We start from the raw sequence: 51,189 nt of genomic DNA, 5'->3' as shown, positions 1-51,189 counted from the left end.
ATCAATTGGACAAATTATGGTAAATTATTTATTAAATTATTAAATTGACATCAAATTATGCGGGTCCAATAGGGTAGGAGTACATCTTCAACCTTTTTAGTGACCACATGGGTTCGGTAAGATGGGATGTGTCACCTGTTTCTTCCTATTTGTATATGATGTTCTTTCTAAAGTGATAAACAAGCATGATAGTTGATGTATGATGGAAGACAGCTTAATCATCTGATGCACGGTGGTGATTCAGTTGTTTTATCACCTTAGACAGCTTCTCAAGTTATGGTTTACACTATGTTATTGAAGTCAACTCGAAAAAGGGTGCCGCAATGATCACTACAACTAAGGAGGATCAGAAGCAGTTTTTCTTTCACTCTGTTTGGGAGATCAAGTTTTAAATGCAGTCACTTCTTCTTCTTTCAGCTGCGCCCTTTAGAGATCGCCACAGTGGATCATCTGCTTCCATCTCACCCTATTCTTAGCATCCTTGTCTGTCACACCGACCCTCTAAAGACTACTTCCATCTTGAACATCCTTTGTCCGGTACATCCACTATCCCTCCTCTGAACATGTCCAAACCATCTCTACCTTTCCTCTGTTTGTTTCCAGATTTCTCGACCTGAGCTGTCCCTCTTGTCCATCCTGCTCACTCCCAGTGAAAATTTAGACATCTTCAACTCTGCCACCTCCAGCTCAGCCTCCTGCCTTTTTGTCAGTGCCGCCATCCCCAAAGTATACATCAAAGCAGGTCTCACTACTATCTTGTAAACCTTCCCTTTCACTCTTGCTGCTATCCTTCTGTAAAAATGGATAGCTGTTCTTCACCTCTCTTGTGCACTGCCTGTTGCTTTGGATGGTTGACCCCACATATTTAAACTCATCTACCTTCACTATCTATGCTCCTTGCATCTTCACCCCATCTCCCTCTCATTCACACACATGTATTCTGTCTTGTTGCTACTGACTTTCATTTCTCTTCTCTCCAGTGCATACCTCCACCTCTCCAGGCTCTCTTCCACCTGCTCCCTGCTCTCACTACAGATCACAATGTCGTCTGCAAGCATTGCAGTCCATGGAGACTCCTGCCTGGCCTCATCAGTCATCCATCACCACTGCAAACAAGAAGAGGCTCAGATTCTTGATGACAGCACAGCCACCCCACTACCCACAATATCTGCTCTGCATGTCAGTATTTATTTGAGTTGTCATTATGAAGTAAAACCTCATTTTTACCTGTCTGTGTAGATTCTCAGTTATCCAGGTCATAGTAGTCTCTGGAGCTTGAAAAAGGCGACTGGACTTCTTTTTGTTTCTTGAAGACGTTTCACCTCTCATCCGAAAGGCTTCTTCAGTTCTCAACCAAATGGTGGAGAGACCCAGGTATTTAAACCCCTGTGGGCGTAGTCCCCTGGAGGTGGTTATGACCCTCTATTGATCATGTGCGTGAACACATGTGCCCAGGTGTGAAGAGGGCGTGGGTCATATTTAATCAGTGGTTTCAGTTGAAACCAATTTAGGACTCCGCTCCATTGTTTCCTGTGGCCTATTGAGGTCACTGGAACAAAGGTGTGAATGGGGGTTGAGACGTCTGGGAAGGGAGCTCAGGACAGCACTGTAAGCGGGGGAAAGTTGGTGACGTAATCCACCTCCTCTGTTCAATGATGGTTGTTCACAGTGGACATAGATGGCTTCTTTCACTCCTCTTTCAAACCATCTGTTTTCCCTGTCCAAAATGTGAACATTGGCATCCTCAAAAGAGTGCCCTTTTTCCTTCAGATGCAGATGTACTGCTGAATCTTGTCCTGTCGAGGTGGCTCTTCTATGTTGTGCCATTCGTTTGTGAAGAGGCTGTTTGGTTTCACCAATGTAGAGGTCCGAGCACTCTTCACTGCACTGAACAGCATACACTACATCGCTGATCTTGTGTTTGGCAGGTTTGTCCTTGGGATGAACCAGTTTTTGTCTTAGGGTGTGACTTGGTTTGAAGTATACTGAGATGTCATGCTTGGAGAAAATTCTTCTGAGTTTCTCTGACAAGCCTGACACATATGGGATGACAATGTTGTTCCTCTTGTCCTTCCTATTCTCTGTAGTTTGTGTTTGGCCTTCATTCCTGTGCATCTTAGCTGATTTGATGAAGGCCCAGTTGGGGTAACCGCATGTTACCATTCCAGATCTACATTTGTGGACAAAGCCCAGCTCGCACAACACATCAAAGGCAAGGAAAGACAACTACGTAAATTTCAAACTCTGCAAACCAAGGCATACCATTCATCTGTTAACAAACAGGACGACACGATAAGCAATGGAAACCAAGGAAAGTGGGTGAAGAACCTATCAGACAGGGTCCTCACCAAACCAGAAGAAAATGTGCTAGCCAAGGGACTCAACTTTGCCATAGCCCCACAACAGCTTCCCATAGTAGACCTCATCACAGCAACAGAAACCGCTATAAGAAATAACAAACTTTCTCATCCTGTAGCAGAACAGATCAGGATGAAAGTTTCAGCCACTCTCGCCAGTGCAAGACTTCCTCCATCCAACCTCACCATTCAGGAGAAGAAGGCCATCACAGCCCTAAGCAAGGATCAAAACATCACCATACTGCCAGCCGACAAGGGGAGGTGCACGGTTGTGCTGAATTCATCGGATTACCACAACAAAATTACTACACTCCTCAGTGACAACAATACTTATGAGGTCTTGAGACGTGATCCCACAAGCAACTACAAGAAAAAAGTTGTTTGCTGCCTGCAACAACTTGAAAAGGAAAAAGCCATTGACCGCCCCACTTACTACCGCCTGTACCCTGGAGAAGCCACTCCATGCATTTATGGACTCCCAAAGATCCACAAAGAAGGAGTCCCACTTCGACCCATCATCAGTAGTATAAACTCGGTCACCTACAACATTTCCAAACACCTCGCCACCATCTTATCACCGCTTGTTGGCATCACACCCCACCACATTGAAAACTCTACAGATTTTACTAACAAGGTCCAGAATCTTGTACTGGATCCAGATGAAACCATGGTGTCCTTTGATGTGGTTTCACTTTTCACTTGCATACCCACAACTGAGGCAGTGGAGACCGTCAGAAGACGACTACAGGAAGACGATTCCTTACTGAACAGAACCAGCCTCACCCCAGATCAGATTTGTGCACTTTTAGATCTCTGCCTTACCACAACATATTTTAAATACAATGATGGATTCTACAGACAGAAGCATGGATGTGCCATGGGCTCCCCAGTGTCTCCCATTGTAGCCAACCTTTACATGGAGGAAGTGGAAAGTAAAGCTCTTGGTTCTTTCAAAGGGATGGCACCTAGCCACTGGTACAGATATGTAGATGACACCTGGGTCAAAATCAAAACCCATGAAGTAGAAGCCTTCACTCGTCACATCAACTCAGTGGATAAATACATACGTTTTACCAGGGAGGACACCAGAGATAACAAGTTACCATTCCTGGACTGTGCGGTGCTTATCGAGGAAGATGGAAGCCTCAACATTGAAGTTTACCGGAAGCCCACACACACAGACCAGTATCTCCTCTTTGACTCCCACCACCCTCTGGAACACAAACTTGGGGTGATCAGGACCCTACAACACCGTGCGGAAAGTGTTCCCTCTAAGGCAGAAGGGAAGCATAAGGAACACACACACATTAAGAAAGCCCTCAAAACATGCGGTTACCCCAACTGGGCCTTCATCAAATCAGCTAAGATGCACAGGAATGAAGGCCAAACACAAACTACAGAGAATAGGAAGGACAAGAGGAACAACATTGTCATCCCATATGTGTCAGGCTTGTCAGAGAAACTCAGAAGAATTTTCTCCAAGCATGACATCTCAGTATACTTCAAACCAAGTCACACCCTAAGACAAAAACTGGTTCATCCCAAGGACAAACCCGCCAAACACAAGATCAGCGATGTAGTGTATGCTGTTCAGTGCAGTGAAGAGTGCTCGGACCTCTACATTGGTGAAACCAAACAGCCTCTTCACAAACGAATGGCACAACATAGAAGAGCCACCTCGACAGGACAAGATTCAGCAGTACATCTGCATCTGAAGGAAAAAGGGCACTCTTTTGAGGATGCCAATGTTCACATTTTGGACAGGGAAAACAGATGGTTTGAAAGAGGAGTGAAAGAAGCCATCTATGTCCACTGTGAACAACCATCATTGAACAGAGGAGGTGGATTACGTCACCAACTTTCCCCCGCTTACAGTGCTGTCCTGAGCTCCCTTCCCAGACGTCTCAACCCCCATTCACACCTTTGTTCCAGTGACCTCAATAGGCCACAGGAAACAATGGAGCGGAGTCCTAAATTGGTTTCAACTGAAACCACTGATTAAATATGACCCACGCCCTCTTCACACCTGGGCACATGTGTTCACGCACATGATCAATAGAGGGTCATAACCACCTCCAGGGGACTACGCCCACAGGGGTTTAAATACCTGGGTCTCTCCACCATTTGGTTGAGAACTGAAGAAGCCTTTCGGATGAGAGGTGAAACGTCTTCAAGAAACAAAAAGAAGTCCAGTCGCCTTTTTCAAGCTCCAGAGACCTCATTTTTACCTCATTTACTAGAAATCTAAATAATACAAGATTGCAGCCTCAGTGGGCAGTTTAAAATTAGCAATTAATGTTTTTTTTATTCTTATGTTATGTACATCTGTGTGCATTCTAAAGAACAGAAATCATTTCTTAAGTGAAATCAGTGCTTATAAATAACAGTAAAAATAGTCATCCAGTTGAATGACTGCTGCCCTATTTGATGTGGATCATATTCTCTCCTCAATTACATTCTTCATGTAAATCAACTTGAGATGGCATGTAATCTGCTTTAACACCTACACACTGACTCATGCCTGTAGCCCCCAGAGCCCAATGTGAAGTGTTGCCAGTGTTAGTTGATGTTCACACAGCATAAATATGAATCATCATCACACTTGATTCACATCTACTAGATGGCCTATAGTCCCACATAAAGAAGGATCTCACTGAAACCAACTCTCAGGTAATTGCATAACTGCATCATTTCCACAGCATGGCGAGCTATTGCTCATCCACGAGTTGTCCATGTTTCAGGGATAATCACACAGTGACTGGCATCTCTTCCCCAAATGATGAATGCATCAGTAGACTGATCTTAATTGTGTTTGATTGCAGCATCTTCCAACCCTGCAAAGTTAACTGAATGGGTTTACTGGTCTGTGATGAGATCTTTTCATCCTGTTTTTCCTAATTATGAAGATGGTGGGGCCTGTGGTGCTGTGGAGGATGGACAGGAGGTTACAAATCAAGCTCCAGACTTGTGAGGAAAGCTCCTTGCTTTATTTTCTTTTTGATCCTTTGCCTTTAAAAAGTCTAAATCCGCTTGCGTATTTACTCCAGTTACGAAAGTTATAAGCTGCTGTAGTGTCACACGTTTCTCCTGACCTCCCAAGAGTCCCAGACGTCCATTGTTTTCACAAATCCCCTCAAAGCCGTTCACAAGGCTGCACTGCTTTGTTTCTCTGTTGCAATTTGTACAAAGATGACTTCTGTGGCTTCAGTGAGGGCTAACTGCGCTTACCTTCTCCCAGGTATGGGCGTGGCTACCCTGGTTTCCCCTGGCACACCTGCTTCCATTAATACTTATCTACAGTATGTAACCTTGGTCCTCCTCTCCATTTCTTGCTGAATTGTTGAGCTACACTGAGTGGTAGTGAGACTAAGGCCTCCTAGTAATTGTGAAGCTTGTTTTCTTGTTGCTGAGTAATTCTGTGTATTTACCATATTTGTTCTCTTGTTTTGTGTGCCAGCTTGTGTTACCTGTTACATGTGCCTGACCCACTCTCGCCCACGAAGAAATACTCTTCCAGATTCGAGCCTGTGAAATCCCTAACCTGCATCCTTACCAGTGAGAGACTGCATCGGTAAAATCAGTATCAATTTACCAGAACCGGCAACCTTGTTCATTAACATCTTGAAACCTTTTCCAGTGCTCAGTTTCCTACAATTGAGTCCTTTGAGCAAACAGTTCCAAACTTTAAAAGTAAAATCTGATCTTATCCTCTTATTAAATCTCAAATCTTATTTTGCTTCTCATAATGTTTTATAAGCATACTAACATTCTAAACACCTTTATTATTATTGTGAAAGCACTGCCATCTTAGTTTGTGTGATGTTTGTCAGTGTCTGAGCCAACACAACAGTTTGTTGATCCAAGTTCACCCGTTAACTTTGGCCAAAGACACAAAGAATGCAGGCAGCCAGAAGATATTATTTGCCTTTTGTTGGGAGCGTTTACACCGACTAAACAAGTTATCTTTGAGCCAAAAAAATAAAAAATAAATAAATAATAATAATGGAGAAACATCACTTTATGTGCATCTGAAGTATTTAGTATAAGTTTTAGAATACAAATAGGTGAATGGCATCTTTGTACTACCTGTAGTAACCATATGCTTAGTCAGTGCTGATTAAGAGGAAGTCCTTTAACAATGTTGTCCCTAAAACTTTTTTGAACCCCTGCTCTGCTGTGTTTGTATTTGTCACCAATTTCAATGCAGTTACTTAATGACTTGGCTCATAATTAATCATGTAATTGCTCTCTCTTTAAGGACTGGCTCAAATGCATTAACTGCTGCCATACCTTTGCTCACCAGTGCTCATCTACCTTGTGAAGGAAACCTTTGCTACAACCAGTTTCTATGGTTACACCTGGCTCTCGGAGCACTGCGTGCACTTCATCTTGTTAGCAGACAGATAAGGTGAGGCAAGGTGAGACACATCCTAAAAAAGAAGGAAGGACAACGAGAGCTGAATGAAATGTCCCTTTAGATCCAGTGGCTGCATCTCTTTTTCATTCACCCTCTCCTCCACATTGGTTGACAGCGCTCAGATGAACATACTAACCAATAAAGGACATTGTTCTGGAGTTGAACCCCACATTAAAGGTCATGCATTAATGAAGGTTCACTCTTTGATGTACCATAGCATACATCTGTTGAGCTCCTCTGCTGACCACTGGGATCCACAAGCCACTTTCTCAGCATCTCTGGCCCTTGCCTCTATGGGTAGCCACTCCCCACCGGGTCATCCTCAGAGCAGATGCACACTGGGGTTAAATGTCCTCTCTTTTTCACAAGGTCAGGGCTCACTTCTACAGCTTCAAAGAAAATGGATGCTTGTTGAGAGGGGAGCATGGCAGTTAGTGTGCACAGAATTTGAAATACATGTAAAGTTCTTGCAGGGTTATTATATATGAGCCCCTTTTTTATGGAAAATGTATCTCCAATAAATCACCAGCACACACAGAGGCATCCACAGCATGAGGAATCTCGTCTAATTTTACCGCAGGTGTGTGAACGTGAGCTAGAGGAGAGAGAAAGGAGACGATCCCCAGAGCCGTGTGACATCAAAACGCGCTACCGCCGGTGACCTAGAAATGGAAGCGTGCGTCGACCGTGTGCGTAAGCAGCGCTGGTGGCAAATAGTTGAGGATACTGTTTTTACGTTGCTGATGGCGTTTAAAAAAAAAAAAAAACGGACACTGCAATTGGTTCACTTTTAATCATATTTTTGGAAGCAATTAAAGGAGACGCAACTAAATACAGTAAATAAATGTATGTGTGGGTTGCTTTAGTTCATTCGCGATCTCTTTGTCTCAGGATGCGCGGGCAGGCACGATGATGATAAATGCATGAACACGAAACATAACCCGCCACTAACACGGCAATACCTTAATAGCAGCGGGTAGACGTTTTAACCCATCTCGTGCCGGTCATCATTTCCAAGCGATTAAACGCTCGTGCCAAAGAGGGTAGAGGGGGGCGGGGGCGGCGCGGGGTCTCTCGCGTCCCGGCGCGCTCTCGCAATATACACAACAAGAATTTGATTTGTGTCGCTGTACGTGCGGTAGGCGGAACCCGAGCACTCTTCACATCCCACTTTTTAGAAGATTACGAGGACCGTTCATTGGGAAACACATGACAGAAACGCACCCGGGAGGCAAGGAGGTCGGACGTAGCCGGACGGAGGCTGTCAGCGCGCAGGCAGGCACAGGCGAGCAGCGAGCGGAGGCAAAATTCGTGTGGAGATATTTGGAGTTGGAGGAGGGCATTAGTACTTCTCTGGTAAGGCAATGAAAAGCTGCTTTAACCTTGATTTGTAGCTCTTGCAGTGCATTAAACTTGGCACGTTTTATCATACTGTAGAGATCAAAATATTAGACTTAGCTTCGCTCTTTTTGCATATCTACAAAACATGAACATGCTGTCGGGTAACATTGTTGGGTTTTTTCATTCAAGTAGCATGCAAGGTCCCTGGTACAGAGAGGTGACATTACAAACGCGCTACTATTGAGATTTTGTGGCGCCCTTTGGACTACATAGACTCCCCAAGTACTTTCTTCCTCAGGGCTTATCCTCATATTCACAGAAAACTGCATACATATTCCTGTGTACATCAGAGGACACTTTTTTTTTTTTTTTACTACCATGATCAGTTTGAGTACATTTGGGCAAGTTGGAGGTAAATTGGAGGCTTCTCACTTTAAATACCCCGACAGTTCTCTGTGAACCACTGCTTCTTATTGTATTTTGTTTTAAATGGCCACTGCATACTTAAAGCCCAACTCAACTCTACACTGATTACGTTTCTATTTTCATTGCATATGTGGTACTCAGGATTAGGAATAGCTTTTCTAATGGATTCGATGCACGTAGTGACTGGGTTGGATTTTACTGGTTCTCACTGTTTAATTTGGATGTCTGTTATATATACTTGCAAGGCATCCACAGCTGGCTCATGCTGTCACAGTGTGCCTACAGGTGCCATCTGGTCCTCATGTTTGGTGATCTGATGGCCAGCCTGAGGAGCATAATTCACACTTTTGGTTGCATGCCAATTCTGACAAGGATGTGGGAAGGCAGAGAATATTTCACATGATACCCATATATGCAGTAATAACTCTGTATCTGATGTTATTGGGTTGTACTACACAAATGTATCAAATGTATTACTTCTACCAGTTTAATATGATATTATAATAAGGATGTTTAATATGATAAACATATTTCACTTTCTATTATGAAGATGCATAATCCATATAACTAGCTGTTGTTTAAAAAAAATGTCAGAATAGCAGTGGCAGGGTTTCTGGAGGGAGCTGGAGGAAAAGTCTTCAGTCATTCTCTCCTCTATGATGAGTCACTTCAGGGGCTTGAGGGCAGCAGGTGAGACTGCGGCTGCTGGACTTGACAGCCGGAGCGGACGAGAGCTCATGTGTAGCCTACTTGGCCACTGCTGTTACAATTGACTGACTTCTCTTCCTGGTCCATGTGAGGGCAGTCTCCTGTACTATCCCAGAATTAAATCACACCGTTAACTGATTGATCCAGCTTCCGGTGGTATTGTGTGTGCTGAGCTTTTGAGCTGCTGTGTGATTAAAGCCTCCATTTGACTTATTCAGATTGTATTTGTGTACGTTTAAGCATGCACACGTGCGTGCGTTCACGTACATGCATACAGGGCTGATTATCGGAATGGAAGTTGAAAGGAGTCTGTGTTTTAAATGTCACTGCTTCTCAGATTGACTACAAAATGCATCGATTGACAAGACAAGTGGGAAAGAATGGGGAGCGCCATGTAACTGTGTTCTTGGCCTCTGTTCACACCTATAAATGGTTCTCTACTGTGTTTGGTAAAGTGATCAATCAGCTCATTTCACTCTGAGCCATTATATCAGTTCAAGTATCTATCAATATTTGTGTTTCTTCTTTTTCAAACTCCTGTTAATGAAGCAGAAATGTTGATGACTCCTTCTCCTTCCCCCTCTTCTTCTCTCCATGATTAGAGACACAGGACTTCCCTAAGTTCTTATTTAATATCATCATAGCTATGCGTCTGTGGGAAGCATATTCAGATCCTGGAGCAGTATTGGTTTACGTGTGCAGGATTGAAAAAAAAACATGATGGGACCTCTCAGTCTTAGAGTGCAATTTATTTTCCCGTGAGAAGAAAGGAGCACCCTGCGGTGACTTTGTCAATAGTATTAAACTATGCACGGACCTGAGCCACTGCCAGGCCACAAGGGATTTGATTTCGGTCTTTGAGAAAGGGATAAAGAATTTGATTAACCATTTCCCCTCTATAGATACTCAGATACTTTTTGACCTTTCATGGTCAATGCTATATTTTGTGAGCTTCATAGATTTATGTTTTCTAAAAATGGACAAAGATGTAACACACAACATCTAAGTCCAATCTGATAATCCTGTGTTTTGAGTGCGTACGCTTTACACCGGAACTTCTAGCCTCATCTAGTAAAAATGTACATCAGATAGATCTTTAGTTTGTAGTTAATATAAGTTCCTACTGTAGTTTGTAAAGGTATACCTATCTATTTATGGGCAAGCAGGTTTCTGTGCTTAAGGTGTCACCGGTCACAGTATTACTACATTTTCAAAGTGCACATAGGTTTATTGAAAACTATCTGTCTTGCATAAGGTCACACCACTCGCGATAAATGCTAGCCCAATGGATGAGCTCCAAGAAGGGGAAAATTATTATACTGAACTAAGTAATTAAGAGTGGATTGAGGAGAGTGTAAATTAGTGTCTCATGCAGAGCACTGGATGTTTAATTGAAATTTTATATCGGCTGAAATTCGTCCTACCAAGGTGTGGCTGCATGTATAACAACATTGATTGGTTTGTACTGTGTAATCTTTCCCATTATTTTTGTTTGTGACCCCTTTACGATGAACGTCTGATTCATGAGTGGTAAGCTGTTCAACTGAAAAAAATCCAGTGCTTAAAGAAGTGTTACATAAGCATACAATATCTGTTTAATACGAAAAAACAAAGACCACACAGAGGTAGGCATAATTTTGTGCAGTGGGATTGTTTTTTTTGCTTTTTTTTTCAAATTTCCGGCCTCTAGTTTGAGGCTGGAACCACCGCCAGAGGATTCTGTCAGTGGGCTTTAGGTGCTCGTGGGGCTTGATTAAATTGGCAAGGACATTTCAGTAGGACACACAGAGGAAAATCTTACCAGGAGTCCACCTTAGAAACCCCCAAAGTCTGAATATATTATTCCTAGAACTGTATTTTTACTCATTATCCATCACTGGCCATTGTACTCTATACAATAGTTCTATAAGGGATTTAATTCTTAAGCCTTACATTGATTTGATTATATTTGGTGCCCACTGTGCCCTGGAGTTCTCTGTCAGTACTGGGATTTGGACTTCCATGGTGCTGTGGCATGTGACATAGTCAGCAGTACAATATCCACCCTGGTGGTCACACACTGCGTGAGTTGTACTTCCAGCTGAATGGATGCACTCTCTTCCCCCCCTACTTGCATCACCATGTGATGAGGAGGAAACAGGAGAGAGACAGGCAGCAGATGCCAGGAGAGGATGGTTCTTTGTTTGGGGGCAAATCATAAAGAGAAGACTGAGCTGGCATTGAAAAGTGTGGCAATGAGGGAGGATTGTCTGCACGGAAGGCCCTATAGATATGATGTCCTTTGCTGTGTTGGTGCTGTCCTCTATGTTCAGTCCCTTGACAATCTGCTGTTGGAGCCACAGAGCAACAAAGCTAATGAAGAGACAAAAAATTATGCACTGTCTGTATGTTTTTCTATCATTTATATACTGTATATTTGTGTTTTAACCTATTTTGATAACAAAAGCACTTAGTATTTAAGTATTTAATAAGACAGGTACATAAGGACATAATGTCTCATAAAGGAAGTAGCTGTAGTCTTAAAGCCAGTTACATTTCCCATGTTCTTTACAAAGTGCCACACATAGTTTTGATACGGCAAATAAAGTCTAGACTACCCACCCAGATGTTTTCATGCATAAATATAAACACAACTTTAAACTTCATTCTCCTAACTTACCCCCCAAAAGTGGCCCCTTCAACCCCCAATGCTTCCTTTGGGTAATTTGCAAAGTAGTTCGGACACCCTACTTGTTTCGTTTAAAGTTATAGTTTGTAAAAAATCACCACTAAATGTCAATAGATTGGAGTCAACTGAGTTCTCCCAGTTCAAGTGCAATCCTAGCTACAGTGGGTGCTGTAAAACGAACAACTTTGGCTGCCATTCATCTGCAGTGAGTGTAGGCTGTCAGTCCGCAGTTTTAACTCAGCTGTCAATATATGTTCATGTCTGTTTACTCTGGAGGAGGCTGTAAAACTTTGTGAAAGGAGTCATATGAGTCAGTGAGTCAGTGAAACTCACTTCTGACCGATGACAGCGATACTGAGGTGAGTTGCTGAGGATATCCTGAACTTTTCTGTCAGTAAGTGCTGCTGTTTTTGCCACTGTTAGCTGCTGTTACCCGGTTTTAGTGAAACTCTTTGAAGTGGATCCAACATTGTTGGACTCAGACACTTATCATAGGATGTGAGGATGTAATCAAACTGTTTATCAGAGGGAAAGTGTGATTTTTAGGACAAGCCAGCCTAACATTAGCTGGCATAATGTTAGCTTATAACCAGCTGTTGTTGTTGTTTAGCTGGCTCATCGTCAGCTGTCTGGTGACAGGATGGTTGCATGCCTGATGTGCTGACAATAAGTAATTACAACACTATCGGGAATAAATAAGCATGTTTATGAATGTTTTCTTGTGTTAGAGCCCTGACTTAAGTTTAGGAGATCAGGCTTGAGGTGAGGAAGAAGGGGATGAGGTAGAAATGAGGGAAGACAGAAAGCAGTGGTGGACATAATGAGAAAGAGATGATGAAAATATAAATGCAAAAGTGTGAAATGGTCATGTATAGTTTAAAAGAGCTATTTGTGATTTTAAACTAAAAGTAACTTGTAAGGCGTACTACATTTGTGGCCTGTCTCTAGACACATACATAAAATGCGATTAGGCGGAACAGCGATGTCCATCTCGACCACTGTATTTTAGATGGTGGGGAAGGAATACTTTTCTTCTCCATGTTATGTCTTATGTATATAAATGGCTAACAGTAAACTGCAAAGAGAGGTTTATTTGTCAACCAGCCAGGTATATTTCTTGTTATTTGTTTAAAAAAAGGGGAATTATTCATCAAAACTGTTCATTACAACATATGTTATATTGGGTTAATGAAATTAATATTGGCCAATGATCAATAGCATTTGTTTAATTTCTCAGATGCAAGTATGAGTGGGTCTCAGAATTTTTAATCAGTCTTGCTACAGTTTTGTTTGATTTTTTTTCTTTAATATGAATTTTGGTCTACATTGGAACATTGCATCTACATTGGTCTACATTGGGCCTTCCTTTTGCAGCAAGAACTCATGTTGAGACAAGTAGGGGCTTGAAGCTATTGTCAGTATAGCCATAGTCTCAGTCACACAATCACTGTGGTCTACTTAGACCCATTACCCATTCATATGAATGGGTGAGTGTGTCCAAACTTTTGACTGGTACTGTATGTTATAAATGACAGGCTTGGAAAAGATATTGACACATAGCTGTAATTGCATCTATCTCATAGACTGAATTTAATTTGAATGGAAACAAGAATGACCATGTCATTATTAAGTTAATATCCAAGCCAGTTCTGAATAGGGTTTAATCCCGGGATCCGGGATTCCCGGGAAATGCGATCAGAACCATTTCCCGTTTCCCGGGAAACGTTAGACGGGAAACCGGGAAAAAAGTCGCGCGCGTCGATTTGACTTTCAGAAAGAAAAGAAAGCTTCAGAATGTTAAATTTAAGGAAATATTGAGAGAAGGGTTCGTTTAATGCGAAAAGCATTACTCTTCATTTCAGGCACGTTCAGCCTCCGTTTAAGGCTTCAGCCTTCATCGCAAGCGTTTTAATAGAGGTATTACACAGTTGTACTTTTTTCCTCTTTAATTTGTTAAAATCGTAGGCAATGTGTTTACCCTAAGGTATTTTGTATTATATAATTTTATATTATTATATATTGTTATATTGCATTATATAGCCTATAAAATATGCCTGCCCTGAACAATAAAGAAATATCTGTTTAACTTCAGTGTTTCTTTTCCTCGTTTGCAGCCGCTTACTAACAACCATGAATTAGGATACGGGCCTAATGGGTGAAGAAATTATCATGAAATAGATTGCTTTAACATATTTCGCTTTTAAAATGGAGTTGAGTAAAATGTATATTTTTTAGGCTATAAGGATTGGCCAGTTTTTCAAAAGACGATTCACAGCGAACCTACTTTAACCCTCAGACACGGTGTTATAAATTTGCTGTTGCCAGAATGGCAATGACCAAGTCGTAGTGCATTACTCAAGGCCCTGTGTTATGCCATATTATAGTGTAGTACGGTAGTTAACTTTTCAATGACTATTACAGCGTTCCACTGGTGGAGATACAGTGTAACAGATGTCGCCACGACAGCGTGGCTGAGCCATTATCAATGCTGTGGAGATGAACCGTATTGTTTTGCACCAGCAGTTGTAAAATATCTTGGTATAATTCCATGTACAATGGAGGAATATTTGAATTATATTTGTTAAGGGAGTGTTGAGGAACGATACAACACCGCATAGCTCGAGCACTCAAATGCCGAGATGTAGGTTTTATTGCGTTAATCAAGCCAACGTTGCCCCCTACTGGGCATAACAGGACATAGCTGGAAAGCTACCTCTACAATATCACAATAGGTTAAGGCCGACACAGGCTACAGAAGGCCTAATTAAAATAAATAAATAAATAAACTTTTTCCCGGGATTCCCGGGAAATGGCTCGTCATTTCCCGGGATTTGATTCATGTCATTTTCGGGAAAAATATTAAACCCTAGTACTGAACCCCCATGTCTCCTTTTCATTTGATAAATTGAATAGGAGACATATAATACTCCAGAGTATAGAAAGCAAGTGAGCTGTCTTCATGCTCTAGGCAGCACCCTCACCTACCCTGAAAGAAAGTGTTTTAGTAGTTAGAACATACAGGATTTCCTTTTCAGTTCAATTCAATTTTATTTATATAAATCTCCAAATCACAACAGTTGCCTCAAGGCACTTTATATTGTAAAGAAAATCTCTCTTTTAACAGGAGAAACCTCCAGCAGAACCAGACTCAACAAGGGGCAGTCATATACCATGACTGGTTGGTGTGACAGGGTGCTGACAGGGTGTGATCTGATATCCTATCATAAAAACTTTGTAAAAAAGAAAAAGACTGTATTCTTTATATAAGCTGTACTTACAGTTTATTTGCAGTTTTGGCTGTTACACTGGCTCAGTGTTGCTGCTGTGCTTTGCACAGATGCGATAAAAGCGTCTTTTGAGCCACCGGGCTATGATCACATTCAGATCAGAAGACTGTACAGAGCAGGGTTATTATAGTTAACGAAAACGAACGAAATAACGAAAACTGAAATTTAAAAAACATTGTCGTTAACTGAAATAAATAAAAACTAAAATTAAAAGGAAAAAACGATAACTAACTAAAACTGTATTGTGAGTTTAAAAAACTAACTAAAACAAACTAAAATTATAGATAAAATGACCTTCCTTTTCTTGTTTGTCATTTTATTTAAAAGCCTTGTGGATTGATCATTTTTCGCTCTCCGAGTTTAACCTGGGAGCGCCGTCGGGCAGCTGTGCGCGTGCCTGTGTGCGCGTGCTCACCGCGCTGGTCCTTAAAGTAATGGCAGCGGTCTGCAGAGAAAACGGCAGTCTCATATGGAGTTTCTTTGAGTCCGATAATACAGATAGAAGAGTGTCTTGTTGTGAATGATGAAAAATGTATGGAACACGTCTCAGTGAGGAAAAAACACCAACATCAAAGTCCACCTGAGTAGCGCACACAAGGCAGCTACGGAAACCGCTCTGAACCGACAATCTGGCATTCAGCTCCGGAGAAATGTGACTACTCCTGGCTGCCACGCAGCTGCAACATTGTGATGAACCTGTTCTGTCCTTCTGCGTTTCCGGCCACTTTATCAGTGAGAGAATAACAATCAGGAACAATCAATATAAGGACTCGAGGTAATGAAGAAAGTGAAAAAACAGGGACAAATATGTTTGCAGCCAAAAAACTGAGCACAAAGAGCGAGGACCAAAAGAAGTCCCATATAAAAGACCAGCACACGACCATAAGGTAATGAACACACACAATCAAGCTACACAAGCAGAAATGCGACATGAGGCCACATATAGAGCATCTAACCAAGCTTGCTCCAAAACAGAAGCTGTTGTTAATCTGCTGCACTGACGCTGAACTTTATTGTAGAAGTTATTGAGTTTGGGAGTTCATGTTTTTGTTTCTCCCTGTTGATGTTCATGTGTGTCCTTAATATTACCCACATTTAGCACGCAATGCTGCTGTCCTGTGAACAGTTGGTTGTTGAATATATTCCTTTATGGGTATCTTTGGTTGAGTTTTTATTACACAAGAGTTACTCTTGTACCTTGAATCTTGCACCTGACAAAGTATGAAAAACTAATACTGAAACTAACGAAACTAAACTAAAACTAAGCAATAAACCAAAAATAAAACCTAATAAAAACGAGCAAAAGTGCTCTGAAAACTAATTAAAACTAAGTGAATTAAAGAAAAAAGCAAAAACTAAGAAAAACTAAACGATAATGTAAAATCCAAAACTATTGTAACCCTGGTACAGAGGCTCATTAACCTGCAATATTTTTAAAGCTGCTCAGCACCTCAAGAGAAATATGCTACTCAGAGGTGGTAATGTTGAAGGACCTTTTTGTGCTTTTCAGATTTGATTGGCTGTTTCTGTTTACATGCACTTCTCTCATATGCCAACACAGTACCCACGTTAGGTCAACAAAAGTCTTGCATTTATTATGCTACGCACCAAACCACTAAGCCTTGAGTCAAAATATGGTTATCAGCTGAGTGAAATGCACGTGTTTTGTGGAAACAAGAGGAGGAAGTCTGCTTAATTACAGATTTTGGAGATTACAGGTCCAGTATTCATTCATAAATTAAATTGATTTTTTTTTTTTTACACCTTGTAAGGGAAATGCACACGCTACTACAGGAAGATTGCATTGATTATTTCAATATTACACAAACAATAATTAAAGAAATGCATCAACAAAGTAAAGATGGGGATATTTGGTTCCCCTTGAACTGGGAGTATAGTGATGTTTTAATTTGCAGTGCAAATTTATTTCTTAGTAGTTAGTGTAGTCTTAGTGCTATTTAGTAGCAATAATGACATAAGCTGGAGACGTGGTCCTCAGTATGAAGCTAAGAGCATACATGTTTTGGATTTATTTTCGTGAAGTGGCAGGAAATTACATCTTTGTATACAGTGTATGCCTTAAACCCATCCCTATAGCCATATTTGTTTAACTAGAGTCTGGAATGCACTGGTTTGAAGCTCACAGGGCACACTTCTCTGTGTGGTTGCTGTTTGACTATCACTTCCAGTCTGTAGGGTGTCCAGTGTTAAAGTTGAGGCAAAGTGACAAGAAGTGTTGTGTGATTCTATAAATAAATATAATTCCCAGTGAGTCACCACACTGGTGTCCCCATGCTGGCATATCACAAGGTACTAAAGACAATTTGTGCTGCATCATGCCATCAGTCTTTCCTGAGTTAAGCCTAACTTTGTAGTATAAACAGCCATCATCCTTGAGGTGGAGCGTGACAGTCAGGCCAGGAGGCAAAATAGTAGACATTTTCTCAAAAACAGAAAATGTCTTTGGGTGGACCTCAAATCAAACCAGTCCTGATGAGGCTTTGGTAATGGTTCCATTTCGGGTTTTAAGTTATGGTTGAGTTATTTTGAAATAGTCTTTATTGTTCCTGCTATACGTCCATCATGTATTACAAGTATTCTCAACTGAAAAGAGATGCTAAAGAGATCAGGTGTAGTTTGTGCTTTTCCTTTTCCTGGTTTGTAGCAGATGAAATAAAATTATGCAGATTTGAGTCCAGGTCTCAAAATTTGGTAGTTTATCAGTTTATTCACGTAGGTGGACTCTTAAACTGTGACCCAAACTGGATCTGTGTCTGTTTCTTAAAGCAGGATTGAACCATACAGCAGGCTGAGGTGTGGGGCCAAGATTTTAGAAGTTGTCACCAGCCAGTTTTTTCTAGCTGGGTATGGAGCAATAGAGCCAGCTTTACTAGGGTAAAACTGAACAACCTCACCACTGCTTATTACATGCATACATGATTAGGACAGTTATTAATTCAACAAAACCTGTACAGAGATTTTTTCTTAAATTCTGCACAATTTGTGCGATTCACTCTACTACCAATGTGGTGATGTGAAGCAAAGTAAGTTTTTCACTGACAGAGAGATTCATACTTCCATGCTTTACTGGCACACTTCACCATATGTCGACCAATCATCGGTAACAGTTGGTTAGAATAGTAAGTGACCCTCAACATGTGTATTCCTCATAGTATACTGTATATTTTAATTGCAGCATTGGGATCCGTTTTGAATTGGTGCAATCCTAGTCGTCATCTGCTCTTTTGTACCAAATGGAGTTTTGAGGGGAATTTATTGCAATCTGTTTTTTCCTCCTTCAAACAGTCAGAATAGTCATAATCAGACGCTCCATCTGAAACATTTGCTGTGACATAATCCTTCCATCTCATAGTGTATATTTAAATGCACTGCTAATCTAGGACCACATCCTGTGTGGTATTATATTCTTTGGCGTGTGTGTCTCACAGCAGCTTATAGGAATGCTGATTATGAGGAGCATCTCAGAAGCTCACATACAGATCTGTCAGTCAGAAGTTAATCTCCTATTCTCCCTGCTGGCTAATCACAGTGGTGCTTCATGGCCTGCTGCAGAGAGGGACGGAGGGCAGGAAAACACTGTAAGGAAACAGAATCAGGGGATGCCGGTACTCGTGGGACAGTGGTAATGAGAGGCCTGGAGGTAGTTAACGCAAGATTTTCAGCACTTACGCGTGTTGTGTTGGGAACATTTATTTCCTTTTTGAGTGTTAAATGCATAGCAACAACACAGCTCCAGTCATAGAAATGCTCAGCTACCTCATCGGTGATGTGCAGAAGGCAACACTTACTCTGCTTACAATAGAGTAATATAGAAACTCTGCTGCCCTACAAAGGCAGAGTGCAGAAACTACAGAAGCCCTGCGACAGATTGGTGACCTGTTCAGGGTGTACCCTGCCTCTCACCCTGTGGCAGCTAGGATAGGCTTCAGCCCCATGAATTGATTAAGTGGAAGAAAATTGTTGGATGGATGTTTTAGTATCCAGTTGAACTAGTTTTTTTAAGAATGGAAAATTAGAAGTTGAAAATTTTAATTCACAGATAGTCTTTTAAAAGCATTGATACCAGTAATTAGGGTTGAAAACCTTTCATGTTTGAACTGATACTGGTACCAGTACTACCACTACTGTCTTCAACATACAAACATTTCCTGGAAATTCCAGAAAGTAGCTGTATTGATCTGACACTTTTTCTGGTTTGTTTCTAGTTATGGTTTTATCTTTTCTGCATTTCTGAGGAGGCCTTATAACCACAGATATTGGATTAAAAAAGGCCGTCTTTGTTATAAGGTCAATTCTACATTTTAACTCATTTTTCCTATCATAACAACAACAGCTTTATTTTCTGCCTGTAGCTATCCGGAGGGTTTACTTCATTCAATAACAGCGTGACATTTTCCCATTATGATGCTGCATTTGCTTTGTGTGTGTCTTTTTGTAAATTTCACCCTCATGTGAACACCAGAACACCAACAGATGGTTGTTGGATGCTTTGGTTAAGTCTTTTCTGCTGATTTGAGCCAGCTGTGTGCAGTGCTGCATCCAGAGGACTTAAACATAGCCTTCTGTGTGACGTGAGGTCACGCTCAGGCTCGTCCCCCGTCAGCAGCTATTTTTATACAGGAGTGACCTGAGCGGTTTGATCCTGATTTCCTGCTTTAACGAAATGGGCCGTAATCTGATCTTTTTTATCATCCTTTCAGAGGTCCTAAGTCTGAACTCATTGTTTTACAGTAAAATGTTGGCTGATAGACTTATTAGCTGCTCATCAGTGAAATTATGGGCATGTGTAATCTCTTAAGCTCCAGGAAATCTCTTTCCATTCATGGACAGAACAGGAGGAGGATGAGATATTTGCTTTAGATGCTGCCTGTCATTTTTCCAGGACACCAATTATTGAAAGATAGGCAAGTCCATATAAATCAGTTATTACGCACATTTTTATTTTCCTTTTGTTTAACTGTTTTAATAATAGAGTACTGTGTCAGGAAAAGTCTTGAGTCATCCCACATTTCTTTATGTTTTACTTCCAAGGAGCCAGATCTTCTTGTAATACTTTTTAAACTGGTCTTGAGCAATAGTTCTCCGGGCTTTCTGAAGGTCTTTCAAAGCTTTTCTTTTTCTTAGACGTGATGATTCACTTCTTGCATTCATATGGTATTTAAAACATTTTAGCTCTGCTTTTCTGGACCAGGGTGTGAAAAACAATCAGTGATTGTCAGACACATTTCTACAGATTAAGAGCCTCTGAAAATTACACTGGGGACTCAATTAGGAAAAGCTCATATGGCCCCCGGGCCTGTTAGAATGTCATCAAGCAGTGGCTGAAGAGGCAGTATTACAGTTTGAGATTACTCATTACATAAACACCCTCACCACCCACCAAGACACACAGAAGGCCACACATTTAATTACAGTATTCACTAAACTGACTGCAAACACAAATTCACACAACAAGGACAGCAGTATGTTAGGGTGAATCAGCATGCACAGTGTTATTTGGTTCAGGTATCACTTGGGAATAACGATTAGTGAAACCGCCTGGCTCTGCTTCCCTCCTCTTGGGATGACGTCTCTCTCGGCAGAATTGCTTACGTCAGAGCCAGCGAATGGAGGCACACACACTCACTGTGTGTTGGCAGACGGAGGTGATGCTTTGGATGAGGGCTTGAATAAACATAGCCTCTGCAATTGCTGTGAAAAGACTCATTTACTCCCACCAAGAGCATCACATTGTGGCATTAAGACTTGCATAGCATTGGGAAATTCAGAAAATAGTGTGGAAATTCTTTTTTTTTTTTTTTTTTTTTTTTTTAAAAGATTCTCCTATTGTTTAGTAATATTTTACTTTCACCAGTCTGCATTTTTTTTTTTATGTGAAGCTTTGTAAAGTGATGCCTATATTTAGAGCTGGAGTTGATTTGGTAAAAATGGGGTTTATTATAGTTATTTTCTTTACCAGTGGCCTGTAATCAGAGAATCAAAGTGAAAATCTAGATTAAATACCTCTCTTTCAAGCTTAGTAATGCTGTTATATACACTACTCAAAAAATCAAGGCACACTTTAAAAGCACATCAGATCTCAATGAGAAAAAAATGATGCTGGAGATCTGTACTGATATGGACTGGCTAATTTGTTAGGAATGAAAGAATGCCACAACATTTGCTGGAAATGAAATTAATCAACGTACTGAGGGCTGAATTTAAAGACACCTCAAAAATCAAACTGGAAAAAAATGATGCGACAGGGTAGTCCATTTTGCCAAAATTTCATTGTAGCAACTTAGAATGGTACTCAGTAGTTTGTATGGCCCCCATGTGCTTGTATGCATGCCGTGTTGGGGCATGCTCCTACTGTAATGCGACGACTAATGGTGTCCTGGGGGATCGCCTCCCAGATCTGGACCAGGGCATTACTGAGCTCCTGGACAGTCTCAGGTGCAAGCTGGTGGCATCGGATGGACCAAAACATAATGTCCTAGAGGTGTTCTATTGGACTTAGGCGAACATTGGGGCCAGTCAGTGCTATCAATTCCATCAATTTTATCAATTTTTGTGCACCAGGGGAACCCAGGACGCACTGCATACACCAGTTGGGCTCCACAGTTCCGGGCAGAGAGCACAAGGCCCACTAGAAGATGTCTGGCCCTCAGGCCACCTCCAAGTTTGGTTCTGATTGTTTGGTCAGTGACATTCACACCAGTGGCCTGCTGGTGGTCATTTTGTAGGGTTCTGGCAGTGTTCCTCCTTGCACCAAGGAGCAGATCCTGGTCCTGCTGATGGGTTAAGGACCTTCTCCTGTCCAGCTCTCCTAGAGTAACTGCCTGTCTCCTGGAACCTCCTCCATGCTCTTGAGACTGTGCTGGGAGACACAGCAAACCTTCTGGCAATGGCATGCATTGATGTGCCATCCTGCAGGAGTTGGACTTCCTGTGCAACTTCTGCAGGGTCCACATATCACCTCATGGTACCAGTAGTGACACTGACCCTGGCCAAATGCAAAGCTTGTGAAAAAACAGTCAGTATATTTACAGTGGCTGAGTTTGTGGTGAACGAGTGCATGAATGTGTGAATGTAGAACACAGAATACAAACAAGTAGCTTCATCAAGCAGGGAAAGACCTTGCAAGGCTGCTTTAAAGCCATCAAACCCAGCCTGTTCAGGTGTATTGCATCTCTAACCAGGTCAGCTCTACCTAATTTCCTAAAAGTACAAGCAGCCAGCATGGAAAGAACTACAAGAGGCCAGCTGTAAAGCCAACACAGCTCACAGATAGCCTAAAATAAAAACCTTGAACTCCTTATCAGTCATTTACAACAGAGAATTCATTGAGGATAAGGGATGAAAAGTCTTGTAAAAGAAGTCCAGTTGCACTTGGGATCATCATGACCTGGATGACTGAAAATCTGCACGGGCATTTTATATCTTCCTGTGAGGCTGTCTGTGTTCTGTTCTGTGTACTGTATAGTGCACTTAACAGAGGTGGCAAAAAACATGCATTTGCAACTTAACTAGAAGCACAGATACTAAAAAAATACTCTGGTAAAACTGGAAGCACTGATTCATCTTTTTCACTCAAGTAAAATTGAAAAAGTACAGGCGCTGAAATGTTAGAGTATAAAATTAAAAAAGTACACTTAAGTACAGTAATGAAGTGTTACTTCCCACCTCTGGCATTTAACACCAAATAAAAAACCTTGCAAATTCTTGAAACCGTGCTCTTATTTTTCTGGGATCTGAAATCAGGGCAAACAAATACATATATTAGAATGACATAGTGTCTAGAGGCTACAGAAAATCTCAGTTTATAGACACAAGTCTGCTACTGTTTAATATCACAATGGTTCTATAGCAGCTGTGTTTCAGTCTGTGGGGCTGAAACTCCATTGTTTTTTGTTTGTGGTCATTTGTGGTGGCTTGTTTGGTCATAAAACTAAGAACAATGCATATACACATAAAAGCTAGTAATGAAAAAGAGAGTCGGGACACCTGAGTCACATAAAGGATTTTTGTCTGCTTGATGTCTGTATTGTGTTCAGACGTAGAGATAAGAAAACAGTTGCACTGATGCTGAAAGCCTGTGTAGGCTTTTTCACATCCTATATTCAAATCCTATCAATATCCATCCCTATTAATGGCATGTATGATATGTAAAGTATAGATTGTATGCTGTATATGTCTTCTCACAATCGCTTTCGAGAATTTCATGTATTTCCTTTGCTATTGAACATAATTATTGCCGGCGATACAACTCAGGCTAGTCAGGTCTGCTGTTTCAAGCTCTGCTGTGCAAGGTCATTTAGGAGGAACCCTTGTAGCTGTACAGCCCATCTTGTATTGTCTTTGGATGGCTTCCCTCAACCTCTTCGTGATTTGTAGACTATTTGAGTGGCAGTGTGGTTCTGTGCAGTGATTTGTCCCATGAGAGTGGTCCTGCCTCTGCCATTGCTACCGTCAGCAGCTCTGCTACAACTGTGCATGAATACAAGATACTGGCATTTACTGAATTCAAGGTGGCGTCTTTTCAATTAGAGGCCAGTGAAATACCTTTTCAGCCACTCGAGTGGCCTGGCAAACTACAGCCAAGGGGGCCTCGGGAGTATAATGATGCCTGGCACAATAGTACCACTGTTCTCCAACCCATTCCCAGGAAACCACACAACATGTGCCATTGTGCACTGTGCTTTGCTGCCCAACCACGTTGCCCGGCTTTAGCCAGAGATACCGAGAGTCCTGGCTGCGCAGTGAAGCTCACAGCAGTGTGGTTGGCAGGGCAGGTTCAGAGGATTGCTAGGTGAGGAATTTATTCACCGCGCACTGTATTTGATGTGTTGAAACATTTGTGCAAAAAGCTAGTACATTTAAAAGAGCGGGCTGTGAAACGGAAGAAGCCTGAGGGGACAAGGAGAGCTGAGTGGTTGCCAGGAATGGTAGTACAGAAAACCCTGAGCATTGTGGCAATGTTGAACCCTCCTCAATAAAAGAGGAAACTAAGAGAAAAGTGACAAGCAGAAAAATGGAGGCACAAAGACAGGCAGAACTGGTTCGTAGCTGGTCTTGGCTGGTTCTTCCCTTTTTATCCCAGTGCTGGGGATTCAATCATTTGTGTGTTCCTCCTTTACGGCCCTCAGTGTCATAGCTTCCACTGCTGTTTATGCAGCACACCAAAGGAGAACATTCAGGGCCAGCCAGATAGGGGGTTTTAGACAACAGCATCCAGGAGATACATGTCACTGGGGCTTTTCTGGGTCTCTCATGTCAGCTGGTCAGCTAAGACAACAAAACACAACAGGATGCCCAGGAAATAGAGGCTTGATGCAAAGCCCAGTGTGTCACGGCTAACTAAAAGATGTATGTGTTCATCTGAGTGTAGACCTGTCAGCCGATGTGTTAATTATTCACGGCACTTGCCAAAACATCTATTTTCAACCTTATAGTTTTAGTGGGAGCTTATTTTTGCTGTTGATCAAAGGAGGAAATGTTGGCTAGTTTTACAGACACGCTGACCTTCATTCACTTCTGTTTCCAGTGTAGGGTTTAATAAAATGATAATTAAAAAAATGAACAATTTTAATTAAATTCATCAGTGTTTTTAGGGTTATTGTTCTGAATTGTCTTTGTTCTTATTGCCATCCTCTTTTTGGTGTTTGATGAAAAGGAATTTGAGCTCTTTGAATGATTTCAGGGTTAGCTGTGATGCATTTCATTGTCTTACTGTTTATTACCTGCCAGAGCTGAACTGCTATAAAAAGGATAGCGGGCTGTCCAGTCATGTTTCATTGCAAAATGGTCATGCTAAATTCCTGAATTTTTTTTTCTCTTACAGATCCCAAGAGAAAACTAAGAGCTTTGCTTTCAAAGGACCAACAACAGATTAAAAAAATCATATCACATCATTTCAAGAGGCAAATTATTAGCTACTGTTAGCAGATATGAGTGAGGATAAACCAGCAGAGACTGCAGAGAACACTCCAGCTGAGGTGAGTGCCATTCCTAATGGGAAAGGCCATGAGCCTGGGGAGGAAATCTCAGAATCAGCCAAAACACCACTTGCAGAAGATGGTGAAAAGTGAGTATACTATATATACAGTTTCTTGCAAAAGTATAATGTCATGTGTTTTTACAGTTAACAGGAAAATCCTAAATCAGATCAGTGTTTGAAGGAATGTGGAAGCTACCCTAGCTGGAGTAATAATTAAAAAAAAAAAGGAATAGCTACAGGCGCAACTTTAGAAGTCTGAGAGTAGGCCAAAGTTGCTACTTGATTAAACGATATGATTAAACAATAAGATATGATCTACCACCTATTTTCTAGTTTTCACAGACTGGTTTTGTTTAAAAAAAAATTAAAACATTTTCAAGGTATTCTGCTATGAAAACAAAACAGGAAAAGTCAGTCTCAGGCCTCAAAATCTTCTTGAATAAATATTTTCAAAGCAAGATACCACCAGGGGTCATAAAAAATGCCACACTGGATTGTTTATCTCTAATTAGGTAAGCTGATTTACTCTCCTGGCAGTGGAGGTCTTACTTTTTCATGCTTTACATGAATGTGTAGCTTCCCTGAGCCTTTTCTCCACCAAACAAGAATCAGATAAGTTTGCTCTTTGCTGACATGCTGCCTGTGGCAGTACTGTGACCCTAATCATTAGAGTGACACTCTCATAACAGAAGGCACAACCCATGTGACAGCAAAGACCGCATGAATATTAAACGTCTTTTGAAGTGCCTTTGAGCAAAAATATTTTCCTACTGCCTTCTCAGTTACTGTACTAGAATTTGTGCTGGATAACAGAGTGAGCTCAGCACCTAATTATCATGTCACTGTCTGTCTAGCAATACTTGTTGTATCCTCTGCCCATGTAATAGATGGGATAATTAAAGCGTCTCTCTCCAGGATACAGACAATAATTTACAGGCAATCCCTTCACTGTGCTGTTATTGCTCTTATTAAATTATGACTGTGGGTGTTGTTTTTCCACTTTGTGCTCTCGTTGGGTGATGGATGACTGCTCTCTACACTGCTTGTAGAGAAACTGTAGCCAATAGTGCCCAGAATGCTAGGTATGTATGATGCAATAAAGGAGAGAAAAATATGTTTCGGTGTGTGCCATCTCTCTCACTTGTTTTCTTTTTCGTGAAAATTACCACAGAAACACAGTAAGGCAATTTATTTGAGTGTTTCTGCCCTTCGTGCGGCTGCTTTGTCTTCCTGTGACACTTTTTGTAATTGTTAGTCCACACAGAACTGAAAATGCAGACACCAATCTACCAGAAAGCCAGGAATTCTTATCAGCTGTGGAGGATAAGAAGACGACACGCTTTACAGACGTAAGTTCAAACGCATGTCAGCTTTATTGTAATTATAGGCAAAGCCTGTGAGTGCTTGAAGATTTAACACGCTTACTCTGCTCCTCTGTCTCCTGTCGGTTGTAGTTTGAAGGAAAAACCTCATTCGGGATGTCTGTCTTCAACTTGGGCAATGCAATCATGGGTAGTGGAATCCTAGGACTTGCGTACGCCATGGCCAATGCAGGGGTTGTCCTGTTTTTGTAAGTTATTCACATACATCTGATATGATAAATATGCTACTTCCACGATTGCAGATTGGCAGCATTACATAGCTGACAGATGTCTGATTCATTCCTTCCTTCTAAGGTTGCTCCAGGTTGAGGTCTGTGTCATAAATAGCACCTAATTGTATTATAATTGTCTTGTATTAACCCAGCAGCAAGACTTCATTATGACACAGAAACCAATAACACTGGGTGCATTTGTTTGATAAATAATGACTCAGAAAGATCATACTGGAACTCATTTGCATGTGCTATACGCAAGAACAATTGCAATAACAGATGCAAAAAAAAAATTTCCACATTATTTCTGTGCTGTTGTTGTTGTTGTGCCTTCAAACAGTGTGTGTGTGGGTGCTGTGTGTGAGAGCAGCTTAACATTTAGAATAGCAATGCAATCTGTCAGGTTAATGACGTCACAGTCCACTGCGGTTTTTATTTTTCTGTCCAGTTACATGCACTGGAGGTCTTTTGACCTTTCATTGACAGTTCCCATGCTCTCTATGCTCGATTGCACCATTTATTTATTTAGTGTTGGTTGTGGTATTTGTTGAAATGACAGAAGCTCATCTGAATCATCCTTTGGCGTTTGCAGACAAGAGACTAACTTGCTTTCAAGAAATTCTTTACATTTCATTGGCATGTTATTGTTGTAATCCAGATCTTTAATACAAGGATAGGGTCATATGGGTTGAGGCAGTCAGACAGGCAAACACAAGTAGGCAAGGCAAAAATCCAAAAACAACAAAAAAGGGTCATTCATCTATAAAACACAAGGAAGCTAACGAAAATATTCAAGGAAAATCTCAACTCAAAACAAAAGAACACAGTAGAAAATGGTGAAGGGAAGTCACAAGGCAGTCTATCAAAGGAGCAAGAGGAAGCAGGGGCGTATATATACTGGGTGTGTGATAGACAGGTGGGGCCGAAAACTGTCGGGACACAGGACAAAGCGCGGAAGCAGAGCTAACACGAGGTGGATGAAGGTGAACAATTATTAAAAAAACAAAAACAAAAAAAAAAGACATCACACCACCCTATCTGAATCTCATTCCATTATGGACAGGTCTACCGCATAGAAGTCATGTATCCCAATCTAATTTCAAGTGGGCATTGATGTGATTTATGATAGCTGGATCCTACAAAGACAGAGTAATGCAGTAAAACTACAATATTAAAGCCAAGATGTTGACACGATACTGGGCTGATAAGCTGTCAAAGCTTTGCGTGGCGTGGCGTCTTAATATGCATGTTTGCGAGGCTTATAGTTTTAAGCTTAATCTGTTTTATTGAACAGTCCTCAAAAATAATCAGGCTTGTGTTTCTAGAGGGTAACCCCATTGTAGGAATCAGCACTTTCACTCATCTTCTTGTCTTCTTGTCACCCCTGATTGATGGTGCTAGACTGTAAGGTGGCTGTTGCTGAAGCTACACATTTTTTTTCTGTGAAGGATTAAAGGGCACTGTTCTAAGACGCATGGCACTCCATTTCTTAGAGATTTCTGACACCTACAGTTTATTGAACTATCCATCAGTTACAGTTAAAGGGCAAGTGATATAATGTATACTTGTATTGTTTTATTGTGTTTTAGGTGTGCTTGTTGCTTGATTAATCATCGTCTTTACTGCAACTCTGTTCTAAAGGTTTTATCAAATGTAAATGAAAACAAAAAGAGATGATTATATTGAATCTATATTGAAACAGTTTTTAGTTTGTGCTGTGCAGCCAACCAGTGATAAGAAAAAAAAATCAATTTCTTTCTGTACTTTAAATGATACAGTAAACTGTAAACTGTGATGGATCGTGAGTTAGATGATTTACTCATTGTTCCAATTGAAATACAAGGCCTCGCTTATTTCAGCAAGACGGTGCCAAGCCACAGCACACACAAAGAAATCTAGTAATGCTGCACATGTTGCAACAGCATGCCTCTGTACTAAAAGCTTGCAGCCTGAATATGTCACCCAATAAAAACTTATGGCACAATGTAAAACATGATAAAGCAGTCCACAAACTAATGAGCATCTGAGGTTCTGTATCAAGTGAGAAATTGCTTTTAAAAATGCCTCATCCCAACTGTTTTGGAACATTTCACATGTCATTTATTTTTCAAAGAAGTATTTTTTAATTAGATAGAACTTTACACAACCTTTTTAAAAATGGGTTTCCAAGGGAAATATGTCTGGATTTTTCTCTCACGGTAGATAAAGTCATGTGACTGGTTTTTCCTAAACCATCTCTCACTAAACACCATTCTGTTTGACAGTAGTCAACTGACTCATAACAAGTAAGCATGTGCAATTTTATAGTACGTGACCAAATTAAACAAGTTTTATCCATCCTGTTACAGATGAAAGGCTCTGCCTCTTTGTCTTTTTATCAGAGACCCATTTGGCAAGAAATCCTGGAAAATTTTCTGTGCTCTACATCGAGCTTCAGGCTGTTGATTGCCTCAGAATTCACATATAATCTCTTGGTAAATGGATTAGTCCATATATAGCGCTTTTCTACTCGATTTGAGAACTCAAAACACTTTCTTTCTTTAAGCCTCATTCACACAAGCACTTTTTTTCTGCCTAAGCACTTTGAACCTGTTCACATACTCACACTCTGAAAGCTGCATCAGGGAAAACTCAGGGTTCAGTAGCCCAAGGATTTGGTGGAGACAGGGATCGAACCACTGACTGCCTTTTCTTATCATCAGTCTACTGTGCCATTCTGAACATGATACCAAACAATGAGTGGAAAATAAATGCCAAAATAAATTAATGAACTTCAGTATACACAGTGCTATGAGGCAAGTTGCGTATGTTAAAATGTAATTATTTAGGCCTGCAGGGCAATAACTCATATAGTGAGTCATTATTGTATTGTAGTTGGCGTATTGATAGGCATGGCTGAACAATACACGTGCATGTTGTTTACACTCAAGTGGACATTGATGTGATGTTTGTTCACCATCCACTGGACACTTCATGTTCATGCTAGTACCCGATTGGACCCCTTTTGCCTTCAGAACTGCCTTAATTCTTTGTGATATGGATTCAACAAGGCCATAAAAACATGCCTCAGAGACTTTTGGTCCATATTGACATGAAAGCATCACACAGTTGCTGCAGATGTGTCAGCTGCACATCCATGATGTGAATCTCCCATTCCACCACATCCCAAAGGTGCTCTATTGGACTGAGATCTGGTGACTGTGGAGGCCATTTGAGTACAGTAAACTCATTGTCAAGTTCAACAAAACAGCTTGACATGATTTGAGCTTCGTGACATGGCACATTATTCTGCTCGAAGTATCCATCAGAAGATGGATACACTGTGGTCATAAAGGGATGGTCATGGCCAAAAACAATACTCAGGTAGGCTGTGGTATTTAAATGATGCTCACTTGGTACTGAGGGGCCCAAAGTGTGCCAAGAAAAATGCCCCCTCACCATTACACCACCAACAGCAGCCTGAGCTATTGATACACAGTAGGACAGACCCATGCTTTCATGTTGCTTACATCAAATTTTGACCCTAGAAAGCCCATCTGCTTCAAGGTTTGACGTGTTGTGCGGTCTAAGATTCTCTTCTGTATAGTCGTAACGAGTGGTTATTTGAGTTACTGTCGCCTTCTTGAAGCAGCCTGACCATTCTCCTCTAACCTCTGTTATCAACAAAGCATTTTCAGCCAGACAACTCCTGCTCACTGGATATTTATTCGTTTTTAGACCATTCTTTGTAAACCCTAGAGATTGTTTTGTGGGAAAATCGCAGTAAATCAGTAGTTTCTGACATGCTCAGACCAGACCATCTGGCACCAACAACCATAGCATGGTGAAAGTTACTTAAGTCACCTTTCTTCCACATTCTGATGCTCAGTTTGAACTTCAGCAGGTCGTCTTGATGATGTCTACATGCCTAAATGCTTCAGGTTGCTGCCGTGTGATTGGCTGATTAAAAATTTGTATTAACTAGCAGTTGAACAGCTGTACCTAATAAAATATCTGGTGAGAGTACATCTTGAATATGTCTAATATCGCTCAGTATTGATAGTGAATGTTCACCATAGGTGAGGTGAGGAGAGTTTTTCTTTTAAAGTCAGAGCCAGTAGTGGGCACATACTTTAATAAAGGTCTTTGAATGAATGTTGGCAATGCCCTTTGTTTCTGTTTCCTGATGTTTTATATCACTTCACTTCTTTCTTGTTGGTGCCCTGGTTTGGGCAGGAATGCAGTGGGGTAGAAAGCTGAGAGCAGAACTACAGTGACCCAAGTGTGTCAGTCTGTCTGTCAGCAGATCTGTCCTCCCACTGCCACTTGACTGACTAAATCCTCGCCCTCAAGTCAGCTCAGCATTCTTTCACATAGTTGAAAAAAACCCCAAACAAACAAACAAACAAACAAAAAACTGTTAACTGGCCAAGAGTTGAAGTTGAGGTTAAAGACCGGCTGCTTGGCCTTTCCAAAGCGAGAGAAATGGAGAGAGAGTGTGTGGGAAAAAACGTTAATAATGTTGCCAACAGTTAAAGCAAAAGAGAGAAACAGTTGGAACGAGGTGGACGGGGTCTGGGAAAGTCAGGAGATCAGGATTGAAATTGAAAGAAAGTTCTCAGAACTGTGATATTTCTCTAGACCACTCTCTCAAAAATACCCCCCCCCACACACACACACACACACACAAACACACAAAATACCAGTGAAAAAATAGAATATTACATTAAAGTACAGACACCTTATCCATATAAATATATGCATCTATCTATAAATATGGCCCAAATAGACCATGTTTTTGTGGTTACTGTGTGTGTGTGTGTGTGTACGCTGAGATTATTGTGCAAGTTTTTCAGATATTTGCCAACATCGCCTTAGATTTCTAAACACAGACCCATCCAGATGGTTGGGCATGTGGAGGGGTCTGTGTTGTGCAGTGGTGGTTTGAAGAAATAGAATCTCACAAATAAACAGTAAAATCTGTTTTTGAACCAGAATACAATTAGGCTGTTCCTGCATCCAAATACATGAATCTAATTACCAAATAGAAAAGAAAGGAAATAGAGTAAGAGAAATTACATGTAAAAAATAAAAGAAAGAAAACTGAATATGAATCAGTGCAGGGAGAATTGTTGAAAGATCCTCTCAAGGAAATAACTCCGTTCCTGAAAATTGAGGGAATGGCATGTTGTGACCGTAGTAGGTTTTTTTTTCCCCCACTGTGGAATAAAGTGAAGGATGATTACTGTTTACAAAAGATTTTTCTCATTCTCTCAATCTTAGGCTTGAAAATGTTTTTTTAAACAGCCCATCTGGTGTGTAAGCTAGAGGCCAGAGGGGCAGACAGGGTAACCTCCTTGGTTCAGCTGGAGTAACAATCTGGTATAAAGCGAAGCCGCGGGGACACTAGTTTTCCAACGCAACTATATACCAGCATTCAGAGAATGAAAGCTTATGGTGCAGCTGTATAAATAACCTCCAGGATAATGTACAGTGTAAAAACACTACGTCTAAAACCACATTTTTTTGGTTGTCACTTAATACAGACAGTTGGTGGGAGAAGTAATAGTAATGTTCATCTGATGCTGTACTTTTTTTTCAGGTTACTCCTAACAGTAGTAGCAGTACTTTCATCATATTCCATCCATTTACTGCTGAAGTCATCTGGCATTGTAGGTACGTATGTAGTGAAACAATGGATTGGATTGTCTCATTAGCAAACATATAAATTGCCCTGTAGTATCAGTCTCCCAACTCTCTGTACTCAATGACCTGGATTTAATCCACAAATAATGTTCTTTAATTTCATGGTTTTTGTGGTTCAGGTATTCGTGCATATGAGCAGCTCGGCTACAGGGCGTTTGGGACCCCAGGTAAGATGGCGGCAGGTATTGCCATCACGCTGCAGAACATTGGAGGTGAGCTCACACACTGCCATCTGCCCTGAAAATGCAAATAAATGAATAAGTAAATAATAATAATTTGATCTTTTCCATTCTTTTGTTTTCTGGGATACTGCTAATAATATTACAAATATAATAAATATATGGAATATATAATTTGCTCCTTGGGACTGATGCTTATACTGACATATGGATGTGTGCTTATATCTCTTTTCCACAGCCATGTCCAGTTACCTGTACATAGTCAAGTATGAGCTGCCTTTGGTCATACAGGCTTTTCTAAGGGTGGACAAACCTGCAGGGTGAGTTTCTAATGCACAACACAAAAATATTTGTTCACTCACTTCATATACATATATATATATATATATATATATATATATATATATATATATATATATATATATATATATATATATATATATATATATATTGTACTCTGCAAAAGCCTTGAGTGTTTTTTGTGTTAAACCATTTAACATTGATCTATCAATCATTCAAGGATGAAAAAGGCACCTAACTCAAAGGATGAACCAGTGTTGTGTCTGCATGTAACAGACAACTTTGCAAGGGACCCATTTTAAGTCATATCTTTAGTTTGGCACTTTGTTATTTGCAGCCTGTCACAAAAAGACATCACTTGTTCCCATTTCTTTAGTTGACTCTACAACAATACCAAAGATAACACATTTTGACAGGCATAAAATAACATTTTTGCACCAACAAGGTGTTTCCTAAAGAGCTATACTGTAATTCAGCATGGTGTGCGTGGTTTTCTTTAAAAAATTAAGGATACTGTGGGGGACAAAAGAAGTGACAGGCCTAAAAAACTATTTACAGCAGATGAACAGTATGTGAAAGTCACATTGTTAAGAAATAGGAAATAATCCAGAAGACCCGACACAGGGCCTGAGAGATGCATCTGGTCCTTCAGTTGAACCATCTACTGTTCACTGAAGCATCATCAGAAATGGTCTCAGAGGAAGGGTGGCTGTCAAGAAGCCATTCTTAAGGAAGGTAAACAGGGAGAAAAGACTCAGGTATGCCAAATTGCACAAGAACTGGCCTGAAAATCAGTGGCACCAGGTCTTAAGGAGCGATGAATCCAAATTTTAAAATTTTGGTTGAATTTGTCAGTCGTCAGTATGTAGAGTGGAGGTCAGGAGAGAGGTACAACAGTGAGTGTCTACAGCCTGTAAGCACGGTGGAAGCTCTGTCATGGTTTGGGGTTGTATTTCAGACAGTGGTGTTGGGGATCTTGTCAAAATTGACTGAATTCTGAACACAGAAAAGTACCATCAGATTTTGATCCACCATGCAGTACCATCTAGAAAGTGTCTGATTATCAGCAGCTTCATTCTTCAGCATGACAATGATCCCAAACACACTGCCAATGCAGTAAAAGCATACCTGATAGAAAAACACACAAAATATGTAAATATTGTAATATATGAAAACTCTACTTTGGCCTTCCCACTTGAATTATATATAACATTTCTACATCTTGTGTTACCAAGTATGATAATGCACTGAAATCTGGTTCAGTGTGACATTTGCAAAGATCCAGACACCTCCTCACACTACAAAAAGCAGTACACAATCCCAGTACTTCTCAGTGGGACCTCATGCAGTCATTCTGCGTCAGCAAAGATTTTAGCATCTACAGGGGAGTCCTGCCAAGCTGGGGCAGTTGTCGGGCCTGGTGCCGCTCTGGATGCTCTGAGCAGCTGGCGTGAGAACAGCTGTCATAGTGACCCCAGAGGAGGAGTGCAGCACGGCCACTGAGAGCTATGACATCAAAACACTGCTAGACTCCACAGCTGAAAATGTAAACCATGGGATATCACTGGCTAGTGCAGGTGGTCTCAGGGACAAACAACACTTCCTTTCTTGGATGGGATTTCCAGTGTGAGCCTACCCCATCCCCATTTACACCAGTTAGAGCCTCTCCTCGCCTACTTTCTTTTTATGGGACAGGTGACTGAGGAGGAAGGGGGTAGAAATAAGACTATACTGGATGTATGATAACATTTGCATGCCAGGTAACTCAGCCTTCAGGCAAAGAGCCTTATGGAAACGTTTAAAGTGCAGGAACGGTCCCTTCCATATTACAAAACCAGCTACAAAAATAGTGCATACACATTGTTGGTTTTTACCTGTAGAGAGGAGAATAAAGGCTTACTGCTACATTTGATCATAAAAGTGTAGATTAATATGCCACACTATATGCACTCCCAATACTGTGACATCGTGTCCACATCATTTTTTGGTGTCAGCTCTGTTTTCTCTGTGTAGCGGTGTCGGCTGTGGGTCATGGTCAACAATCACTGTTTATTTGAAATGACAGACTAGATTGTCCCAGTGGCATTTCATCCTGTCAGTGGGTGTGTGTTTATATTGCTAGACTGTAGAGGGGGTGGCCAAAATAAAATAGGAGCCTCATAATTTGTAGCAAATACAGCAATATTTTGAACTATGAATTTAACTCCTTTCATTTATAGTTATTTTAGATCATTTTGATTTAGTTTTTAAGAACATGAAAAACAAGGAACAAACCTCCCCCCAGGGAAGCTCACACTCTGGGCAGTATTTTTACTTTAAGGGAATAGTATTGTATTTTTTTTAAATATCTATTTATTTTCTTTCTTCTTTTTTTTCAGTTTGTGTGGCTATAGTACATATGCAACACTCATTTCATTGTTTTGTAAAATTCTTTTAAATATTTACTATCAAATATCAAGTGAAAAAGGTTTTTGATTATTAGTTTATTGTGTTTTCCAAAAAAACTTATTCAGCAAAATTGTACATGTATTCAAATGCTTATTTATTTAAATGTTTAAAGGCCTGTTATTGTAATGTACATAACAAAGTCGTAAAAAAATTATTATCACTTTGGCCTTCAGAGCAATCTATTAACCTTGAAGAAGAGGTCCAATGTGACACGAGATTTTACTTTTTGTCAATTTTCCACCAATAAGTCATGAAGTTGACCATGAAGACCTTGGTGCATAATGAGGTATATCATTTGCCTTTTTACTCATTTTTTTGCTGTCATATGGTTTTGTTAGATCCTGTGGTTTATTGGAGCTTGCGCTGCACAACTTCAACAGATATTTAAAATATTAACCTCTGTCTCATATTTACGGGATACCTGATGTTTTGTCCACCCTCTGCATGTGTAAACAACACATATGGTGTATGTCCATTTGTGTCTGGATGTGTCATGCGAACTAGCCACATGACACATCCAGACACAAATGGACATACACCATATGTGTAAACAACACATATGGTGTATGTCCATTTGTGTCTGGATTAGGGTTTAATCCCGGGATCCGGGATTCCCGGGAAATGCGATCAGAACCATTTCCCGTTTCCCGGGAAACGTTAGACGGGAAACCGGGAAAAAAGTCGCGCGCGTCGATTTGACTTTCAGAAAGAAAAGAAAGCTTCAGAATGTTAAATTTAAGGAAATATTGAGAGAAGGGTTCGTTTAATGCGAAAAGCATTACTCTTCATTTCAGGCACGTTCAGCCTCCGTTTAAGGCTTCAGCCTTCATCGCAAGCGTTTTAATAGAGGTATTACACAGTTGTACTTTTTTCCTCTTTAATTTGTTAAAATCGTAGGCAATGTGTTTACCCTAAGGTATTTTGTATTATATAATTTTATATTATTATATATTGTTATATTGCATTATATAGCCTATAAAATATGCCTGCCCTGAACAATAAAGAAATATCTGTTTAACTTCAGTGTTTCTTTTCCTCGTTTGCAGCCGCTTACTAACAACCATGAATTAGGATACGGGCCTAATGGGTGAAGAAATTATCATGAAATAGATTGCTTTAACATATTTCGCTTTTAAAATGGAGTTGAGTAAAATGTATATTTTTTAGGCTATAAGGATTGGCCAGTTTTTCAAAAGACGATTCACAGCGAACCTACTTTAACCCTCAGACACGGTGTTATAAATTTGCTGTTGCCAGAATGGCAATGACCAAGTCGTAGTGCATTACTCAAGGCCCTGTGTTATGCCATATTATAGTGTAGTACGGTAGTTAACTTTTCAATGACTATTACAGCGTTCCACTGGTGGAGATACAGTGTAACAGATGTCGCCACGACAGCGTGGCTGAGCCATTATCAATGCTGTGGAGATGAACCGTATTGTTTTGCACCAGCAGTTGTAAAATATCTTGGTATAATTCCATGTACAATGGAGGAATATTTGAATTATATTTGTTAAGGGAGTGTTGAGGAACGATACAACACCGCATAGCTCGAGCACTCAAATGCCGAGATGTAGGTTTTATTGCGTTAATCAAGCCAACGTTGCCCCCTACTGGGCATAACAGGACATAGCTGGAAAGCTACCTCTACAATATCACAATAGGTTAAGGCCGACACAGGCTACAGAAGGCCTAATTAAAATAAATAAATAAATAAACTTTTTCCCGGGATTCCCGGGAAATGGCTCGTCATTTCCCGGGATTTGATTCATGTCATTTTCGGGAAAAATATTAAACCCTAGTCTGGATGTGTCATGTGGCTAGTTCGCATAAACAATTAATGAACACCTGAGGCTGTGTCAGTGTATTCGATTACATGTTCGATCAGTCAGTCCGCTTATGATCACGTTACTAGTACATCAGTGTCCAGAGGGCTATATGTATATATTTTTTAGGTTAATTGTGAGTCCACATCTGTCTCTTTGTATGTGTTTACTGGATTTTGTGTGTGTGCACGTGTGCGTGTGGCTGCAGGGCAGGATCAGACGAGAATAGGCAAGGGATAGATGAGCCTCTTCTTTTCTGTGATGTGTACGTGGGTGTGTATGTTGCAACAGATGTTGCTCTCTGTCACAGCACTCACCTGACAGAAGACCGGAAATGAATAACCCCATACTGTGCCCTGCTAAAAATAACTGAGGTTTCTTCCTAGACACAGCTCTTCAGGTGACTGCACCATGTGGCATGTTGTATCAGTGGAGTCTGTTTGTCATATGTTTTGCTCACCTCCTCATAGAGATCGCTTCTTTTTAGTCAAGATTTTCCTGCTTTGCACAATACATTCACTATGTTTACACTTCATTTCACTTCTGCAATCAGTCAGTGGATACCATATCATTGTGAATCAGCAAGAGTACTCAGACAAAATACATCATAGCATACATTTGTAACTAAAAATACTAATGCTACATAATTTACTGTATGATATCTGGTTGTATTAGGCAGTTGTTGAAAATGTTGCAAATCAGTCGGGTCTGGTTGAAGTGATACAAGATTTTCACTGTATGTGAGCCCTCAGAAAATATCACAATTCATGTTGTTATTGACCAGGTAACAACTCCTCTGAATGATGGACAGAGGAAACAAAAACATACAGTTATCCTTTTTATGAACTGGAGACCCTCCTTTATATTAATGTCCATGTTTCTGTTTTTTTTTTCCTTCAAAACACAGATTTAGAGATTAGTTTAATTCAACTTAGTCTTTGTTGATAGTGACTCTCCTTAAAAATCTGTCAACTACAGTATGATGAAATGACATAAGCAAAATAAAAATAAACTTTTTATGTCATGTCTTCTTGTGTGCAACTCCCCCTAAACAATACTAAACAATACTGAGGACATGACCTCTGTGTCCTTGTTACAGCTGCAGTTTTTAGTGCTGTGTGCAATGGGCAGCAAAGAGGCTTATGTTTTCAGCTCTGAATGTTTGACTTCAAGACAGTTGAGTTTGTTTTGTACTCTTTTCTTTCCAGGTGTGAATAAAACTGCTCATGGCGATGTAAAATATTCCTCTTTTAGTGTACCACGTAAGGTGTTCACATGCTTTTTTTCTTACGCATCGATCTGACATTTAGGTGTCTGTGTGTTTCTTCCTCTCTGCAGTGAATGGTACCTGAATGGAAACTACCTTGTGATCATTGTATCTATTGCAATAATATTACCACTGGCTCTCATGAAACAGCTAGGTGAGTGTGCATTTTCATGTCTTTGTTTATAGCAGGATCAAGTAGGAGGTGGATTAAACAGTGAACAAGGTGGTAACAGAAAATGAAGAGATTTACTTTCTGAAATGGTTTTGCTATGTTGGGAGCAGCCTGGCTTTAACGATGCAGGTTTTACAGAAGCTACTCGCAACTCATGTTGCAGCAATGCTGTGATGAAGAAATTGATTGATAGAATGATAACATTGGGTCTTAACATCATTGCAGCCCAGGGGTAAAGTTTCAAAATTTCAAACTATCTTTGTGAAACCCGCCCTAGATATTACAAAACATTTGGCTCTTAAGATTTAAAATAGTTAGCACTCAAGGATGCTTTGAGCAGATTTTTGTCCATTATCAAGGCTCAAACAGTGAATCAAACATATTACCTAAATAAGAATTAGTCTCTGTTTCAATGCCGATGTCTCATTAATAGGTTTACTGACAGAGAAAATTATGGTTTCTTCAGTTCCCTCTTTTAGCAAAGAGGACAAAACCCAAATGTGAGACACCAAAAGGAATGTCCAAAAAACTGCAAAGTTTAACATCAGGTAGGGTGTCATGCAGGTGAGGCAGGTGGGGCAGACAAAAGACAAAATTAAAACAAACTACATCCACAAATGAAATTAAGTATGGGAGTATATATAAAGATGGTAAATGGACTAGTTCTTATATAGCGCTTTTCTACTCAGTATGAGCACTCAAAGCACTTATACAACCTGTTTGCATTCACCCATGCACTCCCATTCATACAAGCACTTCCATTTTTACAAAGCTAAGTGCTTTTTTTTTTAATTAACTAACATTCACACGCATACATACTCCGACAGAACGGTCGGAGAGCAACTTGGGGTTAAGTATCTTGCCCAAGGATACATTGGCATGTAGCCTGGAGTAGCCAGGATTCGTACCGCTGACCTTCCGATCAGTAGGTGACCTGCTCTACCTACTGAGCTACAGCCACCCCGGCGAGTAAATAACAGATAGGACACAGGTTTGGCAGAAAAATAAAGCAAAGTCTAAAAGAAAAAGTATTAAGCAAGTTCAAATGTGAAAATAAAACAGGAAATGTATGTAAGAGAACCACAACATGCCTCCTCCTTTGTTACATGCCTGATAATTAACACTGTGAGAGACAAGAGGTCATTAATTTTATAAATTACAACTCTCGTGACACACAGTGTGTTTCAGAAAGTCAGTGGAGTTTCATGCATGATAAGCAGCTCAAAATAAAATAAATGGAAAGAGGAAAAAAGGGACATCTAGTTTGGAGAAGAGAAGCGGGGACATACTGCCTGACCTCCTGTAAGAAGTCTGTGTCCTGCCGAATCACTAAGAACCACAGCCAGTTGGTGCAGCCTGACTCCAGTAATAAGCTCTGAGCATATTAAGTCAGTTTATGCTGTTATGCTGCTTTACCTCACATGTGATTAACTATTAGTGATAGGAGATAGCTTAAATATTTCTTAGATATTGTATATTGTATTTCATGATGAGAGAAAAGCTAATAAATCATTTGTGTTTTAGGATATCTGGGATACACCAGCGGCTTTTCACTGAGCTGCATGGTTTTCTTCCTCATTGCAGTAAGTCCTCTGATTTTGGGTATACTCACATGTAAACAAGACATCACATCTTTATTATTGTCTGTTGGGTGACAGCAGAGTCAGATGCACTGGGACCCTCCCACCATCTATTTAGTATTCCCTACTGTCTCTACTCATTGCTATGGACTAATGTCTGCATGCGGCTGTTCCAGGCTGTCTTCTCTGTGTTTCTCTGACCTACTTTTGGCTGCGTGAGCTGTAATCCACTCTCTCTCTCTCTCTCTCTCTCTTGGTCTCTCAGTGACATATTTTCTACCCGTTTACATATTTACTTTGTCCCAAAGCCTTCGTTTCTACCTGACACTTTTCTACTTTACACTGTACAGGTCATCTACAAGAAGTTCAACATCCCTTGCCCATTTGGGGGCAATTCGTTTAACAGCACTACCAGTGGGATGAATGTCACAGATCCTGGTGGAGAGGACAATCCTGCCTGTATTCCCAAAATGGCCAACCTCAACTCTCAAGTAGGTTCACGTATGTCACTGACTCTGCAAATCCACCTCCACTGCCATGGCCTCTGACAGCCACCCACTTATTTCACAGTCATCTTCAGCATGTTGCCAGTGCCACTTCACAGGCTAAGCATGGTTTGAAGCACTCAATTTCACTGAAGGACATCAGGACATTTATCAAGTTTCTAATGCTAGACAAATCTCACATTAATGCAAGTCTCACAGGCGGACAGTGACCCATGAGCTGTCTGATAAATTGCTTTGGCATTTGGGTTCCTACTGTGAGATCATCAAGTTTGCCCTCTCTGGGCCAAAGAGACAGGTAGTGAAATGGGAAAAGCCTGACATTTTACTAAGTACCTTTTGTTTTTATTTCTTTTTCCTTACAAAGAGTACATACTTTCACAACAGGATGGTCTTCAAAGAGCCTTAACTGTAGCTAGATAAATTTGTCAGTTCACTTACTTTCCAAGGCCTGTTCCAGGAAGCAGGTTTAACAAACTGCATGCCTGACCTGGAACTTTTGAGTTTTTGAACACTGAGATGGGAAACTCTTGACTTTTTGTTTTCAGAACAGGTGATCAGAGTTAACTCTGAGTATGTTCACAGTGAGTCATGTGCGTGATTGTGGGCAATAAAGAAAAGCCATCATAAATACCAGAGGGGGTGGGTGGGTGGGCTCAGCGCTGTCCACTCAGTGGTCATTTACCCAATGCTGATTTTTCTCAATAGATAAAGCTGGAATCCTACTGAATTTAAAAATGTTAATTTAAAATATATTTTTCAGCTTTTAATGTTATAGCAACAAAGTGCAGGTGACAGCAAATGAAGATAAAAATGAAATTAAAGAGATACAACTGATTAAGGGTGATTTTGGTGTCTTCAAATGTAAACATTTCAAAATGCTACTTAGGAGCAGTTCATGACTAATGAACATATTTCAACATGAAATGCAGTTTGAATGTTTTTAGAGTCTCTCACCCAAATATTTATGTCATCTCAACAAAATGCCACTAACACGCATTTTCCATCAATGAGCGACTGCAACAAAACAAATGTTTGTTCATTGATCAGTGTTTTCAGTTCCTAAAGCATCAAACTTTCTTTTTTGGTTTAATTGAAATGGTTTATTTAAACGTTGCTTCACTAACTTTCAGTGCAGGGGAAGTGGACGGTTCTCCACAGAGTCCCAGTGTTATAACCATGTAGTTTGTTTATTTTTGTTCTGAGCTGATAATAAATCCATGAAGTCCATTGATCACTGTCTCTGTCCTCACATTGATGAAAGATTTATTATAAAATCCATCATGTTAAATAATCCTATTAACAAACTATTATCAAACTGGGATTTCAGTATTTGCAAATGTGTAAAAGTGCAAAATAAGTTGCTCTGATATGCGCTTTGATATTGCCTGTATGAACAAGGAAATGTAACGGAGTGTTGGACAGCTGCTTCAGGTGCAGTAGGAGAGGAGAAGGTCAGGATTTTTTTGAAGCATACCAGCCAACATCAGGTTAGGTTCACAGAGTCTGTTTTCCCAGTAGCTCCGGTTTATGAAACAGAAACTCCAGAGTTTCCATCATCCTAGGGTTAACAAACTCAGACTTTTCATTAAACCTCCTTTCTGGGAAAAGCCCCAGAGCATTAGCAAAAACTGATTAGTTGTTCCTTATTTTTTATGAAATCCTATCAAGATTTTCTTGGCATCCCTTAAAGAAGTATGAAACTTTCTTTGCCCAGGCTAGTAAGACCAATTCCTGCTGCCTAGCAGCTTACCAGTAAGGCATTCGTAAATAGGCTAAAGCTGGTCCACAGCCAGGCCCAAGTTAATCACAGGGAAACAATTAGCTCTCTGTGATGTGTCTGGGGGAGTATTGGGCAGTAAAGCGCGAGGTTGGTGGTAAGACGTCTGGGATGGCGCTGCTGTATCTATGGTGACCTGTTGGGGTTCATTTTCAGACGGCCTACACCATCCCCATCCTGGCGTTCGCCTTTGTGTGCCACCCCGAGGTGCTCCCCATCTACACAGAGCTGCGCAAGTATGTTCATATAATGGAAACTCCTGCTAAGTTCTTGGATAAGAAATCAATTGCATAACAAAGAGCAAAGCTACTTTGTCTGCTTTGTGCTTGCCTCATCATATGCACTCAGTCACATGCACTGCTTTCACTTTATTTTGAAGTATGTTGGCACTGCTTGAATGGTGTAGCATGTTGTTAGTGTAAATGTACCATCCTCTTTGACCCACTGATGCTTTTATTTGAATCTGTGCATATTCGTGCAAGAGAAGTAGCCCTGGAGCAGAAGACGGTATTTTATAGTAACTGGGCTACATGTTTCCTTCGTGGGCATAATACAGTAATGTGTTGTGTGTATGTGTGTTTGTTTGTGTGTGTTTATGACATCACATGGCAATATTTTCTGGTTTCAGTGCCACCAAGAAAAAGATGCAGCATGTGGCCAACATCTCCATTGCAATAATGTACATCATGTACTTCCTGGCTGCTCTTTTTGGATACCTAACTTTCTATGGTGAGGCCTGGTCCTCTATCTATCTATCTATCTATCTATCTATTGATCTATCTATCTATCTATCTATCTATCTATCTATCTATCTATCTATCTATCTATCTATCTATCTATCTATCTATCTATCTATCTATCTATCTATCTATCTATCTATCTATCTATCTATCGTCATGTTATAAACTGAAGGTCTGTACTGTTGTAACTATGCCCTCTAGTGGCCATACTGTTTTACTATTTGGGGATTTCTTATAGTATTCTCATAGTCACATTAATATAAAACACAGCAAACAGCCAATATAACACAAGCATATTAGCAACAAGGACATAGTGAAATCATTAAAATAAAAAGAATGAAAAGCAAACCTACCAGCAAGCATGCATATTAATAAAGTTACATACAGGTTAATTAGTCCAGACAAAACAGTCCTCATCAACATCCCAGATACCACATGTACATATACTAGTTCCCTTATAGCCATCTAGTCTTCATTTCCCAGCCAATGAGGATAGAAAATATTCATGAATACAAATATATACATATACATGAACTTAAACATATACCTATACATTACCCTGGAGCTGCATGGAGATGTAATCACTTAACATAAAATAATGGGTTGTGCATTGCTTAAAATGCATTTATAGACCTGTTATGTGGGTGTCTAATTTTCTCTAAATAGTTTTCCTGTGTTTAAAACAGCTTTAATCAAAAATGTATGAGAAGGAGGGATTTTCAAGTGTTCTTTCCTTATACCTGCTCTGTTTTTCTGTGTTCATGTCTTCCAGGTGAAGTGGAAGCAGAGCTGCTCCACACATACAGCCGTATTGACTCATATGACACTTTGATTTTGTGCGTGCGTGTGGCTGTGCTCACTGCTGTCACACTCACTGTGCCAATTGTGCTCTTTCCTGTAAGTACACATTTAGAACTTGCTGTTGATGCATCAGCTGACACACATGGTGCATCTTATCCTGTGAAACATGGCTTCTTTTTTTTTTTTGTCCCAATAAGGTAAGGAGAGCAATCCAGCAGATGGCGTTTCCTAACAAGACATTCTACTGGCCTCGCCACATCGCCATTGCATTCATTCTGCTCCTTTTCATCAACCTACTGGTCATCTTTGCCCCCAACATACTGGGGATCTTTGGAGTCATTGGTAGGTAGATCAACCATGTGACAGGGGGGTTACATTTTATTTATATAGCACCAAATCACAACAAACAGCCTCCTCAAGGCACTTTATATTGTAAAATAAAGACCATACAATGATTACAGGGAAAACCCAACAATCAAAACGACCCCCTGTGAGGAAGCACTTGGCAACAGTGGGAAGGAAAAACTCCCTTTTAACAGGAAGAAACCTCCAGCAGAACCAGGCTCAGAATGGTTGGGGTTGAGGGGAGGGAGACAGGAGAAAAACAACAATATTTATAAGCCTGCTTACTTCAATGTGGCTGTAATTTGTTCCTGAATACAACGTGTCGGTGTAAAAAAAAAAAAAAAAAAAAAAAAGAAGAAGAGAAGAGCTTCCTTGTAGTGATGGATGTACAGGGAGCTATTAACTGAATCTGGAGCTCTTCAGATCTTCACAGTGAGTTTCAGTGCAGCTGTTTGTCTAGCAGTCATCCACTGTGGCCCACTCCTTATTCTCAAAGTGTCATTTTTGGACACAGCTATATGACAGCGCTAAGAAGGAGATGAGGAAAATTGTGATGATACATTTTTAAGTTGGCCCTAAATCGTTTTCTCTATATACATATCAGGACAACAAACAGCTTTCATTCATTGTTTTTCTATCAAAGGGTTTGTTTTTGTAATGCTCACCACTGCCACAAGAGATGTGCAACAAAGCAACACTTTGTGCCTTAAAAAAAACCCTTTAGGAACTTAGATGTAGAACACTGATTTATTGAGACAACAAAGGCAAAAGCTGTAGTTGATAAATGGACCACAGAATGAAATTTCACACACTGAGATTGAGAGATTGAGGTTTATGTTTTGCGTGTTACCAATGGTCTGTAATGACTTACTTTTCTTAATACGCCACCAGAACCACAAAGTAAATCCAGTAAAAAAAATTAAATAAATCCACGTTGCTGAATCGTGCTTGATCACACCTTATAAAAATGTACAAATAATCATCTGTAGCTACAAGTGGCCCTACTTTTGGGCATTTACATCACTATTATTTTTGGTAGTGGAAAAATTAATATAACTAAATATCTTTCCCATTTTCTGTTAATTTCCATATGATTTATGTCACTACAGTCCTGAAGAATGTTACTATTCATGGAGACTCATGTTCTAATATGTGTTTTCCAGGTGCCACGTCTGCTCCTTGTCTCATTTTTATCTTCCCTGCTGTCTTCTACATTCGCATTGTACCCAAAGAAGAAGAGCCACTGCGCTCCGTCCCCAAAATCCTGGTGAGTGCATTGAGAAGGTCAGAAAATTAAGTTCAGTTGAGCTGAGTTTGTAAAGAGTTTAAAGCTGCCAACACATAGTATCTCTCTACAACATGTGCTTTGTGAAAGGCTGTCTGTGGCTTGAAAAATTAACAAAAAGGCAGAGGAAAGGAGTAAAAGCTCAAATGGGGCATTTGAACAAAAAGATTCAACATCTGTAGTTGGTCACAGTAGATTTTAAATATGTTAGAATTGTAAATTTTTTAAAAAAAGAAACCGCTGCGTTTGAGATCATTTAGAAACCTTCTAGCCACGACCTACTTAGTCTAGAGTAGATCTATAGACAGTACAGATTGAAGTTGATTTTCGGTTGTAAAATGTCTGTATCGTGGTAACAATTCTTTCAAAAAACAAAAAAAACCCAACAATAACTTTTGCCGCCCTCTTTGAAACTCTTTGTTTACTCTCTGACCACGGCTGGGTGTGCTCAGAAAGTGCTGACTTCCACCTGTAACCACACCCAGCGTTGACATCAAAGTGTGCCGACGCATGCTGGGACACACGTCTGCATTACTGAGGCAAAGGCATGAAGTTAAACCAACCAGCAAAAGGCTCAACAGAAATATAATTTTCAAGGGATGTTATGCTAATCTGTACAGTGTGATCGGTATTCGCTGATATTGCCAAACATTTATGAAATTCACACATACTGAAAGCAGCGTCGGCCTCAAAAATCTTGTGCCACATGAGTAAACCCGCTCTGCCAAATTTGTCTGCAACACATCATAACAAATGTGTATTTTCCTTTAATATGATCAAAAAATCTATAATGATATGTTTGTCATTAGCTTGTATAATTTCACACATCATTTCTGAAATTTATATCAAGTATTGTATCATAGTTGATAGACAAAACACTTACAAAACGCTTTCACTCCGATGACACTGGAACACATAACATTTCATATATTTTATTATGTATTTATTAATATTATTATACTGCAATTTTGTCAGAAATTCACGATCTGCAGTGTGATTTGATACACCTGCCAAAACACAAGTTTTACTCCCAAGTTGTCACACACCCTTGAGCACATATTCACCGTGCAGGGTTACCCAACCAGCAATACTTTTCTAAACCAAACCAAGTAGTTTTTAGTGCACAAACCTCACCAATGAGTGAGTGAAAACAAAGGGACATAAAACAAGTGTTTGATTGTAGACCAAGTATTAAAAACAATCCTTATATTTAAAATTTGAGGTTGGTCTATTAACTTTTGGGTCTCTGAAAATGCAGGACTATGTATAAAAATGGCTGTAATTCCTAAACAGTTTTACAGCTTGTAAAACCCACCTGAATTAAAGCTGAAAGTTTAACAAAGACGGTCTGTAACGTGAATGCGGTGACACTCTGAACTGACATTACAGTTACTTGAACATGATGCCTCCGAGCATCCGAGCAGCGGTCATCTCCGTTCTCTTCACTGCCTCTCTTTAACTTAGGTTCTCTGTTTCTGTGTTCAGGCTGCCTGCTTCGCTGGGATTGGTTTCCTGTTTATGACAATGAGCCTCAGCTTTATCATCATTGACTGGACATCGGGGACTAGCAAAGCCAGCAGTGGTCACTAAGCACCACCTCCCATTTCTTTTTTCAGGTTTGATATTGTTGATTTAGTCTTGTGTTGTAATTTTACTGTTTTTACTTTGAATCCTGTTTGATGTTGGAGATGCCCTTTTTGTTTCCGTAAGACGATATTAGACCCACAGAGTCTAGAGTTTTGGGTGGCTCTCTGTTCCTCAGCAAGTGCTCTCACTCTGACGAGGTTATGTTACACTGCGCATCCTGTCAAACAGTGACCGTAGATCCGGCCCAGCAAGCTTTGACGAAAGACTCATAGTGAGAAAGACTGGTGGTGACACTTGGAGGCTGTGCCTTGGGAGTAAGATATTAAAACAAACAACCACAAAAGCAACAAAGTAGAAAGCTGCTGTCTTTAACCACCTGCACCTCTGTTAGTTATGAGCATCTGATCCTCTTACTACTCAGATTTTATCCGAAGATTATCTATCTATATCTATACCTGCAAACTCTTACTTAGATTTGTAATACGCAATCTAAAGGGACCTCCCTCTTAACTGTTGAATGAAATTTATTCATCAATAATTCTTTTATGATTTTCATGTCCGTAAGTATTATTATTATTATTATTATTATTAAAGTAATCTGAAAAACTAAATATTTACTTTTATGCACAACTGCAGAGAAAAGTGAGAGTAAAAGATACCGAACAGATGGAAGGAATAATTCAGCATTTTGGTAACCATTGACAGACTGACAGCACACCTCTATCTTCATAGTAAATATGTATTTACAGCCAGTGCACAGTTAGTTTATTTTAAAATGTTGAATTATTCCTTCAAGGTGTGCTGCCTTTAGCCCCCTGCTTCCTTAACCTGTGCTGCTGCTGATATTTTTATGTTTTCTGGGGCTGTTAAAATCCTCACCTCTGACAGAGCAGGGTGCAAAACCACAAAGTATATGGCACCGTGAGCACATTTACTATAATGTTCCTATACAATATGATCTAGATCTATATTTTTTATTATTAACCTCTACTTGATGAAAAACCTCAGATGATGCAGTACATATTAATGGGTTGATCCTCAGCTCCTGTTAACTGAGCCCATCAATACCAGAGAGAGAGAGGTTTCTTGGGTGTCTGGATTACACATTATGTAAAAGAATGCCTATATTGTGCAAATAGTTTCTCTTTTTCCTGTGTTACTGTGTAAACGACTGTCACAAATGGTACTGAAAACCTCATCTGTGAGATTGTACAGATCAAAGACGTAGCTGAAATGAGTACGTTTTGATTTTTACCTGGGAGAAGAAAAAAAAAATCATGTGTTCTTTCTGCACATTTACCGGAAATAATCAGAGATAACCAAAAGTTGAATCTGTATAAAACGACGACAGCAGGGTCACTTAACGAAGTGGTTAGTAGCAGTTTGGCGTCTCGAAACATTTCCGGTGTGCAGCACGAGCCTGATCTCTAACAGAGCGACAGGGGTTTTCTGTCTCATTATTAATCTTGCAAAGTCGGCGGTTAGCAATAGCACTTTTCTTTGATAAGCACAACTTCTTGTAGCCATTAATTTGGTGAAACGCAAACACGATATATTTGATAGCTGTGATTTTAAGGGCATGTCCTTTGCATAACTAAATCTTAATGTAATGTAGGTGATGAATAAGTAATGTATCGATGGTTGTCAAAAACTACTTGAAATGATCTCATTAATGTTAGCTTCCCTGTAATCGTTAGTTTTCCGCTTTCATCTGTTCTTTAAACACGACGACTAATTTGTTGGATGTATTCTTGGAGCTTTTTAAGTGTATGTGTTTAAAAAAAAAAAGATGCTCCACAGTATTTGATCTATATGACCTGTATGCATTTGTGTTGTTTAACCTGCACCTATACTCTGATCAGAAGTATAATTCAAGTGCTCGTCCTCTACCATTGATATATTAACTGTTGTTTTAAACTCCATGTTCAATGTATAAGTTGAATCTGATTCAGTGATGAAATAGAAGATTATTGTTTTTTGTTTTTTTTTTCTTCTTTCATTTGTTTTTTGTAGTCCGTGGTATATTATCAGTGGTATAGTCGGGTCATGTCCTTGCTGCTTCCTGGCAGGCAGTAATCTGCTAACTTGGAGTTGTTAGTGAGCTGCCTACATTTCTTTTCTTCTGCTTTTTTTTTATCATAAATTCTTTTACATCACCCTACTATAAGTGCTGCGTGGGTAACTGAATATGGTCTGTCTGCTTGTTACACAACAAACCTCTTTTAATCCATTTCTATTAAATATTGTCTAGATGTAATGTGTATATATGTATCTGTATGGGGAAGAATCATCTGAATCAGCCACTGGTGCATAACTTAGTGTTTGGTATTGTGTAACCAATGCAATGGTTATATTTATTTCCCAATCTCATGTTTTTTTTGGCCATGTATGTAACGTGACGCCATTGGGTGAATGCAGCGAGTGTACAGAAGAGTTTATAAATGGTGCGCGCACACACGCGAAAGCCTCACAAAATGCAAAAAAATACAAAGAAACACACACAAAAAGAAGCATCAACATGTGGGGATACACTGTGTTAGTGGTTGGTAACAGATGATTTCTGAGGACCTCTGTTTAGAGCTAAGTGTTGTTAGTCTCCTCCTCTCCCTCTGTGTGATTTTTGGAAATGTGTATGACTGAATAGTAACATATTAAATATTGACATCAGCCAGCATCATTTATAAATAATGTATATAAATGTATACCCTTTATATTCTATATTCATATCTAGTTTGTATAATGTAAATAGCGATTAAAGTTTTAGTCCGATTAAAAATGTAAATGTAATCATTTTCAAAGTGCTTTTAAACCTTTTTGTCCTTCAAGTCATGTCTATTTTCTGGTATCTCTATATATTTTAATATGTTGCTGGCAGTTGTTGTACTGTAAACAATGTTGCAATAAAGATAAAGGGTAACATGACTTTGATCTTTTGTGATCTTTCACATGTAATAAAGCAGAAAGGGCTGTTTTTCTCCTATTTTTCCTGTTTGTATCCTTTGACTAACTTGCCTCCATACATTTAAATGCCTAAATTAGGTAATTCTGTAATGCATATTCCAGTCAGTTGCATTCTACTGTACATGTTGTACTAAATAAAATATCAGCAGCTTTAAATCAACCACTGTGGTCCATATTGACATGACAGCATCACACGGTTGCTGCACATCCATGATGGGAATCTCCCATTCCACCACATCCCAAAGGTGCTCTGCTGGATGGAGATCTGGTGACTGTGGAAGCCATTTGAGTACAGTGAGCAGGTTATTTGAGTTACTGTTGACTTCCTATCAGTTTGGAGCTTATAGGCCATTTTCCTCTGACCTCTGACAGCAAGAACAAGACATTTTTGCCAAGAGAACTGCCGCTCCCTCGATATTTTCTCTTTTTGGGATCGTTCTCTTTAAATTACAGATACTCAGACCAGCCTGTCTGCAGCAACAAACATGGCATGTTCAAAGTCTCTTTAGTTACCTTTCTTCTCCGCTCTGATCCGCCGGGTGAATTTCAGCATGTCTACATGTCCTACTGCACTGAGCTGCTGCTATTTGATTGGCTGATTAGAAAGCTGCAACAGCCAAAGGGGAGTGAAAGACACAAATACTAACAATGAAGATCTAAGAAACAAGGAAACACAAAGAACTCAATGCACAAGCACAGGGGGAAGACAGAGGGATGCAAAAATGTAACGAAACACTGACTCCTACTTTTAATATTAGTCAGAATATAAACCAGAACACAAGATCACTAGAAACTTTAAACTATAGTAATAGCATGAGACCCACTGATGCCACAAAATAAATAATAATGCCACATATCATAATAATGATATTAAGGTTAAACAGGAACTGAATATTACCAGAACCAAGAATGAAGAAGAAATCAAAACAGGG

General features: G+C 40.0%; 1 protein-coding gene across 2 annotated transcripts; it reads left to right on the top strand.

Moving 5' to 3' along the window:
- The first annotated feature begins 7,858 nt into the window (after positions 1-7,858).
- Positions 7,859-50,218, top strand: LOC115779806 (sodium-coupled neutral amino acid transporter 3-like). 2 transcript variants are annotated; one of them, XM_030728631.1, is made up of 17 exons: positions 7,859-8,130; positions 25,049-25,291; positions 26,254-26,286; positions 26,460-26,553; positions 26,659-26,774; positions 32,380-32,453; positions 32,603-32,695; positions 32,901-32,982; positions 38,575-38,657; positions 40,200-40,258; positions 40,606-40,746; positions 42,695-42,774; positions 43,167-43,267; positions 44,051-44,175; positions 44,277-44,421; positions 45,588-45,691; positions 47,195-50,218. In XM_030728631.1, exons 2-17 carry the CDS (start codon positions 25,155-25,157, stop codon positions 47,297-47,299), a joined length of 1,572 nt encoding a protein of 523 aa, XP_030584491.1. In that variant the 5' UTR covers positions 7,859-8,130; positions 25,049-25,154; the 3' UTR covers positions 47,300-50,218. The 2 variants fall into 2 exon arrangements, with proteins under 2 accessions (XP_030584491.1, XP_030584492.1); XM_030728632.1 differs by lacking the exon at positions 26,254-26,286.
- The last annotated feature ends 971 nt before the right edge of the window (positions 50,219-51,189 follow it).

This window comes from Archocentrus centrarchus, chromosome 5, assembly GCF_007364275.1.
Source record: "Archocentrus centrarchus isolate MPI-CPG fArcCen1 chromosome 5, fArcCen1, whole genome shotgun sequence".
In the NCBI taxonomy this organism is placed as follows: domain Eukaryota; kingdom Metazoa; phylum Chordata; class Actinopteri; order Cichliformes; family Cichlidae; genus Archocentrus; species Archocentrus centrarchus.
This window is presented reverse-complemented; position numbering and strand designations above follow the sequence as displayed.

Excerpts from the sequence above, each read along its gene's own strand:
- LOC115779806 (XM_030728631.1), top strand. The coding sequence starts at position 25,155 with ATGAGTGAGGATAAACCAGCAGAGACTGCAGAGAACACTCCAGCTGAG. Across the intron at positions 25,292-26,253 it reads CTTGCAGAAGATGGTGAAAA|AGAAACTGTAGCCAATAGTG; the intron begins GTGAGTATACTA and ends CACTGCTTGTAG. Across the intron at positions 42,775-43,166 it reads ATCTACACAGAGCTGCGCAA|TGCCACCAAGAAAAAGATGC; the intron begins GTATGTTCATAT and ends TTCTGGTTTCAG.